At 39.6% G+C, this 54,650-nt stretch overlaps 2 protein-coding genes across 2 annotated transcripts; one reads left to right on the top strand and one right to left on the bottom strand.

Moving 5' to 3' along the window:
• The first annotated feature begins 18,124 nt into the window (after positions 1-18,124).
• ERCC1 (ERCC excision repair 1, endonuclease non-catalytic subunit) lies at positions 18,125-35,710 on the top strand. Its single transcript, XM_072424697.1, has 11 exons — positions 18,125-18,231; positions 19,492-19,598; positions 21,132-21,239; positions 21,734-22,144; positions 22,478-22,581; positions 24,136-24,235; positions 24,321-24,397; positions 24,963-25,062; positions 25,520-25,591; positions 26,632-26,700; positions 35,081-35,710. The coding sequence occupies exons 3-11, from the start codon at positions 21,153-21,155 to the stop codon at positions 35,132-35,134; spliced, it is 1,074 nt and encodes a 357-aa protein (XP_072280798.1). The 5' UTR covers positions 18,125-18,231; positions 19,492-19,598; positions 21,132-21,152; the 3' UTR covers positions 35,135-35,710.
• Positions 35,633-51,505, bottom strand: CLDND1 (claudin domain containing 1). The gene is made up of 5 exons (XM_072424698.1): positions 51,346-51,505; positions 48,298-48,622; positions 46,147-46,254; positions 43,754-43,891; positions 35,633-41,501 (listed from the first exon to the last, which is right to left on the bottom strand). The coding sequence occupies exons 2-5, from the start codon at positions 48,572-48,574 to the stop codon at positions 41,281-41,283; spliced, it is 744 nt and encodes a 247-aa protein (XP_072280799.1). The 5' UTR covers positions 48,575-48,622; positions 51,346-51,505; the 3' UTR covers positions 35,633-41,280.
• Between the last annotated feature and the right edge of the window lie 3,145 nt (positions 51,506-54,650).

Here is a 54,650-nt window from a genome sequence, read left to right as displayed (position 1 = left end):
ATAAGTCTGCCTTGAAAATATACTGGGACTCCATTGGGACTCTACTGGGTTCTATGAGGCCCTCAGCAAAAAAAAAAAAAAAAAAATGCAAAATGTTATTGATACCTGTAATCAAGCCAGGCCAGCTTATACCCAATACAAATCCTCTATGCTAAAGTATCTGGGCATACATGTATCGAGAAATGTACCAGAAATGTATAGATTAACCTATGCCCTACTTATCACAAAGATTTTTTGGAACTTAAAGTATGGAAAAACTTACCTTTGTCCCTTGGGGGAAGATGCCATTTGATTAAGATGATAAGCTTTGCTCGGTTGTTATACCCATTACAGAACCTACTGACATTATTAAACTACAATCAACATTTACCAATTTTCTGTGGCAGGGCAAGACCCCTGTATTGCAAGACTTAAATTATTGCAAGGCTTAAATATTTAAGAGTAGGTCTTAATCTTTCTGATATTAGAAAATATACCCTATCATGTCTTTAAAGACATGCCAGAGGCTGGTGGCATGACACCAGATACTATACTGGTACTACCTTAGGAAAAGCGGCTGTAGCCCTCTTGTCACTGGTAGGGCTTTTACATTCCCCTTATCTGCTATTCTAAAACATCTTTATAGAAATTTACTTTTCAGGGACATTCTGGTAGCATGGAAGGAGATGAAGAAACTGTACAAGGTCTTTCACAACTATCTTACTGACTTTATCCATTACTCACTTGTCCATATTCTCCACAGGGGTCTCAGCTCAAGGTCTACCAAATTTGGAAATCCAGGGGAATCACAATGTTAGCCCATGTACTGGATGATCAAGGCAAACTGTTGCCCTTTTCCATAATGAGTGCAAAATATGGACTGCCCTCACATCACTCTCTTTACTATACACACTGAAAATGCACATTATTTTTGACACCTTCCTCTCCATTTGTGTTACCTTTCCCATCAATGTTACGTCAGATCTTGGGCCAACCATCCTCTGAATTATAGCTGAATTGTATGCTTATCTGTCCGTCTAATCAACTGAGATGGACTCCAACGCCACGTATGTAGATAGATGGACATCCTTTATGAATCTTCTCTATGCAGACACCCTAAAATCCCTAGAACAGTGCTGAGCTATAGTCCATCTTTAGTGAAGGAAAAGGCAATTTAAAATCATACATAGAGCCTATTATGTACTTGATCCTAGGATCAATCCTGCAGCTTCTTACAGATTTACTACTGCTTGTCCAAAAAACAATTTATCATTAGGCTCTCTAGAACACACTTTGTGGACTTGCCCAAGAATTAACTAATTCTGGGACTCAGTATTTAATTGTATGAATAAAGTTACTGGTCAGCTCCGATCGGCATCTCCTTATATAGCTCTATTTCACATACTTCAGCTACACAAGAATTCAAGCTCCCCTCAAAATTCCCCAACAAAACATGAACATCTTTGTATGCTCACCAGTCAAAATGTATTTTGCAAAATTGTCTCAGCCTCCCAGTCTTGACCCGCTACAACTAATTCTGCATCATTTGATGATCATAGATAAGACTTTGGCAACTCAACATCTTGATGCTCACCCCCCAAAGTTCTTCAACACATGAATGGAGTTTTTATGCATGACACTAACCAACTAGAGGATATCATTGAAGTTTTCAATAACTCGACATGATATCATCTCAGTGCCTTAAGTGGCTCGACTAGTTAATTTTTCTCCGTATAAATATACTAACAGGGTGCTATCTCTTTATAAAAAGTAAGGTGATGATCACTTGTACCTTATGTGCTTTCAATACTAGATTCTGTTGTCCAGCTATTTATTTGATCTTAACCTTCCAAGATACGAATTGTTATAGTTATGTTTGTTCATGGTTATATATTATTGCTACTTTCTCTGTATTTCTACATATCCTAATCTTACTCCCTTTCCCTCCTTCGACTTCCCCTTCTAGTCCTCCCTTTTAGTTCCTTTTCTCTCCCCACCTCGGTTTGTAAAAAAATTATGGAAAACAAATGGGTTTATACATATTAACGGTTATAAAGTTCTGCATATCCTCCGATTTTATGAGAATGTTTTTCTATTGTTCTAACCATTTTACTGGTCAACAAATTCTCACAAAACTGTCAGTCCCACAGTAAATCTGTGGGAAGCTGCAGGATTGATTCTAAGATCAAATGCATAATAGGCTCTATTAAAGTCATTTTAGGTTATTCTATGTATGCACAGATTATAAATATCGTATTGGTTTTGCTAGATTAGCTCTAGTTTTTGAAATAATGACCTCAATAATAACCTCATAAAAACCTAATGAAACAGGAAAATTAAGCAAAAATAAAGTAGATATGCCTACATATACCATTTTAATTTTTGAATTACTTAATGTCAATATATTCTATATTCAATATACTTACAGAACTAATCACAAAGATTGAGGACTTCTGGTGCCCATGTAGGAGGTGGTGTTTAAGTGGCAGCTCCAGCTCCCTCATGTCTCAGTGTTGTGCAGACTTTACCCCTCGGTCTCGCAGCCAGCTGCTTTTGCTCTGCAAGCTGCAGTGACCGGATGAATCATTTCATCTCCTCTTCCCAGGCTCCTAAACACTCCTAGCGGAGGTGAACTGCAGGGAAGACAGCAGGCTCATCCAAGATGGTGGACGCAGCTCCTGACCATGTGGGGAAACACAAAAGCCCAGGTAGGGCAGACAATTCCCCACGAGATCCCATTGATATTGATTATAAATTATTGGCTCTGGAAGTATCCCAAAATCTGCAGCCAAGTTTAGCTCAGCTTCTCTCTGACACGCTGTCCCAACAGCTGCAACCCCTGACTGACACAGTTACTTAGCATGGGGAAAGCATCCATGAGTTACAAAAAAGGGTCAGTGATCTGGAAGATGATCTGCTTACTGCACGATCGCAACAGAAGCAATTGGGGGATCAATATACTGTACTACAAGACAAACCCATTGGTTTGGAGAATTGGTCAAGACATAATAATGTAAGAATGATAGGAATACCTGAAACCTACAAGGCATCTGATTTATAGAAGCTCTGTTCCCATACTATTCCAAAAGTGCTTGTACTTCAGATACCTATGCAAGTGGCACCTCCGCAACACAATAAACCATATCCATGATCAATCATAGTTCACTATCCTTATTTCCAAGATAGAGTTCAGTTACTCAGAGCCTACCGTCACATTGAGTATTTTTGAGTGGAAGATAGTAAATTGCTTCTTTTTTCAGACTACTCTGCAGAAACCACCAAGCAGAGTTGTGCTTTCTCCCCGTGTGCAAGCAATTGAACTCCAGAGGTTTAAAATTTACCTTAATGTACCTGGCGGTGTTAAAGATTTTTCTTGCTGATGGAGAAGCACATACTTTCAAAGACCCCCAACAGGCTGCTGCTTTTGTTATTTAGCTGAAGGAAGCTGATCATTCAAACACAAAAATGGGAAAATCGCCCCAATCTCCTTCGGGCTCTTTTTCCCCTGCTGCGTCCCCACGGTCGTAACTGCACAAACCTACTATACTAACCTACTACCTACTAAACTTATATTTGCCTGGGAAATGTTTTTTCTATTCCAAATCGACACAAGAGTTAAATACCATGACTGCTCACTGAATGAATCCAGTTGACTGTTTTAGCTCACACTGTATTTTCAAATGTTTGCTATTTTAACTTTGCCAAGCAATTATGTGTGGAAAAAGTTTTTAATGAGAATCTACACAATTTTCACTGCTGCCTCAGGCAGCTCCCTCATTGGGAAAAAAGGGAGTCACATGCAAGTATTCTACATTGTGACCTTTTTGTTGTTTTAGTTTTTTGTTGTGGTATACCTACCTCCTGCAAAAGGCTGCTATATTGATGAAAATGATATCTACCTATGTTTCTGTGCGGTTCCACCTGGATATTTATTGTTCTACTGTTGTGAGGCTGCTGTGTTAAGATGGTCTCAGGCAACACGTAAGGTCTATTTTTTTCCTGCCCATTATTCTTTTTTTGTTTCTCCCACCTTGAATGAAAATTGTTACATGGAACGGGAATGGAATGGAAGGGCTACGCTACCCTAACAAAAGAAACACCTGAAGAAGCTGCAAGCGGATATTGAAATTCTGCAAGAAACACAATTGCAGTCCTCCTCCTTTCATTTTATGAAAAAGAGTTGGGTAGGCGAAGTTTGGGGCGCCTCCGCTCATGGCAGACGAGCAGGTGTTATGATCTTAATACATAAAAAGCTCCAATATACTGTACCGACCAAATCGTGTGACCCTTCAGATGGCAGATGGGCCTCTCTCACTCTACAGTTCTCAGCTAATGCCTTTAAACCTGTGGCAGTGTATGGCCCTAATCAGGACAACAGGACTTTTTACAACAATCTATTTTCTGTTATTCAAGGTCTGCCCCAAGTTTCTATGTTGGTTGCGGGTGACCTTAATGCTACTGCCAGTACAATGGAAGACAGATATCCGCCTCCAGCGAGACAAGGTTCCACTATGTCTAACGATGTAAAATTCCAACTGTTTCTTTCTACTGACAATCTGACTGACCCCCTTACCCTTTGGAAAGGGAATTTACGCATGTTTCTGCATTCAACTATGTCCCCCATAGATGCTATACTGGTTACTACTGATCTGTTATTGAAATTGGATACTGCCACTATCCACCCAATTTTAATCTCGGATCATGCCCCGGTTTGGCTGTCTTTGTCTGAAAACCGCCTGCATTAGTCAGACTTTACCTGGGGCTTTCCATCCTTTTTTAGCTAAAGATGATTCCAAAAATATCCTAAATACTGGTGGCAAGACTACGATATGGCAACAAGTCAGGACGCTTACTTGCAAATTTGGCTAAGGGTTTTCGAGCACCTCCCCGGATCACGAGCATCAGGAACGCTAACAACTCTGTGCAGCAACTACCTCGCAACATAGCCCCTACCTTTTCTGCTTATTACGAATCTCTATATACATCAAAGGGAGGTGATTCCTTACAGGAACAGTCTTTTTTGGATCGACTATTATTGCCCCGCCTTTTGAAAGAGGACTTGTCTCATCTTAATTCCTCTATTACATCAGAAGAGATTGTATCAGCCATTAAACGCTCTGCTAACGCCAAAGCTCTTGGACCTGATGGCTTGCCATCTGAATTGTACAAGATTCTTGTTGACCAGGTTACTCCTGCATTAACAAAATTGTACAATGATATGTTTGCAGTGTCCACATCTTTGCCTTCTGTTTGTTTGGCATACATTGATAAGGTGTTACCAAAAAATCATAAGGATTTGTTAGGCCCTGGTTCATTTCAACCAATTTCGCTTCTGAATGTGGATGTTAAACTTTTATCCAAAATTTTAGCTGAATATTTGGCATCACTTTTACCGAAATTGGTGAGTCCTGCCCAAGCTGGTTTTGTGCTAGGCAAATCCACTGTTTACAATGTGTGAAAACTGCTGACAGTTTTGGGACATAACAGGTTGTTCTCCTCCTCTGCGTCGGGTGCTCTATTGGCACTTGATGTGGAGAAGGCTTTTGACAGCATTGAGTGGCCGTGGTTGCACAATTTATGAAAGCAATGTATTCTAATCTATCAGCCCAAATGCAGGTGGCAGGAGTCTTATCACACACTTTCTCTTTAGGTAGAGGGATGCGCCAGGGGTGCCCGCTGTCACCACTTTTATTTCATCTGGCCATAGAGCCCCTCGCGAGATCTTTTTCATGTGTTACATGTGTTTAAAGGGATTCAGATACAGGATAAGCAGGTGAGGTTGGCAATGGTTGCAGACAACATAATTTTGTTTCTGAGTGACCCACAGAATGATCTACCTCCAGTGATACAACATATTTAGTTTTTTGGTTCATTTTTTGGGTTTCGCTAAAATTATAATAAAAGCAAATTGATGTTTTTACAACCGTCGCCATCTTTGGGGTTACAGACGGTGATACAACATCTAGGACTAAGAATAGTTAAACATGTCTTCATGGGCTTCATATTTGAGAATTCAAATTACGCGAAATGTCCCAGATATGTATAAATTAAATGAACAAGATTTTGTCAGGACTCAATGGGTAGAAAAACCTGCCTCTGTCCTTTATAGGGAGGTGTCATTTGGTAAAAATGATTAGCTTTGCATGGTTGCTCTACCCTATGCAGTAGTTCAGAGTTTTGCTCCGCCATTCAGTTGTTCAAAAATTACATTCTGCTTTTACTGCTTTTTTGTGGCAGGGTAAGACCCCCAGATTGCGAGGTCCAAGTTATCACGGTCCAAACAAAATCTCAGTGTTTTTTTTCCAGATATATGTAAGTACAATCTGGCCTGTTTATTACACTATGTAAAGGATTGGTGACCTAATACTTCTTTTGAAACAGTGGTTAAAATAGAATTGCTTTTAATACGGCCCTGGTCTATATTGGGACTGCTTAACACGCACCATGCCAATATACCACAAGCCATACGCACTAATCTTTTGTTGCGGGACACCCTATTTGCCTGGCGAGAAACTAAAAAACTTTGTCAATATCCACAGGGTTCAACTGTTAGGACGCCTATACAATCTACGCCTAGTTTTCCTCAGGGCGCTCAACACAAAATGTATATATTTTGGGAGAGGCGAGGTATCGTATGTTTGGGTGATCTACTGGATGACACCAACCACCTGCTGCCCTTTGATATTTTCCGCATTAAATTTGCTTTTTCTTCCCATAATTTTTTATACTATTTACAGGTGAAATCTGCTTTTTTTTACACAGATAGGCCCTGTTCCGATATTGTCCCTACCTCCTCCATTTGTGCATATTTTGGGTACGCCTGAGTCTAAGCATTCGATTTCTTTCATTTATCCACTGTTATTGGATAATTCACCAGATACTGAACCTTCATTGATGTTTGTGACTATATGGGCCAATTATTTACATTGCTATCTGAATAGGAGACAGATACACTAGAACTATTGGAGAAGAGCTTGGCTGCTAGTGAAGTGTGGCGTGAAATGCAATTTAAGATTATTCATAGAGCATACTATGCTTCTGTTTAAAAGTTAGTACATGTTCCGCCACTCAAAGACTTAAAGCTTGTCCTAAATGTGCTTTTGCCTTGGCGCCACTAGAACATCTACTATAGGACTGTCCAGTTATACATATTTTGTGGCAGTCGGTTTCCAAATTAATAATGGTGTCACTGGTAATACCAATTGTTGCCTCATTAAACCCATAAACCCAACACTATGGGTTTATCCAAATTTAAACATCTTTGTTAGCAGCTAAAAAATGTTTATAGAAAACCTGGCTGAATCCCCATCCCCCAACAGAAATTCAGCAATACAATTGTCTTCAATCTTTAATGTTGATAGATAAAACTGAAGCAACCCAACACCTTGTCACGCATCCTCAGAAATTCTTTGCCTCTTGGATTTCCTATTTCTGACTTACGTTATCACCGACTCTATTTCATGATTGTAATGCGCCTGGCTACACAAATCACAACCTACTCCAGGGAAAACTTCAACAGACTTTATTCTGTAATCAAGGTACAGGCGGAGGTCAAGCACAATATATCAATCAGATAAGCGAGGTACAAAAGGATGAGGCAGAAGGCGTGGTCAGGAACAATCCAAAGTCAGGGCAGGCAAGGTCAATAATCAATATAAGTATATAAGTCCGACCTGATGACAAGACACAGGGGAAGACAACATTGGTGGTAAATCCAACACACAAAACGGTAATCCAACACAAATGGATGGTAATCCATGCGGTACTGTGCATGGCTGCAAGGACTCTGGAAGTGCTGTTCGGCTGAACTGTACTTCGGCCAGGACGGATCCCTCCGCTAGTGAGAGGAGACATGATGAGAGCAGAGTGGTGGCAGCCCCGGCCGCACTGTCTGCTGCAGCAGTCTCCTCCACGCTGCCCACGATCCTTGGGGTAGTCTGCTTTTAAATTTTTTTTTTACAGTAAAAACACATTAATACATTTAATGCACCAAGCATCATTGCCCAGTGCCCTGATTTACATTTTGCCCACTATTAGCCCTGACCATGATCTGACCTTTTGATGACTTATAAATCACTTCCTGAATGTATCATTTCAACACTTTGTCTTTGACCTTGATTGTTCCTGACTGATTGCTGGAGACCACATGGCATCCAAAAGGCATCTCGCCGGCGCAAGCGCTGTTTTGGAGGAATTTGAGAGCAGCGATAGTGATTTGTGATTCCCTTTGTGGAATCAAGCGATAGTGATTCACCAGGAAACTTGTCATTGGACAGCGAAAGTGAACTGAGCGACGATTCTGGACCTGAGGCCAGTGCTGTGCGCACATGGTGTCCTATTGACCTTGATGTGGACCAGGCAGCACTGCCAAGATTTCCACCTGGGATGAAAATTGAGGCTGAATGCGACGACTCCCTGGCATACCTGAAGTTGTTTTTGACCAATAGAGTTATCAAAAAAAACAGGTAAGCCGCTCTTGTGTTTGCTAACTTTTTGAAATTTTTAAAAATTTTTGGTCATTGTTTTTTATGCAAATATGTATGCTGCTTTGTGTTTGCTAACTTTTTACATTTTTTTATGCCAAACATGTATTGCTGCTGTATGCTAACTTTTAGAAATTTTTTGCCATTTTTTTATGTAAGCATGTGTTCTGCTCTGTGTTTGCTAACTTTTTATTTTTTTTTTTTATGCCAACACGTATGCTGCTCTGTGTTTGCTAACTTTTTTAAATGTTTTGCAAATTTTTTTTTTTTTTATGCAAACATATATGCTGCTTTGTGTTTGTTAACATATTACTTGCAACCTTCACACTAGAAAAGAACATATCCTAAAATACCTTTTTTATTTTGTTTTATGCAGTTATGCTGGACAACAAGGTGCTCCACACCTGAGGTTTGCAAGAAGCAGAAAATGGGATCCTGTGACCAAGGATGACATTTGGCTGTTTTTGGGCTTGGTGATCCTGCAGGGAGTTGTGGGCAAACCCATGCAGAAGTCGTACTGGTCCAAGAATAAAATGATTGCCACTCCAGTGTATGGCACAGTCATGCCAGAATACCGCTTTTCCCTCATCATGAAGTACCTGCACTTTGCAAACAATGAAGAATTTGATGAGACTACCCATCCTGCACCAAAACTAAAGAAAATTTGGGAAGTGTCTCAGATGATTCTACAAAATTTCCAGCAAACCTATGTGCCAGAAAGAGATGTCAGCATTGACGAAAGTCTAATGGCTTACTAGGGGAGGCTCAGCTGGGTGCAGTACATTGCGTCAAAGAGGGCACGATTTGGCATGACAACGTATATGCTATGCGAATCCCCATCTGGCTACATTTGGAATACAGTACTGTACACTGGAAAAGGGACACAATTCAACCCCAGATACAGCCATTATGGATTGGCCACATCTTCAGTGCTATCTCTCATAGAGCCATTGCTAGATCAGGGCTATTGTGTCACAACTGACAACTTCTACACCTCTCCTGAGCTTTATGAATTTGTTTTGCAACACAGAACAGATGCGTATGGAACCATTAGGACTAACCGGCGAAACCTGCCATCACTGTTTGCAAATGGGAAGCTGAAGACAGGGGAAATTGTTGCCTGGCAGAAGGGCAAGATGATGGCCCTGAGATTGCTTGACAAGAAAGATGTGTGCCTGATGAGTATTGTCCATGATGTCTCCACCATTATGGTACGCACAAAACGTGAGAAAGAAGTGATGAAGCCACAGGTAGTGATTGACTACAACAACACCATGGGAGGTGTCGACAGAGCTGACCAAGCTATGACATTCTACCCAGCGATGAGGAAACAGCAAAGGTAGTACTAGAAAAAAATCTTCAGGCATCTTGTTAAGCAGTGCCTATGGAATGCCTACATTCCGTACAAAAGAAATTATCAGAGGTCTGTGAATCATTCAGACGTCATTCTGCAAGTTTCCGAATCCATTGACAAGAACCACCAAACACCATCAGTGGCTATGACTAGATGTGGACGTCGTGCTTCCACCGTTGTCAACCCAGAATGTCTGACTGGTCGTCACTTCATTGAATTCATCCCACCAACCCAGAAAAAGGCAGCACCTACAAGGATGTGCGTGGTTTGCTGCTCAAGGACCGATGACAGAGGAAGGAAGAAACGCAAAGAAACCAGGTTCTACTGTCCTGACTGTGATGTTGGACTTTGTGCAGCACCCTGCTTCAAAATCTACTACACCCTGGATGTCTACTAAAAATGTAAATATTTTTTTTTCTAAAATTTGCATTTAATTTATTTTAATATTTATCAATAATATTGGAACCTTGTTTGGAAAATTTCAGTAAAAATTTTTTGATAAAATATATATATATATTTTTATAAATTACATTGTTGTGGTTTATTATTTCATTTGTTTTTATAATTATGATTTTCAAATATATATTATATTATAATTTATGATTATATTATAACAAATAAATATAATTATTATACCCGGGAGTTAATCCTAAGAATGACAGGCCCACAATATAAACAAAAATGTATATGTAAAAAGAATAGGATCACTTTTTGCATCAAAAAACTGACAGAATTAGAATGCTAGGGGGGGTAAGAGACTATTTTCTGATTGGCTGGAGATGGGCGAAACTGATAAAACTTGGGAGAGCAGGCATGCCCGGTGTTAGTACTGCCCGCGTGCACAGGAGAGAGGCGCCTGCGCTTTAGCGAGGAAGAGGTAAGTGTGACAACATTGACAAGTTCACTTTATTAGTAAAGGAGCACAAGAAATCTGCAAATATAGTACAATATAAAAGCAGGATAGGCCAAAGCACTGAACAATATATTAATTTCAAATCCTCACAGCCTTTGTAAGGACAGGTAGTTTTACAATCTTTTTGATTGCATTTCCTATTTATTTAACCATACTTGTGACACATTTTTTTTCTTTGTTCGTACTCTGCAATCGGCCATGATAATCACTTTACACCATCAACCATAGTACCAAATGATATGACCCATCATTTGGTGTGTTATCTGGATCATGATACTAACATGATATTAATGATTATTAGTCCATGACATTATTATTTTAGTGGTCTTGCCCAACCAGTCACCACATCTATTTGTCAGCGGACTATTTATGCCCTTGGAGGTCTTGAGGTCTCATTGCCCATGATTTTCACCTGCCTCTATCCTTAGTCTTAGTCTTTTGGGTTGGCCTCTTGCAATTTCCGTTTAGCCCATCCAACCCTCACCTAAGACTTTTGTTGACCAGCTGGCCTGACAAAATAATGTCTCAGTCTTCTAGAACTATTCTTCTAGTTTCACCTGAGAACAACCATCCTGCCAGGAGCGACCTGTTACAAACGGGAATCAGACCATGGTCTTTTAGTTAGTCTCTGAATAGCTCACCTAACTTCACCCTAAAAACACAATCAGTTCTTGGTCTTTTAGTTAGTCTTTTGCAAAGCTCACCAAACTTCACCCAACAACTTAATTTAGAGACAGTCTCCTAAATCATCTAGATACGTTGTTGACATCCCTCTCTTCTTTTACTGAATTCACGCGCTTTTACCAAAACATACAACAGAAATGTGACAAATCCTTCTTTTGCAGAAACAGGCAAGACCTGAATCTCTCTTTTATATCTATTGCCACTGTCTTGGTTAAAACTTTACAGCAAGGTATCAGGTTATACCTTGATGCATTCAGATGCATTCATTCCGACTTGAATCCAATCTGGCAATCTCTAGAACCAACACTACTAGCCGTGGCGGGCAGAATATTAGTAGGAAAAAAAGCTCTTACTGTGGCCATTGGTTCTGCCTCCACCTAGGGGTTCAAGTTTTCTTGTCGGGAACTCCTGGAATGGATCCAAGTCACAACACTAACTGTCCAGTTCTTTTAGGGGGTCTCCGAAAGGACCATCAGAGATGAGACAGTAGATTTTTTTAAGAAGATTTATTGTTGCAACAGAGAATATCAAATGCTTAGCAAAGAGATTCTATCTAAAACCAGGAAATACATCGATCTTTATAGGCATACAGAATCACTCCTTTATAGGAGGGCTTAAGCCGTTATCTAATTGCCATTAAGCAGATTATCCAATAATGTATAATTGGAAGGCCATATAAGCATAAAAGTTCACAAACAGTTAATGGGGTAGATAAACCACGTGTCTCGCACTTTTGGCACAGAAATGACTGTCCATCATCATGGATTCTTATTCAAACTGGTTCTAACTGCAAGGGTCTTTTATCAGCCTTCAAGGCCATTCTGTGCTCAGCTTTCAGGGTCATCCCACTGATTGTTTGTGTTGCAGGTGCTGCTCTCTGAAAACAAACAAACAAAGCAGTAACTATTCTTCATAGAAGCAGAGTTTATTTTATATGCTATTTACAGACCCCCTTTATTTTTCTCTCATTATCAAATCCAGAGTTTAGAGCCCCCGTTGGTACACCATTCCAACAGCCTAGCTAAATGTACAGCTTGTTAATACAAGGGTCTGGAAATGCCATGCCCCCTTTTGCCTTAGGGTGTCTAAGGGTTTTTACCCCAATCCGTGGTGAACCAGAATGCTAGATAAAACTTATGAATTCTGATCTGCAAAAAGCTGGGGTGGTATATGTCACACTTACCTCTTCCTCACTAAAGTGTAGGCGCCTCTCACCTGTGCATGTGGGCAGTTCTGACGCTGGGCGTGCCTCTGTTTCCAAGTTTTATCAATTCCGTCCAATCCGCTGGCCAATCAGAAAATAGCCTATTGACCAGCCCTGGCTATTTAGCTAGCTTACAGACTGCACTTAGTGTTCATGCAATGTGTCTCCATTGTGCCGAGCCCCTAGTTCTGTGAGCTAGTTCCTGTTCACCTGGTGCTTAATTCAGTGTTTCCTCTGTCCAGCTCCTGCGCTAACCCCTCATTGTCCGTTAGTTCCCAGCCAAATTTCCTGTGCTGTTCCAGTGTTCCTGTCTGTCTGTAGATATCCCTGAGTCACCTGTGCCTCCTGTTGCTTCCAGTGTCTCCTGTGTTCCCTGCGCCCGCAGTTGCCCGTGTCACTAGTGTCTGTCTACTGGATCCCTGGCAATTGACACCTGGTGTGTGGCTTGACCTCTCTTGCTTGCTGCCTGCCTCGACCTGAGTCTTCCTCGACTATCCTTCTGCTTTGTGATTTGGTACCGTGTTTTGCCCACCTTGGTGTGCCCAAGGACCGCAACCTGGCAATAACCAGTGGCACAACATCCTCACCATCAGAGGCTCTGGAGAAGACCTGGTAACTGCTTAGATTCTGCACCTTGGCCCTTCTCAGGGCTCACACCATTTCTATGCAAGCCGTAGCGCTCCCTAAGTGGTCCTGTCTCTCCGTGCGTGACATTATATGTACAGGTATTGCCTGCAGTATATACAGTAATCTGGGCATCACATTCATTTTTAATATGTTGAACCTCCCAAACCACATAAAAGCCACCTGTCTCCATTTTTGGAGATCCTTCCTAATATGATTGAGAAGAGGCAGAAAATTAAGTTCTACAGTGCGTGACAAATATGCAGGAATCTGGGTGCCCAGGTACGTGATGGAGGTGGAAGCCCACTTGAAGGGAAAAGTAGGAGCCAGAGCTGCTTGGGTAAATTTTGGGAGGGTTACACTCTTTGACTTCAGCAGGTTGATTATTTAGTTGGACAATTCCGCAAACCTGTGAAGCTCTGCCAGCAGGTTAGTAAGTGTCATACCTGCTGAAATAACAAGGAATAACAGGTCATCTGCATAAGCCGCTACCTTATGTTCAGTATGACCAATTTGCACACCTTGGTGGTTCATTTCTGTCCGGATTTATGTCTAAAAGCAGTACATTGTTTTTCATGAAAATTTATTTTACAGTATAATATATTATGAGTATAATAAAGTTTGAAACACCAAATCATGTCAAAATAATAAATTAAATAAATTAAACAAAATAATAAAAAATAAATAAATAAATATTATACTCATACTATTATATTATACTGTAAAATAAATTTCATGAAATACAATGTACTTCTTTTAGACATATAAATCCACTGTATTGCATTCAATACAGTCCTTTTGTATTGAATGCAATACAAAAAGGTTTGAAATTGTCTGCCGCGCCCCTGACGCAACGGCCGCGCGAAACTCCCGGTGACTCATCAGATGCAGAGGATGCCGGTCGGAGGAAGCGAGAAGATGGGGATCGCGAAGGAGGATACCGGCGGATCAGGTAAGGCTCTATTTACTATTGTTTTACATTGTTTTAGCTACCCCGAGTGTGACTCCGGGTTACCGCTTTCAGCGTCTTTTTTTTACTGCTGGGGAGGTTAATATCTACATTAGAATGCACATGCCGTAAAAAGGGTTCCAGTGATAAAATGAACAGAAGCGGGGATAGGGGACAGCCCTGTTTTGTTCCGTTTGTGATATTAAATGACTGCAAATGTTTCCCATTGATCCTCACCTGTGCTGTGGGAGAGGAATATAAAGCATTGGTCTATTGTAGAATTCTTGCAGGCAAGTATTCTAATGTGGTATGGAAGAAAGACCAATCTACCCAGTCAAATGCTTTCTCTGCATCTGTGAGGAGAAGCATAAGTTTCCGGGTGTGAGTATAGTCTATAATATTGAAGGTACGGGTGGTATTTTACCTAGCTTCCTGTAGCCGGAGAAAACCACCCTGGTCAGGGTGAATAACTTTACGCAATACAGAAGCCAACCAATATGCCAGTATGCTCATAAAAAATTTTAAATCACAGTTTAGCAGGGAAATCGGGCAATAAATGGAACATGATTGGGATCTTTGTTAGGTTTCAAAAGAACAGTGACTTGTGCAGACAACCTGTCACACGGAAGCGCATGATCTTGAGAAATGAGATTAAAAGCCGTCACCAATTGGGGACCAAGTATAGGAATTAGAAATTTCTTTTAGTAAGCTAAAGTAAGACCATCAGGGCTCGGCGCTTTACCTGGGGCTGCACTTCTGACAGCCATCTGCAACTCAAGAAGTGTAATTGGCTTATCTAACAAATCATTGGTTTCTTCGAACAAGATAGGGAAGTCAGAGGCCCTGAGGTATTCCCGAATTTTATCAGGCTTGTCTGGAGAAATCAGCCTATCAGACCCCTGCTACAAGTTGTAAAGATGGCGATAGTACTTATTAAAAATCTGAGCAATCGTATTAGTGGCATGGGCAATGTTCCCTCAAGCATCTTTAATCCTGTAGATATACATAGATGCTTTTTTAGAGTTAAGTGTATGCACCAGGGCCTAGCCACAGTGATTTGCATTCTCATAGTAAAAGCATATTCATTTAAGTATTTGAGATTTGGCTTTTTCTCTGTGAAGGGTATTAATTTGTTCACGCACCATAAGCAGTCTTGATTCCAGATCTGTCATTTGTTGTACCCTATGCAATGTTTCTAATTGATGTAACTCGCAAAGATTGTCAAGTCTCTCAGCTCTGAGTTTCTTGAGCCTATGTCCCTGCTGGATAAAAAGGCCCCTAATAAATCATTTATAAGCTTCCAAAAATGTTAAGTTGAATTTTTAGTTTTACCCTCATTTTAGGAGAAAAATTAAGTAAGCTCCTGTTCAATTTTCTTAGGAAGTCCCGGAGTCTCCAGCAGCATCTCATTAAGTCCCCAGGAAACAGCCGACACAACAAGCGTAACCAGAGTGTGAATCGAGAAGGAAAAAGAACCTATGCTCGAATCAAGCACCTGGGGGATAGAGTTATGTGATACTAGAAAGAAATCCAATCTAGAGTAGGTTTTGTGTACTGGAGAAAAAAAAGGTGTAATCTTTGGTCCCTGGATGGTGCATACGCCAGATGTACACTAGTTGGTGTTCATGTAGGAGGACCTTCAATCTCTAGTGATAAGACAAAGGTAAGTGTGAGCGCCCCCTAGAAACATCTAGCGTTGGGTTCAGTGTCAGGTTAAAATCACCCCCAAACACCATTGTGCCAGAGCTAATTTTTGTCATTAGAGTTAACACATGTTCTAGAAAGGGTAGCTGATTGGAGTTCAGTAAGTATACATTTACAAAGTAAACAATTGACAATCCAGTTTGCCTTGTACAATGATGAACTTTCCTTCTGGGTCAGATCGCATCAGTGACAAGGTCCAAGGTAGGGACCAACTAATGAGGATACTAACCCCTCTAGACTTAGAGTCAGGGGATGTACCATGGTACCCAAATTGAAATTGGCAATTGTGTACATTAGGAACTTTATCATGTCGAGAGTGCGTTTCTTGTAAGAAAACCACTTGACAACGAGATTTTCTAAGATTATTCAGCAGAATTGACCTCTTGGTAAGAGAGATCAAGCCTTCAACATTTAAGGCAGTAATGGTGACAGACATACCTAACTATACATTGCTCGACAAACACCGAGAAGTTAGCATACAGCTGACAGAGGGGGGGTTAGAAGGATTGGTGGGGGGGATGAGGTCTTAATGTGGGCTCAGATAAAAAAAAAAAAAAGGAAAAAAAAGAAGGGGGGGAGAGTGGAAAGGAAAGGTTTAAGGAAAGGTAAATAAACGAAGAAGCTCTAACCTCTTAGTGGGTAGTGCAGGAAATAGCTAGCGGAGCTGCGGGTACATTCGTGGCCACAGATAACATAACCGGTGATCGAAACATCATCATAAACAAGGTCCTACTTAACAGAGGACTAATAACATGCACAGCGTGATACATGGCAGCAGACAAATGTAACTTGGATATAGAGCCAGCAAAAAACAAACAAACATTATGACGCACCCAGAGTTAAATTCAATGGGTCTCTTACGTAATAGAAAAGGATCCCATAATACAAATGCCTGGTACCAAAATCATATGAAATGAAACACATCGAAAATGTCTATATTTACCAGGAAACAAGGCAAAGAATAGGAGATCACTTAAGCATTATCACAGCCAGACTGGCAAAAGTAGCCAGGAAAACAGGTAACTGTACACATTTAACTACAAACCGGAAAGTCTCCTGTGCAATAAAGCGAGGTCCTTTGGTGTAAGTTAGGGGACACTCAATGTTGTATCTTCTCCATTGCATGCGCTTGGAAAGTACCAAAACATTGCACTTTGTGTGATAGGTAGTAAGAAGGTAATGAGCTTGGCTCATAAATATAGTCTATACTATATGAAGGGATCTCTTAAGGAGGCCTCTGGAATTTCCAGGTCCCAACTAGTGGAAGGTAGCATCATATGTCAGAGTTACCAGCTGTATAGCCAAAATAAGGGGTACAATCTGCTAGACAATGTCAAGCTGGGTCGCAGGTGTCAGCAACTTCCAATAGACAATTTTACAATTTGTGAGAGTCTGGAGAGTTATGCTGGCGAGGGCGTGGTGATGCAGGAAGTCGTGCCCTCCGTCTTTTGGCATTGGGTGCATTAGCTCGGGAAGGTAGTCCTGACAGGTCATCCATAAAGTCCAGCCAGTTGGGAACTGATATCGGTTCCGCTTCCAAAAAAGCAAAGAGCGCTGGTAATTGAGTAGGTGCATAGAGAGTAAAGGTTGTTCTTAGTCACTATCACATGAAAAGGGTAGCCCCATTGGTAACATGCAGCATGGTAGACAATAAAATCCAGAAGAGATCTGGGTATATCTGGATCCTAGCTCCATCAAAATCAATGAGGTTTTTTTGCCATGCTTTATGGAGAATCTGTTCCTTAATAGAAAATATTAGTGCATGCCAAGAAATTGACCATAACCCTATTTATGTAAACGGACACCGCTCCATGACACCCAGGACCCAGATAGGGGACCTGACACCACCTCAACCCCATTATCCTGTCTACTTTCAAAGGAGGAACTAATTATCTCTCAGGTAGAAGTTCTAAAAAACTGCATCTTAAATTCATGATTGAGTGCTAGATCAGACCAAAAAGAAGGACACAACAAAATGGCAGCTGTGTTTACCTCTAGGTAAATCAGCTAAGAGTACCAAGTGTCAGCTGTTCCAAGCATAACCCAATGTTTCTTCTCTATTTACCTCAGAGTTTAACTTTCAATAGAACAGTGACACCTAGTGGTAAAGATTCCGAATTACAGTTTTATGTTGTATGTGGGTGTAGCATGGTTGACGTTCTAGCTCTTGCTCAGTGTACCAAAATGGCCGACGTTACACTGGAACTACACTTACCAGAATGCAACGATTCTCTGACTTCCTTTTGCCCTGGAAATGCTAAATGTTTTTTTTTTTTTTACTGCTGTGTTTAGGTTTTTAAATGTGCGGACTCAGATGATTAAATGAGCTTCAAAATGGTAAATATACATAAAGTGTGATTTAATATTGTTGCTGTGTGTTTATAATACCTAGGATCTTGTTGAGATAGTTCGTACTGGACAAGTAATTGTTATATATATAAAAATGTCCTGTATATATAACTTGAGAATATGCATTTAGGTTATGTTCAGAGTGCATGAAGGTTGTGGTGCAGTTACTGCTTCCTCGCCTTGGGGAAAAAAAAGTTACTTGTACACTCCACCCGCTGCAGCCCCATAAAGAATAAATAGGGGCGGCAGTATGAAGTATAATATTGCTCGTTGCTTCCCACTGTCAAGTTGGCAGATGCTTTCTCTAGACCTAGCGCTTACGTGCGAGTAACCAAGCGACTGGCAAGGTGTCATTAGCCAGAGCTGCAAGGAATACCTTGATCCCTATTATTATTATTAGTATTATTAATAAACAGGATTTATATAGCACCAACATTTTACACAGAAAAAAAAAGTTGTGAGGCAGGGATGAAACCCATTGTATGTTATGCATGGTGTATTTAAACTCTTTGTAAATATTCAGTGTCAATAATATTACACTTTGCTAAAAAAAAAAAAACTTCTGTCTCTAATCTATCTAATCTTCCTTCTCTCTAATAAAAGGAAAGTGACTCTTATAGGAAGTTAGGAATTTTTCCACTCAGGTCCTTTGCGTTTTTTAGTATTCAATCCTTTAGGGGCTAATACACAATAAAAATTCTCCCCATTTCACTTTGTCACCCTGCAAACTGCTGTAGATACAGTCTTACACAGACTGGGGTGCAGGAGATTTACAGATCCACTCTGTGGCAAAAAAAACATCCAGTATCCTAATAGAGGATCAGTGTTCTCCCCGGCCCCTTTTAGCCGGGCGCACCACATGGCACTTTTCAGCAAACACTGGGCTGTTTTTGGATGGTTACTGATGAGCTGGGTCACAATACAGGGTCTGCCACCCGCCTACAATTTCTTCCCACCCGGCTCAAAAAAATTTCTGGGTTGAGCACTGTCGGATGGATATCTCCCACCTCTTCCAGTGCAAACAAAAATCTTCCATTGGATGATGAAGCCACCTGCGCTTTCTGCCTAGATGGCCAGAATTCTACCTTTAAAGTTGGTGAAATCCCTAACAAGGGAATAAAAGAAATTTGAGAAAATCTGTAAGGAAACATTAAATTGGCAGGTTCATAAGCTGCATTTTTTTAAAGAAAATAGTTTTAATGTAAGGGTCTGCTAGGTTGTCATTACAATTTTCACATTGTTTCCTAGGATATCAAGTAGTGGAAGATTTTCTTGAAAACCGTCTTTAGAACCATTACAAGAAGAGGATTTAGCACTGACAAAGAACAAAGGAGCAAGTATTTCTCATTCCCCAGGTAAACAATTAAAAAAAACACCCAGAGACAGACATGATTTTTAGACAAAGTAGACTCGCCATTGCCTAAAAGAAGTATTTGTACACAACAATGATGGTTTGGGATCTGCAAACTCACCAATAGTGGGAAGAAGTAAGGGTTTTAAGAGACAGAATACGACGAGTAGGCGAGTTTAAAAAGAGGAGGTTATGAGTGAGGAAGTCAGTTAAAGGTCATTGGAGGAATGAAGTAAGCAGCTGGGGGAGTATTTTTTTTACCAGGTGAGACAGGTAAGTGGGACAAGAACTGTGAAGGCATTTGAAGGCAAAGCACAGGAGCTTTAATTTGATTCTCAGGTGAAATGGAGGATAATGAACAAAACTACAAAGAGAGACAGCACAAGAGGAGCGGTGGGAAGGATAGATGAGTCTGGCTGCAGCATTCATAATAGATTGTAGAGGAGAGAGTCGGGTTAGTGGAATACAAGAGGGGGGGATGTTACAGTAGTCCAGACAAGATAAGAGTGTGTACAAGGGGTTTGGTGGTCTCTGGGGACAGGTAGGGGGAAATTTTATAAATGTTGTGTAGGTGATAGTACGACCTGGAATAGGTGACAAGACCTGGAAATGTTCTGAATAATGGGGGTAAATGAGAGGGCAGAATCAAAGGTGTTGCCAAGACAATGTGCCTGATCCCTAGCAAGTATGATCCTAGTCTTTATTTCAGGGTACGTCTAAGTTGTTGGCATCAGTACCCAAACTAGAGGTTCTTGAGGTCTAACGTACCTATAAAATGCAGGTGCCCTGAAGGACCGATAAATGGTAGTTGGTTTGTCCAAAAATTTAAAATTGCTTTAAAGGAAATTATTTATATTGACACATCTTCTAAGTATACAAGACTTTTATTTTTACCATTGGTATTTTACTGCCATGACTATCTGAGAGTTGGCTGATTTTCTTGAGTGTATTTATCTTACAGAGTACACTGATGTAAAAATTGAATTGCGGGAAGTAGTGAGGGTTTTAGGAGACAGAATACAACGGGTAGGCAAATTTGAAAAGAGGCGGTTAATGAGTGAGGCAGTCAGTTGAAGGTCATTGGAGAAATGAATTGCTTATGAAATTCAAAAGCACATGAGAACCCAATATATATATATTTATATATACAGGGAAGCCATGAGGTTGAGGACCTCAAGAGTTTTTTTTTGATGAAAACCGTTTCACACATAGGGACATTTGAATGTTTAATTATCTGTGTATTTTCATTGTATATCCCCTTGTTTCTTTTTTTATTTTGTGGTAACTGCTTTAAATGTAAAATAATTTGGTTGTTTTGCATTTTTCTGGATGCTTCAATAAAAACTGTAACTTTAAAGGCTTAATAATAATAAGTACTTTGGTTGTCCATGTCACTCTGCTGCAATTGTTATGAGTCCCAGCTCTTCTTTTGCACTGTTTATTTTGTAAAAATAAATGGATTTAATTTTTAGAAGTGAACTGGGAACTGTTGTAAAATCATGCCTCCGGTAATTGTTCTTGTGTAATTGTCAATCAGCTCTCGCTAAGCAGTCACAAGATGGAGAAGCAGAAAGATGATCAAAAGCCAGAATTGGGGGGAAATAAAAAATTTATTATTCCATCTCAGGAGCCAAAAACTGCACCGGTAAGTTTTTAGAATAACTAAAACTGTGTGAATGCTATACAACAATGTGAAATATTGTTCTTTCCTGTGATAATAGAGCCTTCCCCACCCTGCTTTTGCATTAGGCAGAGAAGAGTAGAACATAATAGCATACTTTGTGGGGATTTGTGTTGGTAGACAAATGCATCATGCTTTCAGGTCGAGCCTGAATTGGAGATCAATGTGAAACAGTTCTGGAATCATTGACCGTTCAATAATAGGTGTATTTGATCTGAAGTTGACCATCTTCTAAGCTGAACCAACCTACTTGAAGCTCAGATCAAGTAACTTGCATAATCAGAATCAAATGTTTCAGGTAGAGTTGCAGATTCAAGTTTTGAACAAATCCAAAGAAATATAAAAAGCACAGGTCTTGAGGTAGCGAGCTAGCTTGAAATAAAAAGCACCATCCTGGAATTTTGTAAAACTTTGCTAACAGGTCTTCTTTATTGTGCTGGTTTCTTTTTGTCGGACAGGTGCATTCTTTGTTTAATGCCACCTCATCAGTTCCATCCACTAATGCAGTATCTGGAAGCAGTTATGCTGATTATATTTTTAAGAAGGAACCTAAAGGTCCAGAACGAAAAAATGTAGATGTCAAGCAGGATTCAGGCTGGGACCAGAAATCTCTGGTACAGAATTCAGGCTCACAACAGAAGATTCTGGAGGGGACTTCAAAGATACAACCACCTCATGAAACCATGAAGGCAGATTTGGGCCCAAAAGAGAAGCATCCTATCGGTAAGGAAGGATTTGAGAAAGAACAGAACCCTGGAAATAGAAATAAAAACCCAGTGATGATGACAAGTTATACTGGAGGACCACCTGTCATTCCAGCTGGAAAAGCAGTCATTGGGAAGAGCTGTATTGTCGTTAGCACTCGACAGGTAAGAAAGAGGAAACAAGTTTTTTTTTTTTTTTTTTTTTGCTCTACAAACCAAACAATGTACACTGGGCATGTAGTCTAGGTGGGTGTAGAACTGCGCTGTCAAATATAGGCGTATATTTTTATGAGGGTTTGCGTGTAGTTTAAATATATATTTATCAAACAAAGAAAAATATTCAAAAACCTGACTGTTAAATCGTTTTTTATGTCGGTAACAGTGGTATTGACCCTAACCAGTCAATGTGACTTACGTAAATATAAAAAAAAGTCAGTTTAGGGTAATGCCCACTGCATCTATAGCCTTAATTTATGGAGAATTCTGTCTTTCCTACAGAGGGGGAACCCACTTCTTAAACATGTCCGGAATATCCCGTGGGAGTTTGGAGACATTGTACCAGACTATGTGCTGGGCGAGACTTGCTGTGCTCTGTTCCTTAGGTAAGTCACTCTTTTATGTCTTTATTACACTGCTGATCTATAAACCTGTGTAGAATAAAAGATGAGCAGGAACATTTTTAAGAAGAGAGTCTGCTTTCCTTGAACTATCTTATGGAAAAGATGAATACTCTGATTTTGTAGTAGGATGACAATGCTGCCCCACAAGTTTAATTTGGTAGCTAACAGAATTGTGTTACTGGCAAAATCATCAGGTAAAATTAAAGGTAAAAAAGCCAGACAACGACAAAACTGATACAGGCACCACTGTTAAAAATGCTTTTTGCCTGGCTGTGGGATAGGAGTAATCATGCCTTATTGATAGGCGAACAAACACTCATAGAATCATTTGTAAATTCGACATACCTACATTCTAAGACGCAGTGTGATGGAGTTTTCCCTTAGAATTTGTGAGACTTTGCAGTATCAAAGAACCTAGGCATCACACTATTTTCATGAAATATACTTACCTCATGGGCTGTAGATCACAGATGATCAATGACAAGATGCCTGTCTCTTAGTGTATAAATGCTCCTTTAGTACTAGGCTACAGGGGACCAATTACAAGGTGGTGACACATTGGTACATGACCTCTGAATAATCACATAAATGGTTTCCAGAGACCTTGGATGAATGCAGGAGATTTCACCAAGCTACTGGTTCCATGGCCCTCATATAATGGAATTACCCCTTAAGGGAATTGGAAGCAAATTATTCAGCTTATTGAATGGATCTCAAGTTTTATAGCTTCTGACACTCTGAATGCTTGCCTACTTCACATCAGTGGATACAAATACAAATCTTCTAATATAATACACCTTTTAAATGCTGCTATCTCTGATTCCAGTTCTCTAGAAGTCCTCTACTATGCCTACTACACTCTCTTAGTTAACAAAGGTAAACAAAATATATTTGATGGAAGAAGCGAGAACAATCTCCACAGATCAGATTGACCTTTTTTCATGTTACCTGGGTATTGCTTCAATATTCTGCTCTATACATGCAATTGATTGTGTAATAGACAAAGACACTTTGTAGTCTCAAACATTTTGTGATTAAGATCCTGTAGGTCCCTTCCCTGTTCACATACATTCCTCCCCACCTCTTCTTTCTGCCTTGTTTTTTTTTTATTTTGCTTGCCTGTTGCCAGTATTCTACTGAACTTCATTGTCTGCATTGCTGATTATTGTTATTTTATGATGGTATTCTCTCATTTTGCTCTTTTGTTCTAAATATGATCTATATTATGCAATAATATTTGTACATATGTAGTTTTCAAGTCTGGAAAAAATGCTTTTTGTCCGACTGTCATACTGACCCTCTGGCTGCAGCATGTTTTGGTTCCCTATCCTCGATTAAGTCTGCCAAACTTCTGACTTCTCTCTGATGTTCCTCATCTACTTCCATAGATGCCTAAAGATCATAAAGGTCAACGGCACAGCTAGACAACTAGCATTTTTAAGAGGTCAACAGTTTATTCAGGAATCATCATCTCTATTATTATTATTAGTTTATAAGTTACCGTATCTATTAAAACTTAATGATTTGTGCTTTTAGTTTGAGGTATCACACCCTTAACCCGGAGTACATACACAACCGGCTGAAGACATTGGGCCAAGCCTTTGCTCTGCGGGTCCTGTTGGTGCAAGTTGATGTGGTCAGTATCCTTTTTATGTGTAAACTTTTTCTATTTGGCTTCTTTCTTTTGATTTTTATATATATAATGTGATTTCTGTTTGCAGAAAGACCCCCATTTTGCACTAAAGGAATTGGCAAAAATCTGTATTCTTTCTGACCTCACCCTCATATTGAGCTGGAGGTGAGTGCTTCTAAAAATCTTGAATTTAGGCTGAGTCTACACGGACGGTTTAAAACGCATGTAAACGTTCCTACTGAGTTTATATGCATTTTTATGCATATGCCTTTATACCTTTAAAACCGCTGGAAAACATCTATGCTGCTTTTTCCCGCGTGTTTACGTTTCAAGCATTTAACCTGAGTTAACCCTGCATTTTAATTTTTAAAATGTTGAAAGGAGCGTTATCTAGAACGCTCAAAAACGTGCCTCAAGGAAACTCAAGGCCCTGATGTAGATTAGTCTATTGGAATTCATGGAAATTTCAAAAATGGGCTTTTAAAGCCTCAGGTCCAATGCAGGGAAACTGCCCTTGTAGACCCAGACTTAACTACAGTTTACACTATTTAGATTACCAATAAGTTGTTTGTCAATCGCTATTAATCAATAAACACGTTATCTTTTGTGGGAGAATGAATATATAATGCATATGCATTATTATATTTTACATAAGCAGTTTTTAGGAGTTTTTTTTTTCTTCTTCTCCTTCCCCCCAATTACTTTAATACTAATAATAACTTTCTTTCAGTCCAGAAGAAGCTGCTCGCTACCTCGAGACCTACAAGTGTTATGAACAAAAGTCAGCTGATGCACTAATGGAGAGAACTGAATGTAATTTCATGTCTAGGGTGAGAATAAAATAAATGCCAGACAAGTGGGTAACATTGAGAATAAAAAGCTTGATCGGAAAACAGAGATGCTGGTTTATACGTAGACACAAATATTGGCAGTGGTGGTGGATTTAGAAAAGGATGTTTTGGTGATGAAAATTGCAAGTTACTATAAAACAAGCGATCCACCCAGCAAATTTGGTTTAGAGAGAACATTGAGATGTTCACTCCAACAAAAAAAAATGCAAATGTGTTTATTTTAGTACAAGTTTACTTTATGATAACAGTCATATACAGTATAGTGCTGCATTTATCACAAATAAAGATGCTTAATGCTAAAAAGAGTACAGACATATTAGCAAGCAGGATTGTTTGGGCAGGGAGCCTACACTTAGCTTTAACCTAATACATGTTTTTTTTATAATATTTACCAGATTAGGTGTATACTATAACCTTTTTTTTTCTTTAAATCTAGATTACAGACTGCCTTACAACGGTGAAATCCGTGAATAAAACAGACAGTTGCACGTTGCTCACAACATTTGGGGTCAGTTATGAATAAAAAAGTGTTGAATAAGGGGTCAATTTATAAAACACTCTGACATTCACAAAAGCAATTGGAAAATTAATTACTGCCATTGAAACAGATGGACCTGGGGGATTCCCCACCAGGGAATGTTTTAGTGAATGTCAGATTTACTGCATTAAAAAATAGACCTCTAAATGTTGCTCAACATATTGGGCTCTAGTTATAAATTATTCCCATCATCAACTAATCGATCTAAATTAGTTCATAATATTTGTTTACATATATATCATTTCCTATTGGGACAGCTGTGCACTCTGACAATCGACCACTAGATGGCAAAACGAATCATTTTTTAATAGGAAAGGAAATGAGAACTGTAGAGAGATTCGAACACTTGTCAGCAAATTTCTGACAAATTGACAGGAGAATAATTTAATAATGGAGCTCATTGGGCCCTGATTTACAAAAGCTCTCCAAGGCTGGAGAAAATACACTATGATCAGTGAAGCTGAGTGATGCAGAAAACCTGGAATGGATTCCTTAAAATCATGTGCTGTTTGCTATCAAATGTTTTGAATCCTGGACTAGATCCATTTCAGGTTTGCTGGATCACCCAGCTTCACTGATCAAAGTGTATTTTCTCCAGCCTTGGAGAGCTTTAATAAATCAGGGCCATTGTGTTAGTGCAGTGTGGCCTTTTACAGTGCACACCTTTAGTGTCTCTTACAGAGACAAGAAACGGTTAGTAAAATCACATTCAGATGGCCTTATTCTTGTAACGTTAAAGACGTTGTGCCACTCTCCAATCATTTCTAAAGTTTTACCACCTACATAGACTTCCTAAAGATGAGAATGTGGTTTAAAACAGGATGGTTCAACAAATATATATATTTGTATATATATTTGTATATACAATATAAATGCTGGGGTGCTTCCTACACTGGAAGAACTGATGGCGCAGGCAGGAAGCTAGAAAATGTCTTTAACATTACAAGAACTGTATTATTTAGATTGCTGGAAAGACACTATAATAACTTGATTTGTATTTTTATCTCCAGACTCTTACGGACCTTGCCAATGCTTCTCGAGAAGACCTATCTTTATGCCCAGGATTTGGACCTCAGAAAGTAAGTGCCATTAGCCCATCAAGGCTGATTTAGTTTTTGTTATACGGGGCTGATTTCGTTTTTGTTTTATGTGCATTGTCACTAAATAATAGGTCATTTTAATTGAATTCATCCAGTACTCAGACCACCACATGTAATGTGTCCATAAGTTTGTAAAAAAATGTACACCAACTTCTGGCTGTATTTATAAAGCACTGTAGTGTAGATTGACTTTCCCTGTTGGAGAATCAATTTCTGCCAATGAAACACATGGACCTGGAGGAATCTCCACCAGCGAATGTTTCGGGGAATGTCAGATTCACTGTTTTATTAATAGAGACCTTTAATTTATTTGCAAACCCACTAATATATTACACTGGGGAACGCATTTATGCTTATAGCTTTTCCCGGAGTGTTCAGTGTTAGAACAATCCCGCCGGATGCTCCAACAATAGTCAGCCATCATATGTACATCCCATCTACCCTCATACCGTCCTTCAAATTTTGATAAAATCGTTCACCTTGCTCATCACTAACTGCACCAAGGTTTTCCGGGAAGTTAGAAAGATGACTTTGCAGAAAATGCACCTTCATGTTCATATTGCAACCAAGCATTTTGTAGGTCTCCAAGAGTTTCTGGACAATGTGTGTGTCATTATTTGCTTGTGTGTTTCTAAGAAAATCCTTGACAATGGTTTTGGATGATAACCAAGCATTCGTTTCGACTTCTGACATTGTCCTGATGAAATGTTCATCTTTAATGAGCTGCGGAATCTGTGGACCATCAAACACACGGCCTTTATTTTTTCACATGACAGGCTAGGAAATGCCAAAATTAGGTATTTGAAATACTCTACTTCAGTTGGCAAAGCTTTAATGTACTGCTTCTTCAGTCTCAGTTTCATGTGCAGAGGTGGGAATATAATATTCTTTTTATCAACAACTGGCTCATGTAGAATGTTTGGATCACCTGGTTTTAGGGCAGATCTTGGATGCCAATTCCTTTCCACCCAACGCCTCTCACAAGCTCTGCTGTACCACATGCACAGATAACAGGGATACTTGGTGTATCCACGTTGCTGACCAAGAAGGAAGCATACCATTTTAAGGTCAACACAGATGACCCAATTGTGGTGCTGATATTGCAACAACTCAATCACTCTATGTCTGCATATTCTTCACAAAAGGAAATTGAATGGCCAATTGGGACTGACCCAAATATATTGCCATTGTTAAGGAGGACACACTTTAAGCTCTGCTTTGAGTTATCGATGAATAGTCGCCATTCAGTTGAGTTATGGATTGGAATTCCCAATTCCTCCTATAAACCAGGTATGTTATGGCAATACACAAAGCCACTGTCAGTTCTAAAGTACTCCAGAAATGCAATTTCTCTGGTTCAAAAGTACAATAACTTTGTTCCTTTTTCAAGTAAGTTTTTCTCATGCAGTCTTGATGCTAGGAGTTCTGAAGCCTTCTTCGATAGTCCCAAATCACTCAACTCATGCTGATCAAATCCCCTACGAACAGAGTCCTCTTCTTTTTCAAAGTCTTCATCATTGTTGTCACCTAGTTGATCACCATAATCATGTTCTTCAAGAGAGGGTAGTGAAATGAAAACCAGCACTGGGACTTCATCTAAATGAGCCACTGGGCATATAGCCGATGGTAGACTACCGTTACATTTATTTTTCTTGTTATATCCTGAAGTTTTCACTATATAAAAGTAACAGTCACTAAAATGATCTCCTGGCTCTCACCAAACCATAGGTTTACCAAATGGCATCTTATCATGTGTTCCCTTTGTACCTTATGAGGGGACTTATCTTGATCACCAAGTTTAATTTTGAAATATGCCAGATAGGCTTGCTTTACAAATGTGCTTATGTTCGCCCTTTCAATGGGAATGGTGAAACTGCCACAACAAAACAAAATGAATCAGGGTTGTTTAGGCACTTAAGACAAGAAACAGCAGAGCCACGTGTGTAATATACGTGTAAAATACGTGTGTAAGTAGAAAAAAAAATGTTTGCTTATTCACTACGTAGAGCAGCGCACAACCTCTGACTGCAATGTCTTGCTTGTAAATGAATAGCCTATACAAATCCACGCTACAGTAATTGCAAATATTATAGGTAGAGAAAATCGGTAGAGAAAAAAACTGACATGATAGAAGAAAACTAAATGCACTTTCAGAATCAGCATACCTATTTTTTAAACATGCAGCACAGAGTTCAACTACGAGACCATCTATTTGACTAGCTAATCGACTAGCTATCGACTGTTATTTTTTGCTGTGTCAACTAAAGTGGAATATCAGGTTAAACTAATTACACAATTGTATATCCCAGCTTTGATTCTGCAATTAGGCCTGTTCCCCATAACGATTCATTGCCAGTTCTGGTACCGCTACATGATGGACTGGCTTCTGTAGAAGGTGATGAGGAATACACTGGAGTTGCAGCCAGGTACAACCCCCGAATCATCTGATCTTGACTACTTGGCCGATGAAGAATGTTGCATCTTCATTAATTCCTCTAAAAGAAGCTTGAAAGCAGTCTTACTGCATAATGGTAATTTCAAACCAAGTTTACTGATTGCCCAGTCTGTTTAACATAAAGGAGTCCTCTGACAACATGTAAGTTACTACTTGAAGCAATCCAGTATAAAACACACCAGTGGAACATCTGTGGGGATCTAAAGGTCATTGGCTTGCTGATGGGAATGCAAGAAGGATTCAAAAAATATTGCTGTTTCCTATGCCTGTGAGACAGTTGATCTATGGGAGACCATTATGCCAAGCGTGATTGGCTACCAATAGATACCTATAAGCCCGGAACAAGCAGTGTCAAGTTTCTGCCTCTGGTTGATCGGCATAAAATATTTCTGCCACCTCTCCAAATGAAGTTAGGCTTGATGAAGAACCTTGTAAAGGCCATGGGTAAATCAAACTCCATGGGTTTTCAGTACCTTGTTGAGAAGTTTCCCAACATAAGCACTGCAAAAATGAAGTAAGGGATATTCATAGGGCCACCGTCTGTTTTGCAAGATGATGTTTTCAAACAATCTCTCTCAGCAGCCAAGCTAGAAGCTTGATATGCATTCACGTGGCTGTGTGAAAGTTTCCTGGGCAGCCATAAGTCTCCTGCATACAAGGAAGGAGTTTAGAATCTGCTTGATTCATACCAGAAACTGGGTTGTCACATGTCATTAAAAATGCATTTCTTGCACTCACATCTAGAATTCTTCTCGGAAAATCTTGGTATGCTGGGTGACGAACAAGGAGAATGTTTTCACCAGGACATTCAGTTAATGGAGCACCGCTACCAAGGTTTCCGGAATGAAAGTATGATGGCTGACAACTGCTGGATGCTGTACCGCGACAATTCAAAAAGTACACAAGAAAATCATACTCCAAGCATTTCTGAAGAAAGAATGGTATCTGACTGACGCTGTTCAGTGGATCTATACCACAGTGTGCCTTTTTTTACTTTACACTGAAGATGTATTGACATTCACTTCATTGGTGCTTACGATTTTGGTACCAAATACATGCACGTACAATGTTAACCATGATGGTACTCATAACTCAGGAACTGTACAGACCCTGTTCACCAATGCTAGAAGTCTAGCAAACAAGATGGGGTGGGAGTTGGAAGCCTTAATGAGTGAGGAGAATTATTACTTAGTTGGTATTGTTGAGTCCTGGCCTTGTTCTTCGCATGACTGGGCTGTCAATATTCCTGGGTATTCTCTCTTTCGTAAAGACTTAGTCAGACAAATGGGTGGTGGTGTCTGTCTGAATGTGAGAAGTGATCTAAAATTGAATGTGAAAGAAGAAATTGCGGATGGAACAAGCGATGAGGTTGAGGCATTATGGGTGGAATTGAATGTGGGGTTGAATAACACACAATTAATTAATGATTGGTGTCTGCTATAGGCCCCCCAGTGCTAAGGAATAAATAGAAAATCAACTACTAGCACAGATAGAAAAAGCAGCAAAAAGTGGAAGTGTTTTAATCATGGGGGATTTCAACTACCCTGACATTGACTGGAGTAATGGTACTACTGGAACAGCAAAAGGGAGGACATTTGTGAATTTATTACAAGATAATTTTTTGGTACAGTTTATAGAAGCCCCAACTAGAAATGATACTCTGTTGGACCTAGTTCTTTCTAACAATGCAGAGTTTATAACAAATGTGCAAATAAAAGAGAATCTGGGTAGCAGTGACCATAATATGATTTCATTTAATGTAAGCTGTAAACGGGAAGCAAAAACACGAAAGATAAAAACATTTAATTTTAAGAGAGCAAATTTTCCATTATTAAGGGCCTTGGACTGGGAGACAATATTGTCCTCAAAGAACACAGAACAGAAATGGGAATGTTTCAAGTCTGTTCTACAAAAGCAAACTGAAAAATATATTTCAATGGTTAATACGTTTAAGAGGCTAAAATTGTTCCTTGGTGACTCACAGCTGATGTTAACTGATGTAGTAAAGTTTGCTTTGATTTCTGATGATTATCAAAACTAATTTTTTGTTGACTTGTGTAATGGAAGCTTTCCAGTAACAAGCAATGGTAATCAGGGTAGATAACAGGATATATTTATCAGTCTAGTTACTGTTTCAAGGCTATATCCTTTAATTAGGAAAAAAGAGCACTCTTTGTTTTCCTCAGGATATTTACCTGGGTGACAGAGCGTATTAGGTTGAAAATGCGGATCCAAAATCTCTGAACCCTAGGACATCACCACCAAGCATTGAGTATAGTGTTAGTCTGACCACATCCTTAAAAACAAAGAGGGGAGACCGAACAATTGGCCTTAGGGTTCCTAACCAGTACCAGGTATCATCATTATAAACCTTATATTTGGCCTCTATTGAAGTGTTCAAAGATATTTTAGAAATGGACACTGATAGATCCTGCCATTCTTGGGCACTCTGCTCCACCTCCAAATCTGACTCCCATTGTTTCATATAGGAAAGATTCTTTTCATGTGAGAGTGTTATATACTACCTAAGTGGAGCATGGGGGGCGTGCAGGTTAAAATTAGTTTTTTGTTCATCCTAAACGGAGAGAGCATATAAAAGTGAAGGACAGAGAATCGCAGGTCTCTTAGAGGAGGAAATCTGGATAAGGATCTTGATCAGTATTGAGGGGCAGGCCAGGGCCTCCAGGTCAGTCCATTGTAGTCTTGGATGTGGAATAGTAGGTCTGGCCTAACGCTGCTCTGTTGTTTTACTTTGTTAGGTACACCCAATCCTCCCAATTTTTTAGGAGTATATAATGTAGTTGCAATAATGTGGTAAAGTTTGTCTCCCCAAACAAATTTTATGAGTTTGTTTTGGATATTCCTTAAGACCAGCCTGGGTATAGCAATAGGGAGTGTGCAGAAAAGATAAAGCAATCTGGGTAAAATGTTCATTTTGATTGCAGCTATTCTCCAGAACCAGTAGTGGCGCTAGAACGCCATCTATTCAGATCTCTAGCTATTGCATGAAACAGGTGTGGGTAAATAGCGGAGTACAGATCATGGTGGGAAGAGTTATTCTCAATGCCTAGATAGGTGATTGCTTTGGGTTTCCACGTGAAGTTAAAAGAGTTGGGTGACTATGTTTAGGGGCAATTAAATATTTAGGGCCTCCCATTTGGCTCATTTGAGTTTTAGACCTGTCTTCTTCCTGACTTCTGAAAAGGAGCTTAACTCTTTAAATAAGTTGGGCAAGGAGATGAGAGGAGAAGTTATATACATTTAGGCGCCATCAGCAAAGTCAATGTTTATGTTCTTTAGGACCACATTGGATGCCCTTGATGTAAGGATTTCGCCTTACAGCTATTGCTAAGGGTTCAGTAGCTAAAGTGAAAAGTAAAGGGGAGAGAGGGTAGCCTAGTCTGGTGCATCTCCGGATATTAATCAAGGGCGAGTAGTGTCCTAAATTGCTATTGTGGGGGAGGGTGTGAGGGGGTATAGAGAGGATATAATCCGGCAAAACGCTGGGCCAAAGCCCATTTTAAGAAGAAGGGTTTTAAGATAATCCCATGATAAGATGTAAAAAGCTTTGTGTAGATCCAATGAGAGTAACATCACTTCTCTTTTTGGCCCACCATTTCAGTTACCATATACAGCTGAAATCAAGTCTATTGTACGTCTAAGTCCGGGGAATGTCAATTGTGAAGAAATCCCACCTGATCTGGCTGGATATACTGGTCTAGGAAGGAACCTAGGCGCACGGATAGGATTTTCGTCATAATTTTAAAATTGAAATTTATTAGTGTGATAGGCCTATAATTATAATTAGAGACTTCAGCGGGGTCTTTGCCAGGTTTGGGGATAACACTAATTATCTTCTACAGGTACCTAATTTCCTTTGCGAAGGAAATTGAAAAAGTCTTAAAGGTGATTCGCTAATATCTCGCTAAAGTTCCTATAAAAAAAGGTTGGGTAAGCCATCTGGACCTAGTTTGAGGGTTTTTAATGACTTCCTCAGGTGTAAATTCTTTAAGAATTTAGAGTGGGATTTGCGTAATCTTAGAATTGGGAGCCTAGAAAAAAATGTTTCAATTTTAGAACTATCTTTGGATTTAGTTCATAGAAAATCTGGTAAAAGCTATGAAATGCTTCCAAGACCAATTTTAGGTTTTGGGATACTTTTTGCCCAGCTTGATTTTTGGAAGTGCAGTTGTTTGTTTATAGGATTTAGTTTATTTGCTAGGAGCATGCCAGGTTTGTCGCCACAAGTAAAAAAAAATATGTCTGGCCCATCTCAGTGACTTTTCTGCTTAGGTAAAGTTTTATATGTTAGTCTGGAAGTTTTGATCTGGAGTCAAGTTAAGTCACCAATCAAAATCAAGGCCCCTTCAATAGAAGGGAAGATTTTATCAAACATTTCATAGAAAAATCTAATTTGAGCAGAAGTAGGAGTGTGTAACACACTATATAAACTAGGGACCCGCCCAAGTTTCCTACTACCATCACAAAGCGCCTTCATGGTCTTTGAGTTCAGTGTGAAGAGTGAATGGGACAGACCTGGAGAATCCTAACGTAACCCCTTTTTTTTTTTTTTTCCTTGGCATTGGATAAATACATCAGAGGGAAACTTCTTTGGAAATATTTGGGAAAAGAATCCGTAGGGAAATTAGTATCCTGTAATGCCAAAACATCTATTTTCCTGGCAAATGGGAGCTGGGACTGCATAACTAGCATACCACCACTCCAGGGGAGGCTATGTTTGATTCCCACGGCTGCATTCATGACATAAGCACAGCCATGGGACTCCTGACAGTGAGGAATCCTCTGGCACTAGAGGGAAAATGAGGACAATTCAGCACTAAAGGTGAATGGGGACAAGTCGGAGCGGAGCTGTCAGCATAGCAGAGCTCTGCCGATTGCATCGTGATTGACTGAGGAAAGGGAAATCCTGACGACGCTTGAGCTGTCATAAGGGTTTACCTTTTCTTAGTCAATCAGCAGTAGACTTGAAAGAGAAGACTTGTCCTCATTCCCCTTTATTGCTGAATGGCATGCTGAAGCCCCGCTCCCCTAATCGCTCCCTCAGCCCTAGCAGAGTTGTGGTATGTGTTCTGGTATGCACAACACGTCACAGCTCTGCTCGGGCTGCAGGAGCACTCAGGGAACTGGAGCTTCGGCATAACAGAGCTCTTCTCTGTGATTGGCTGAGGAAAGGGAAATCCTGATGATGCTTGAGCTGTCATCAGGATTTCCCTTTCATCAGCCAATCACGGAGCACTGGAGGTGAATAGAGAGACTTGCCCTTATGTGCCTGGGGATCCCAAACTGTCAGGAGTCCCATGGTTGTGCTCATGCCATGAATGCAGCCATGGGATTCATTCTGTCATTTTGGAATAACCTGTAAAAAAAAAAAAAAAAAAAAAAGTTAGGTTACACAGAGCACACACATTAAATAAAATACTTTAATATTAAAGCCGGTCTTATTTTTTTACACATATTTTTAACCCTTTTAGGGAATGAGTAAGGGGTTTTATGTACCCCTGTACTCAGTAACTGAAAGGGTACAAGTAAAACTTTTATAAACGCCTAAGTAAAATCGTGGCAAAACGCGTCATAGGCATTTATTTTTTAGGGTTTTAAAGACAAGGTTTCAAACACTTGTAAAAGTGCATTGAAACGTTGTAGGAACGTTTACATGCGTTTTTAAAACCGTCCATGAAGACCCAGCTTTTAGGGCTCTGTTTATAAAACAAGGAATCAGACATTCCTTTGTGGGAAACACATGCACCTGGAAGATTCCCACAAGTGAATGTGTTATATATTAAAAAAAAAAATGAAAGCCTCCATATCTACACACTGGTAAACTGTAACAATTTTTGTTTGTGTTTTTAGACATGTTTTTAACATAATGTTCTTTTTTTTTAGGCTAAGAGACTGTTTGATACTCTACACGAACCATTTCTGAAAATAAAGAAGTAGGCATTGAACCAGGTCCATCCAATCCTCATATTTACAGGAAAGACTTTTTCAAGGGGTGTTACAGAAATCTTTAACTAGAGACAAATCATTTCTCTCTCTTTATAGAAAAACTGCAGCAAAATATATCTGCTATATTTGGGAAGAAATGTTTTATTGGATCAATATAATATTCTCTTTTTTTATTTGTTGTAGAAGAATGGGTCTATCAATTACTTTTGTTCTATTCAGAGTTTTTCTGAGTAGTAAACTCTTTACTTGTAAATTGATAAGGGTAAATTGCTTATCTTTATAAGCTCATCAACTTCCATGAAGTGTGTGATGCCTGAACAAATGTCATACTTTACAGATATACTACAGCCTCTTCGAAGAGAACGTCACAAACGTGGCAGCTAAGAGTAAACTTGCCATGTGCAGTTTTTTGGTGCACCAGTCTTGAAAAATCCCCCTTTCTTCATACATACCCAATTTTTCAGCTTTTAAAACATCAGACACAACAAGTGTTTTTTAACAACTGTTTATTGTATGTTTGTATAAATGACGTATGATTCTTGTAATAAACATTATTATTGTTCAATACTATCGAAGTTCTAATCACTAGTAGATCGGAGTGTACAATAATAACATACACAAAAGTCTGGTACACACTACAATTTTTTTACAGTATGTGCACATTTTTCTTTTTCACGGTACAAATAAATACATTGTGCATGAGTCTCTACAGACTATCACAAGTGTAGGCCGGAGGTTCCATGCTAAAACGCAACACAAAGCTTTAAAAAAGTTTAAAAATTTATTGCTTAAATGATGAAGTTTCAAAAAAATTGTTTGTTTTCTAAAGTTACTATTTGGCTGCTTGGAAAGCACAGAGAGTAGATGATGATTAAAAGTCATTTATTACTCATCATTTACTGCCGTTACACACTGACTGTTCATAGCTTGCTACAAACCTAGTATTTCTAGATATTAGGGAACATGTGACCTCATTTGAACCTCACATGGTATGCTGCAAACCAAAGTAACCAACAGCAAGCTCAAATTCTGTCATATGAATATGTATGCCTTCTTTCAGTGCAGGTTCGTAAAAATGTAAACATTTATTTTTTCAGGGCCTCACCACTCAATTAGGGCAGAGTGAAAAAGAAAGTTTAGACTTCTTTTTAAACTTCTGATCAAGAACCTTTCATTTTTTGCAGTACTGTTTTGTCTTTAGCGCCATTTCACTCTGGTGCACAATTTTTTTTTTAACACCACAGTGCACAAATGTAAATGATTAAGTAGCTGAGATAATAAAATTGTGGCATGAAAAATTTTAGGTGTGTTGCTGCCCATAAAAATATACACAATGTACTGTGAAATCTGAACTTCAACAGTTGCTGGGCAATGTAGTCCTAATAATAATATTAATAATAATAATAGTTTTCTGGCTGTATCAGTAGGTTCTAAATTAACTGATACAAATTAAAAGCAAACTTGTGTCAGGTGCCAGAAACACAACTTGAGACATTTTTTTGAAGGGCAGCCGTCATAGAAGACTCAACACACAACCTGGGTTTAAAGCCAAACTACAGCTACATTTTTTGTTAGTTCTTAGAAGTATGTACACCTTCCTTTTATCAGTCTGTGACCCTACTAGAGAGATTTTTCATCACTGCTTGTTCCTTTAACAGCTGAATAAGGGATATGATTGTTTTTGTCAACTTGTTTCAGTGACAATATTAAAACCCAGCTATAACCCTTCATTTTTTACTGGGTAAAAAAGTGCTTTGTTGTAGCCTCATTACTTCTATTCCTACTATTTCTTGTCCTGTGAGATAATCTCCTAATGAAGAATAGATCACAAAAGCCTAAAAAAAATCCATTCCATACTTCAAAAAATATTTTGACTGAAATCAAGCTTTAAAATACAGCCACGCTTTATAAAAGTTCTACGATAATCTAACTCTCAGCCCTCCCATTATACTCCACTCTGTAGCATAAAGCAGCACACCCCCCGTTTACATCATGGATGCAGAAATCTTCCAGTTGGCCAATGTAATGATTTTGTACGGCACAAACAGTCAGCCCCCGAGAAAAGTTATGCATCCAAGATATAAACACATTGGGAAGCCATCACTAGCAAGGTGATTAAACAGTGGTGGGGATGTTTCTAGTTTAGGGAGCTATGGCAATTATGTTACAGTAAAAGTGCTATTGCAGTTGGTGTTTCATCTGCAAGGTTATTTTTTTTTTTTTTCGCTAAATGATTATCACTTCTTAGTGGCTTAGCGTATCACACAGTACCAAAAAAATGCAAATAGGAATAGTGTTTAATTCCGTAAGTATTTCTCATAAAAGTCTGTCATAACACACAATAAAAACTTATCTCAGCCCCATACATTTCTATACAGATATCAGATCAGGTTTTGTCCCAAATAATGACAACTTTCCTACTTTTATAGTACAACAGCTCTAGAAGCCATTATGAATGATCATGACAATTCCTGTTCAGAAAGACAAGCATTTTGTGCTTAGTCAGTTTATTTGTAATTTAAACTTTTCATATTTTATTATTTATAGCTCAATTTTTGGCAATTAAAAGGTTATCACTGCATTGTCCAGCTTGGTCCAGGGGAGTCCTTGGAAAAGTCTAACCAAGCCAGTTTACCTATTTAAAATACATATATATTTATTTTTTTAAACAGGAGTTTGCTTTAGTAGATTTGCCACACCATTACTGTTACTTTTAGGAACCGATGGGAATTATTATATGTAATTAAATAAATCTATGTTTGAGTAAATATTTTTCATTTTCATAATTCATGATTTTATACTCTACTCTATTTAATTTCCACATTCAGTCTGTAGAAACGATTGGTGTCAGCAAAGATTCCATTTTATGTCCTCGATTTACCTTAAAGACCTTCTAGCACAATTGTACACTATTACACCATACCCTGGCTTTGCATTTGACATTAGTTTTGCATAGCTTGTCACTACTAGAGAAATATCAGCTTTAAACATCTGTAGAAAGACAAAGGCAAGGTAGCTTGTGACAAACCATACAACATAAATTCAGTACATTTTCAAAATGGTTAGCAATCATCGAAGTTTGCTTGTCAATAACACAGTGTTACAATAACCGTAATTGGTTGCACAGGTTTACACTACAGTATGTTTAAGAAAAAACTATAGTGTGCATTGAATTCTTTCTGTATATGGGGCAGGCATACTGACCTATTACATATGCAGGCTGTGCTTCCAGCTTAGTTCTTGGTGTTGTTGTACTTTGATTAACAGGGCCAGCTTCCATTGCCTTACCTCACACGTCGAATATGCATGTTTTACATGCATTGCATAAAAATATCAAAATAGAACAATGCCCGGATTTTTACATTTGTGCATTGTGGTGTTACAAACACACGTGTGCTAAATGTGTTAAGACACAACTTAAGATTCAAAACACTGCAATGCACAAAACTCTTGACGCACGGCAAAATGTGTTAGCACGACACACTTTTGTGAACCAGCCTATATTCTCCCCTTATGTAGGTATACAGGTCAGAGTATCTATATCCCTGAGGATACAGAATGTGATATGCATAATAACTCAATATTAATCAATGCAGCAATTCAAAACGAGCATAAAAGTGTGTTAAAGCCCAAATGAACTTTTTGTTTAATTCAGCTAAATACATTGAAGGTACATTCAATAAAAATAGTGTGAAAAGTCTTATCATTTGTTATCTCTTAGAAAACAGTAGAAAAGCACTCCAGTCAGAGTCAGAACTTTCCGCAACTGCTTCTGACTCAGCGGGGGGTATGCCAAACCCTCCATGCTGTGAACACTGCTTCCACATTAAGCGTAGGGGTTCTTCTCCACATGGTAGCAGAGGACAGGCTTCCCCCCCCCGTCCTAAAAGAAACTTAGACAATCAACACCTTTTGTTTTCCTGTACCTGGAATGTATCAGTTGATTAAAACAGAAAAATGTATTGCGCATTAGTTACATAAAACAGAGGATAAATAATACAAAAAAAAGTCAAACGTGCTTAGTATTTTCCCTTTAAACTGCCTTCACATAATACACATGATTAAAAGTAACTTGCAAACTCTGACACCGCTAGAATGACTGTCCTTTAAGAATTAACCTCCCCATCATTAACCCAGAGTGTGACTCGGGCTAAAAAAAAAATGCTGAAAGCAGTAACCCCGAGTCACACACAGGGTAGCTAAAACAGTGAAAACCAATAGTAAATAGAGCCATACCTGATCCACCAGCGTCCTTCTTCGTCCTTACTGTCTCCTCGCTTCCTCCGGTCAGCGTCCTCTGCATCTGATGAGTCACCGGGAAGTTCCCGGTGACGTTGGTCCGTGCGGCCGTTGGTTGGGGGAGTGGCGGGAATTTCAAATAATTTTGTATTGCAATCAATACAAAATACCTGTATTGAATGCAATACAGTGGATTTATATGTCTAAAAGCAGTACATTGTCTTTCATGAAAATTTATTTTACAGTATAATATAATAGTATGAGTATTTATTTTTTTTAAAATTGAAATTGAAAAAAATTATTTTTATTTTTTTTTAATTTCTTGAAATTCTTACTTGACATGATTTGGTGGTTTCAAACTTTATTATATTCATACTATTATACTGAAAAATAAATTTTCATGAAAAACAATGTACTGCTTTTAGACATGTAAATCCGGACAGAAATGAACCGCCCAGGAGGTTAAGATAATGATCATGTCCCTGTAGCGTCTTTTATTCCATTTACAGTTCATGTAATATATTTTTTCATACCCCTTTAAAGAAGTCTGTAAATAAATAGGCTGCTGTGCTGATTCAGTGGCTTTACTACTACTTGATCCAAAACAAGTATACAGATAAAGGGTTTTCTTTTAGATGCCTTATTTTTTCTTTGTTTTGTTTTGGGCTATCTAAGTTTGGGGTCCTGATCCCGCAAGTCTTTTTTTTCACATTCCTGTTGGTTGAACTCAATTGATTTTTTTTTTTTCATTTTGGAGTGTTACGCAGTTAGATTGAAAAAAAGACATGCCATATAAAATGAGTGAATCAGGAAGTGTTAAAAGCCAGAAACAACCAGATACCAAGCTGTTTCAGGTGATCAGCAATGGTAGCCAAATTTCTCTATGTACATTACATTTAAAGGATAACCATACTCATAAAAGAATTTTATTGCCTCCTTATCTGTAGTGAAGAAATGTAATTGGAACGCCCAATCTGTATTGTTTCATATGTAATATATACTTTCTGCTACTGGGTGCCAAATGATGTTTACTTCAGGCTCCAGAACCTGTAAACAATTGGAGTGAGCATCATCCTGTAGCACACCGCTCAAGGGATGGCAGACTAGGGCACAGTTAAAATGAAATACCTAATGATATATACCAGATAGAGACTACCACCTATATTTCTTCACTACCACCAAGAGCAAATGATAACCATTCTTCTTTAAGGAAGATACAAAAAATATGTTATTGCCCTCAGTTCCTTAAGAAAGAATTATTTTTCTACCTAAAAACACTACATAATGAAAACATTCCACAGCAGGTGACACACACAGAAAACAAATGGTAGACATAGCCCTAAATTCAATACCACAGAACCCTAATACTTCAAGCAGTAAAGAAAAAAAAATCATCTAAACTTGGAGTTCTCTGTCTTGGGTCACATTTACGTTTGCATTCTCAGATTAGTATCAGTTGTGTCAATACTGGTTTTGGTGAAAGGTCCTCATATATTCCATTGGAGCAGCCACCAGGTAGGTAGCAGAGAAATGCTGCATTACATGCCTTCTAGAGGATTTGCTTTAGGAATATAAATGATGAAATTAAGCAATATTCAATGGTAAATTAGGTAAAAAGCCAGATTCTGATTTGTGCTGTCAGTGGGTGAAAAACACTTTTCTGGAGTATTGGACTGCTGTAAAATCTAAGCACAGCATTAGGCCATACCCTACTTCATCCAAATGAAAAGGAGAAAAGATGTATGCATTCTAAACAGAGATGCTTCTTAAAAACACACAAAAATCATAAAAATAAAATGCAGTTGCTAAAGATTGTGAACAAACCCAGACGAAGTTCATGTTACCAGAGTCTGAGCTTGGAACCCTGGTGTCTAAATATCGTAGCGGAGCTGTATGCTTCATGCTACACGATAAGCCTTCATTAGTGAATATTCTCGCCGACTGGCGCGGGATGCCCAGAGGAAGAGAGCTCCAGCCATGACCTGCAATGGGGAGGAGACACAGGCCAAGCAGAAGGACCAGCCATAATCCCCTCGAACACCTGGGGGAGGGGGTAGACTCCTCTGCAACATATACACCCCAGCGGCAAAACACAGGACTGCACCAAGCGTACACACACCTGCAAAGAACAGGAAGAGTTAGTAAACAAAGCTAACCTAATGAGAAACCATCACAACTGGACCAATCCAAGAATCTAAAGTCTGCACAGCTATGGTATTTGTGAAATAATCAATATAGTTAGTTAGAAATCACGCTTAGTGCATGATCTCCTTCCGTTGCCAGCCCCTTATGTTTTTTAGCATTACAAATAGTACAAAGAAGAAGAAAGGAGACTTCTTTAGGCACAAATAATATACTGGGGGCTGTTAGTTTTACAGTCCCCCCTGAATGCCTCTGGCTGCATTTCCCAACCAACAGCCCCGAGTTAAGTGAGGACTGTGCAACCAACACCCTCCAACTATAGAATCTAGCCCTGTGATTTCAAAAAAGAAAAAATGCCATTGACACCTTGAAAATTTCCCCCTTCCCCAAGATCCATTCTTTCTATATATAGGATTACCTTTAAATCTTCACATTGTTACAACGTGTTCTTTGAGGTCAATATTGTCTCCCAGTCCAAGTCACAGAGAGCTGCCCTTAATAATGGAAAGTTTGCTGTCTTAAAATAAATGTTTTTATCTTTCCTGTTTTTGCTTCCTGTTTACAGCTTACATTAAATGAAATCATATTATGGTCACTGCTACTCAGATTCTCTTTTATATGCACATTTGGTATAAGTTCTGCATTGTTAGAAAGAACTAGGTCCAGCAGAGTATCATTTCTAGTTGGGGCTTCTATAAACTGTACCATAAAATTATCTTGTATTAAATTCTCATATTTCCTCCCTTTTGCTGTTCCTGTAGTGCCATTACTCCAGTCAATGTCAGGGTAGTTGAAATCTCCCATGATTAAAACACTTCCACTTTTTGCTGCTTTTTCTATTTGTGCTAATAGTTGATTTTCAGTTTCTTCCTTAGCACTGGGGACCCTATAGCAGACTCCAATAATTAATTGTGTGTTATTCAACCCCACATTCAACTCCACCCATAAAGCCTCAACCTCATCGCTTGCTCCATCTTCTTTCCTATTCACTTTTAGATCACTTCTCACATACAGATAGACACCACCACCCTTTCATTTGACTCTGTCTTTACGAAAGAGAGAATACCCAGGAATATTGACAGCCCAGTCATGCGAAGAACAAGGCCAGGATTCAGCAATACCAACTAAGTCATAATTCTCCTCACTCATTAATGCTTCCAACTCCCCCATCTTGTTTGCTGGACTTCTAGCATTGGTGAACAGGGTCTTTAAACCATTTTACCATCATTGTACTAGTACTGCACAATCCAATGTTTGTTTGTAACATGGGAAGCTCCTTACAATTATCAATAATCCTCCCCCCAACTATCCCCAATCCACCCTCCACTAGTGTCTGACCCCTGACTAACCTTTCTGCCACATTATTTAACTGTCCCACCCCCCTCTGTCCTAGTTTAAATATCCCTCCACCATTCCCCTAAATCTTTCTCCTAGCACAGCAGATTCATTTAGGTGCAAGCCATCTCTGGCATACAGGTTGTACCCCAATGAAAAGTCAGCCCAGTGCTCTATGAACCCAAACCTTTACCTTCCACACCAGGACTTAAGCCATGCATTTAGCTGTCTAAGCTCCCTTTTTAACTTTACTTTGATAGCAATTTGAAGGCGAAGAGGTCTCGGAAGTCAAGCTTGATCACTGAAGGCTGACCGAGACCAGACTTGATAGAAGCTGCAGCTGAAGTCAGCCAACATTAGTAAAAGTGACCATTTAGAGAGATCATACAGAGACACTTCCCAGTGAGTTGAATTACCAAGGTTTTAGGGAAAGTACTTTTGTTCTTAAGGCCTTGTTCAAGTTTTTCAGGTGTCTGCACTGCATGTTACTAATACATAATTAGGAGATTGGAAGTAGGTGTTAGGTTTGACACGTACAGCTGGTGTCCTTGTAAAAAAAGATTAGACTGCAGGAATGAATAGTGTAAAAAGAAAGACATGTTACACTACACAATATAATCTGAATGAACATTCTTTTTCAGATCAGGGTCAACCACCAGTCAATAGGAATACATATTGCTCACAGCCAATGCTTGGCAATATAAATATTGTCTCTGAGACAGTTTTACAGCACTCAACACAGGATGTGACTCTTAAAATGACCCTATCAAAATTCACCAAATCTTGCTCTGTTGTACATTACTTTAACTCCCTACTGCTTAACTTTTTGCAGCATAAGGTCTTCATAAAATGTTCACACATATGGCAGATTAAAGAAAAACATTTATGACTTGCCTGCAAGAAGGTGTAAGGCTCCTGTTCCCAGAGCTGGGTAAAGACTACGGCACACACATCCAGCCAAACCAACAACAGCACCAAAAAATATGAGTCCTAGAGCGACCAAGGGCAGCAAGAACTGACATCGCCAAAGATCTGAAACAAAGACAAGTTTTTAATAAGACAAGACAAGGCAGTGCAATCAGTGCTTCAACAAATCACCATGTTATCCCCATAGACCATGGAGGCTGTAAAATCTATTTAAAATCTACCTGTCAAGAATGACAAGAATGCAAGTGTTAGTAATGTGGATTCTCGGATAAAGATGCCAGTTGTCTGACTGAAATGCTGCCTGTGGTTTCAATACATCCTAAGGCAAAAAAAAAAAAAAAAACAATTGCTGATCCACATTTCAGTTCTGAAGACTTTATACCTTACTTAAAAAGTTACATGGTAACAATATTGAACACCCCTGCCATTTAAGGCTGCTCCTAGGAGATACGCGAGGAGTTGTGCATAAGATAGAATAGGCGGTTCCTGCCTGGTCTCTGCTAGCATTTTTTTGCTAGTAGCAACTTTTCCAGAAGCATAGTAGGTTGCAGACAAAGGATGGGATAATTTTAAGTAAAGCTCACCTAATTATTAGGGTACAGGGTCACAGTTTTCAAAACAGCCTGCAGAGGTGGTGCCGTCTAAAGAATCAATACTTAGGCTATGTTGAGACTGCCAATGAGGTTTTGGTGGTGCAGTTACTGTTTTTTCTTGCCAGTAAATCACTGCCTCGGGGGAAATAATACAAGTAGCTTTTACCCGTGACAGCCCCATAGAAAAATAATGGGGAATGGAAGTAAGCAATACAGTACCCCCTGCTATCAAATCTGCAGACACTGCTTTTTTAGGAACCAGCACTGCGGCTCAGTGACCGAGCAGCTGTAAAGGTGCCAGCCACCAGAAACTGTGCAGAATCGTTTGATCCCAAGGCAGGTTTAAATCGAGCCTTGAGGTCCAATTATCTTGAAAATTCCATCAACCCCAGTTATGTCCTACCAAGTAGCATTGCTTAGAGCTGCTTTTATAAAAACAAGAATCTGACTGCATTTTTGTATATTGAATCGGAAGAAAATTTACCACAAATGTTTAGTTGTTCACGCAGATGGTTTTTGGGGCATTTATTGAAGCAGTTTCTTTGCATTGCATTGTGTTTTTTTGCAGGCATTTACCAAGAGTTTTTTTAACTGTCATTGAAATGCTACATGCAGCATCTCATGGTGGGACATGGATCAACTGCTTTTGTAGGCTTGAAGGAGAAAGCTTTTGAGAGGCCTGTGAATGTATTTCAAGCCTGAAAACGGCTTCCCAATACAAAATTACTGAAGCTGTAACACTATAATATGACCCCCGGTGGAAACAAGCCCTAAATTTTAGGAAATTCTTAATCAAACACATCAATGTCTTTTACCGCAGTTTGTTTTTTAAAAAAATATGTATACTATGCCAATGTCCTACTGCACAAACAGGCAAACTGAGAGCATTGTGTAAGTTTCCTGTAATACTGGCCATTTCCTGTACGACCTTAAGGATGAAGGCAACAGTAGAAAAAGTTAGTCTGCAACTCAGAATCCCTGTTCTGGATACATCTTGGCTGGATGGTGTTCTGAACCTCTGCCTTTAATACAGTGGTCGCCAACCTTTTCAGACCTACGGACCACTTAACTTAGGAGCTCTGGACCACGCATGCGCGGGGAGGTGTGTGTCACTCAAAGGAGAAGAAACTTCTCCATGATGACGTCACAATGCCAGAGAAGGACCTCGCTAAGGGGCGCACCGGCCGGAGTCACACCAGTTGGCGACCGCTGCTTTCATAGCTTCTGAACCACTGACCTAGTATGACTAATAAACGCTTATGTTCATCTGATTGCCTTTTAGTTGTTCAGCTGTTAAGCTGGTTCAGACTAATATTTTTTTTCAAGCAATACAGCAAACGTCCATTGCTGAATCGCCCCAAAGTCCAGGTTTTCACAGAAACAAATGGGAATGGTTGAAATCCATTTTTTTACAGGTATTTTCCTGCAATATATTTTTTGAGAAGCTTCATACAGCATTTTAGGGCAGTCTGTCACTCCAACCATTTCCTTTTACCCTCTCCACAACTGCACCTGAACACACACAAAAAAGCCTTCTGGGTGCCAAGTAGCTGTAGACAGGAGCTGGGGTTTGTTATGCAGTCCTACAATGTCATTCTGACTAAAACCTTATCAGCATGCTTGTTTCAGAACTGACTGAAATAGCTGAAGCCAAAAAATCCATTTTACATCCAGGTAATTAGCTTTCTTTACATCAGTCTACATTAACTCCAAGGCAAACATTTCTGAAGCCAACATCCATTATAAAAGTTTAATGTTACAACTTACAGGTCCGGATCAGATCAACCTCTGAGTTGTGGTTCCCAGGTTGGGTATATTTCTCTAAGAACTGGTCAGAAAACGACAAAGAAACACATCGAAAGTCTGACAGAGACTCTGTAAAATGAAAATAAGACAACACGGTCAGAGAGGAGCAAACAGTGGTTAGAGTGTTCCTGTCACTTTTAAATAAGAATGTGCCGTAAAGGATTGGGGGTAAAGAAAACATAATCTGTAATTGAGCTACATATCATTTATATACATGCAAATTATTTAGAAAAAAGGAGCAGACATTCCTATTCCTCAATGGTCAATATGAATGTAAGTAAGTATGAATGTAGTGGTAGGTAATTGCCACTACTAACAGAATGTACCAGAACTTTGTCCAGTCAGAATGCCGCCCCCCCCCCAACATTGAGGGGTAAATAAACCTGCTGCTGGTATATGTTTCTCTAGGTGCCGTACTATTATTTGCAGATTACTAAAACAGAGCAAGGCAATGAAAGTATTAGAAGTAACAGATTTGTTGTGTTGGAGATCAGGATGGAAAAAATAATAAACTACAACCCCAGTGTAAAAAAAAAAAAAAAAACCCTTACATCCTTCTATTATAGCACTGCATGCTCCCAAACGACAAAAACATTTAAGGGCATGATTTACATAGTTTCTCATGTAACCAGACTTAAAGCACACTGAGAAATAAATTATGGAGCTGCACTCGCTGGCCATGGAACTTATATTTGCCATTTTGAACAGTTTATTGAAATGTATGAAATTGCAGTGTACACATCCCTATTGATTTTTATTATGAATTTATTCTAGGTTTTTGTGATGTAAAAGACGGGACCACAATAAATCATTTCAAAACATTCCCCGCCTTTAATGTGATTTATAACCTGTACAGTTCAATTGAAAAACGAAAAAATCTGTTAGAAGGAAAAAAAAAACGTATGATAAGCTGGCTGCATATGTGTGCATACCATTAAATTATTACTTAGTTGAAGCACCTTTCTGATTTATTTACAGCATCCAGTCTTCTTGGGTACAGACCAGCCATAACTTAGAGACTCAGATTAACCTCAAATAAAGTTCAGCTGTCCTTCTAGGATTTTCCTGCTACAGCAAAAGCCATGGAGAGCTTACAAAGCATCAAAGGCATCTCATTGCTGAAGGAGATGGATACAAAATTTCCACAGCATTGGATATACCATGGAACAAAGGGAGGACTCTCATCAAAAAGTGGAGAAAATATGGGACAACAGTGACGTTGTAAAGAACTGGACTTTCCTCCAAAACTGAGGAAAAGGCAAGACAAAAACTGGCCAGAGAGGCTGCCAAGAGACGTACAGCAACATTGAAGAATTTCTTGGCAAGAACTGGTTGTGTACCACGTTACAACAATATCCCAGATTCTCCAAATGTCTGTAATATGGGGCAGAATTGCAAGACAGAAAGCTTATCTTACAAAGAAAGACATCCTAGATAGGTTTTGTGCAAAAGCATTACCAAAAGGACACCAAAACCACAGCAAAGCATGGTGGTGACAGTATGATGCTTTGAGGTTTCACCAGCCAGAGCACAGACCTAAATCCAAAAGAATATCTGTGAATCTGCACGAGATGCCCTCGTAATCTGACAGATACAGGGAGCTTTTCCAAGAGTGGGCAAATATTGCCAAGTAAAAATGTGCCATGCTGCTAGACTCCTACACAAGAAGACTAAATGCTGGAATTAAATCAGAAGCTGCTTCAACAAAGCATTAGTTTAGGAGTGTGCACACATTTACAACCAGCTTATCGGATGTTTTCTATATTTTATATTTTTCCCCTAACATATTGCTTTGTTTTTCAATTTAATTGTACTAGTTATAGGTCACATTAAAAAGTTTTGAATTGATTCATTGTGGTCTCATTTCTGACTTGCAGTCCTACACATCAGATGCACTTTACATCTCTTTCTTACAATCCTTGTTCATAGACTGGCTGACAGTTTCTCTTACCAGCTATTAAGAAAAGTTTGGTGAGGTCAAATCAGCACATACGTATGCTGCAAAGCCTGACTGTCTCTTAATGCTGCTCTTTCTTTGTTTAGTTTAAGTGGCGCTGTACACGAGATATGGATGATTAAGTCAGATTTGAATAATTGGACCAAGAAACTTACCATCCTGGTAATAGTTCTGTGGCGGGACCATAATACACTGCTGCCATAAGCCCAGGCTGCCATTGCAATGATAGAGCGCATCTGTGTATGCCTTCTCATTTGCCTTCTCTAGCTCGCCGAGGAATTCACTGGCGGCCGTCTCACTGACATTGGCAAGGACAGGAGAGGTGAAGTAGTGATACCAGGAGACTGTGCCCACAGCTGCTGACAGGTAGATGACAGACAGGAGGGACAAAACGCTACCAATCACCAGCGCAGTAGCAAATCGGTTATCCATGTTGTTTGGTTACTAAGTGTCTCTTCCCTTAGCGTATGGAGGAAGCATCTGGTAGAAGGAAAGCAAACAAGAGTTTAAGGTTTGCATCAGCTCAACCACCCACTTTCATGTAAATGCAGAACAATGTCACATATGAGGCCAAAGTGAACCAGCACTCATTCAGGACAAACTAACACATTTGCGTAATCTTGTTTTAATATTAAACCCTTTTTTTTATATATATATTATGTTTGATATTATATCTCTCTGAACATAGTTTTATTAGCATAAAGATTGTTTGTAAATTTGTTGCAGTTTGTTAGCTGGAGATTCTGGGTTCACACAGCAGCTACAGTTCAGCTAACATGGGGCCTCTCTACCCCCTTAACCCCTGCTCCCCATAGTGACAGCAGCTCCCATTCATTCACAGCAAGGGTTAAGTGAGCGGGTGGCCGCCATCCAGACGATCTATTACAGCTCTATATGAATTCTGGCCTATTACGGAAAGCAAAAATGCTAAGTCACTGCTTCATAAATAAACAGTAGCACCAATATTATTATTAAACAGAAGGAGGAGGAAAGAACCTTGTCCAAAAGAGTATAGATGGATTACATTGATCACCACCATGCTCCACTCCACCACTTTTGTTTTGCTGTTTTGTAATTGCAGGATTATGTACTAACCATTATTAGATTACTACAGTGGTTTGCCTACTAATAACCTTATTTTCATGTAATTAATATTTTGTTCCTATATCAAGCAATACTGCTGTTTCAACTTGTTCCTTATTTAAACTGTTTGAGTGACTAGTTATTATTTGTGCATGAACCTTGAATATATATGTGCATGGATAGAGTCATATAATATCCATATTTATGCAGATAATATTCATATTCAACACCTTGTTCACATTGCAGAATTGGCCTGACCATCTTTTAGTTCATTAACCAAAAAAAAAAAAAAAACAGCAAATGCTATGGTACAGAACAGGTAATTCTACCATTGGCTGGTGGTTGTCAGGGCAGAAGTAGGTCAAATGTAGCTGTGGTCAGTTCTAAATGTTTTATATCAGTCAGGGCTCAACCCAGACATTTTTTTAAGCCGGGTGGGAAGAAATTGTAGGTGGGTGGCAGCCCCTGTATTGTGACCAAACTCTTTGGTAACCACCCAAAAACAGCCGAGTGGGTGCTGGAAAGTGCCAGGTGGTGCGCCCAGCTAAAAGGGGCTGGGGAGAACCCTGTCAGTTATTATATAAGGAACAACAGAGACCTGGATTTCCCTGATGTTCTCCTCCTATATATAGTGGCTGGAGACCAAATATAGGAACTATGCTATGGTATAATAGGTTAGTTTATCACAAGGGACTATCAGTAACTATTTCTTTATCCTGATCCTTAAGTAATACTCTTGTGCAAGGCGAGGCTCACACGGTATATAAAAATGACCCCGATCTCCACGTGACAGTGCTCAAGGCGCCAGAAATGAGCCAAACACTGCATTTTGGGAAGGGTGAATCATGTCTAGATTTTCTCAGTACCTCCTAAAGTTTGGAGACAGGAAAGAGGAATCCAATGTATGTAGGAAAATGACATTTCTCCTGTTTGTTGATCATAAATTCACAAATATGGTTGGTAAACTTTAACAAACTGAATCATTCAGAGGATGATTTTAAAAGGAATATCAAATCAATCCCTTCAAATCAGTATGGATTCTCTGTATCCAGAAGATCCATGAGTAATCATAGGTCTTCTCTTCAGCAGATGCAACCTACCATTGATACCTTTTCCTAAAATGGACTTGAACCTGTGCTTAAAGTAGTTGCACCCAATACTTCCCTCCCCCACATCCTCCCTAATTGCCAAGGCCTGCAAAACCTGGCTTTCTGAAAGCTCACACTTACACCGGGCCGGGTAAACACCTCACCATGAAAGCACTTGGACCTGATCACCAGTCATTCATCAAAGAATGAGCCGTGTTAATGCAGAAGGGATCCAAAACCCCACCCCCTCTCTGAGAGCAGGCATGGCATGGAATCACATGACCAACAGCTGAATAACCCAATAAAATCATATGTCCAATGACCCAGAAAATCAGATCTGCTGGGACTTGTGGTCTATTACAGACTTCCCACTGGGAAAGCTATCAGACCCCACAACAAGTAATCATTAAAGAGAACCTGTCACCAATGAGAAGTACAGAAAAAAGTACTGGTATTCAGGTATTGGGCAGCACGGTGGCTCAGGGGTTAGCACTCCGGCCTTTGCAGCACTAGGTCCCAGGTTCGATTCCCAGCTAGGACGTTATCTGCATGGAGTTTGCAGGTTCTCCCCATGTCTGCGTGGGTTTCCTCCGGGTACTCCGGTTTCCTCCCAAATCCCAAAAACATGCAGTTAGGTTAATTGGCTTCTTCCTAACAATTGACCTTAGACTACATTAATCACATATGACTATGGTAGGGAAATTAGATTGTGAGCTCCCTTGAGGGACAGTTAGTGACACGACTATGCACTTTGTACAGTGCTGCGTAATATGATGGCGCTATATAAATACTGTATAATAATATAATAATAACACCATACCCATCATTTTCCTCTGCAGCCTCATCACCCAACACTATGGTAGCATGCAACGTACACATTACAATTTTATAAACTTTTTTGTGCCTTCCTTTGCCATACAAATGCCCAAAGTCACTGGGTATATGGCCAATGCTAATGTGTACTCCCAGCAGCAAGGATCATTATCAGATTACCACAGAAAAGATCCATGGAGCTACCATTATTTACATTACCTGAGGGTCAGACCATGGACAAGTCACAGATGACAGGTTCTTCTTAGCATCCTCCAGCCCGTGTCACTAACACACAGAGATCAACGAACAATGGCCTGACGCTTCTCCATCAGTTTCCAGCAGCAGATTCTTCCTGGGTCGCCCACACGCAATGCTCTCTGGGAGATTTAGTATTCGCCTGTGCAGCGGCCTGCACGTTTAGGACTGCTTCCCCCTGCTGGCGGAAAGTGAAATTGGAGCATATTTACCAATAGAAATAGGATATGACCGCAGTTGTACTCTTGCAGTGTGCGCTGCTGCACCCAGTGTTGAGAAATGGAAATGCAGCAGGAAGGATCATTATGATCAGAGGTGACAATCAATGTATACATTTTACCATTTCTCTTTACCATTTTTGTTACAACATTTTTAATCAGAAATATTTATGAGCATAAATAAATGGGAATAGGCTCCCTTATTGCGGTGGTCAGCAAGGAAATAGCTTTTTATATTGGTGGTCACATAATAAATGATCACTTATACTGGTAATCATTGCGAAAAGGGTACTCTTACATTATTGTTAATGAGATGATCCATTTCACATCAATGTTTATTAAAAAATTAAAAATGGCAGGAATGCAGGCTTGACACAGACAGAAATAAAACCATACCAAGGCTCTAATTCTTTTTATTCTATCCATAAATAAAACAAAATATGGATACAATTAAACAACCATTTACCCTGTGTCTCTATTTGCCTCCCTATTGTATTTTTTTGTGTCATCTTTATTTTTGGCTTCCATATCCTAGCAATCATTGCATTAAAAGAGTTCAACAGTTTCAAGAGGACCAGTCATATCAAATGACAGACAGATGGCAGTTATGAATGTGCATGTTTGTTGAAAAGACATCACCCATGTGACCCTAAATATTTGTACCAGGTTGGAAAATAGATCACAGACCATTGATTCTTACTTCAAGATATTTTGCCTTTTAGGCATCTGCACAAGTCAGGTGTAGCTCATGGAAATTAATGGTCTCTTTCCTCTTCTATCACATCCCCCTGGATACTAAGAAACATTTCTGATCAACAAGAGATGGACACTACAGCCTGCTGCTGGGGTCTATTGAGTAGAAGTAAGTAAGTTGAACAGAGGCCAACTTGGCTGCTCTATTTATTTCACTGCAAACTACTTAATCTACTATCTTATTAATTGGTTTCTCTTCCTGTTTTAGCCCACTGGGGACATTGACTCATTTCTGTCACAAATGGCAGAACAGAAAGTAACAAGAAGCAAGAAAGGAAAAAAAACACAGTTGGCCCAGTGGTTAGCAGTTCTGCCTTTGCACCATTAGAGATCCTGGTCTGATTCTTGCACACAGCACTATTTACATAGAGTTTGTATGTTCTACCTATGTTTTCTTGGGTATCCTCCAGGCATCCGGTTCCCTTCCATATCCCCAAAACAAGCAAAAAGGAGTTAGGTTAATTAGTGATATAACTATGAACTTTGTAAAGCATTGCTTATTGTTGACTATAAAAATTCAAGATAGTGCTCATAATTTTCTTCAATAAATTTGTGTGGCTATCATAACTAAAGTATAGGACCATTACTGACATCAAAAATGTTATTTTGCAGACTACCACATGGATGCTTTGGCTATAGAGGTTGTTCAGACCAGCAAATTTGTTCTGCTTTGGGCAGTGTTTCCTAATGCAAGGAAACAACAAATACTATTGATATTTATGTGTGTTAAAACAAAAAAGTAAACCTGCCACATCAGTCCACAGGAAAAGGAAATTAGATGAAAAAACTTTAAAAACACACTAACAAATGCAGTGCAGCACAGCAAAAAAGCATGTCAACACACTTTTGTATTCATTGTAGTGTTAGCAAGCTCAAATCTTATTTGCGTATGATGTGGAACAAATATAGAGGTTAAGAAATTCAAAGGATAAGAAATTCAGATTATTATTATATTTACATTTTTTACAAACGTTACAGCATGCTTATTCTGGGTCTGTGACACAAAGTTTTGAAGCCAGACAGAATGCAGCATTAGGATAATGCCCCCACCACCATCACTACCATCATTTAACTTTCTCTTTAAAAGTATTTTATCCCTGTCTTTGTCTCCCTTTTGAGATATTTCTTTGTTCTCCCCATTACCACTAGTCTTTAAAACGGGCAGTAAGTAGAGCCTGGAGCCCTAGCTGGAGAGCGTAATGGGCGGAGGGGTGAATGGCAGGGTGAGAAGGAATGGTCAGGAGAAAGAAGGGGTTAAAAGAGCCATTGAGGGGTGGTTTACAATAGAGGACTGGGATAGGTGGATAAGTAAGCATAGGGAGGGGTTGAAATGATAGGAGGTGGGAGGAGGAAAAAGTGCGGGAATCAGTTTTAGAAGAAAGATGGAGCAAGCTTCCACGGACTCTGTAGCTGCTTGGGCAATTGCGGGCTGCAGCGGCATTGCACGAGGTGAGCTGGCTTCAGGGCTGGGCTCTGCACCAAGTCGCACTCTGCAGTCTTGGCCGTCGGAGCGTTTTAGTAATAGCGGGATATTTTCATGTTGTTGCCGGTCGAAGGTTTTGGGGCGAAGGAGGCCCAGCTGGGTGAAGGTAAGCGAACTGGTGAGGAGAAGGTTGCAGCACGGGACATCCCACGTACGTTTTAGAACTGGCTACAGGCTTTTGCCGTATTGGCTAGTGTGGTGGGGAAAAGGTGCCAGAGCATTGCTCGGCGCTCTTTTGTTATCTCAACACCATCAGTGAGGCTTATAGGGTTTATGGGGGGTTGGCGTAGCTTTGGTATGACAAACTATTTTGTCAACAGAAGGTCATTCGCCCTACTATGAGGTGGGACCACAAGGACATTAGCTTGTAGATGAGCCACATGACCTCGGCACGATTGGGGTCACAGTCCTTTCTTGGGGCAGCCGAGGGCTCTGGAGTGGCAGGGCTCCCGGTGGGGAAGCATAGAGGTTTTTGCTGGTTCCTAATTAGGGGTCTTGCAAATTCAGAATTAACTGCAGGTTTAAACATGAATGCTCCAGCTGCGGTGGGGGACATGGGGCCCTCCGTTGTGCGCAGCGTGGGAAGGGGGGTTCTGGCGAGGCTTCAGATTAGAGGGAGGACGCCGGTGAGGGTGGAAAGGCTGTGGCTTTTCCTCTGTAAGTATCCAGATAGGGCCACCGTGACTTTCCTGGAGCAGGGGTTCGCGAAGGGTTTCGGATCCCTTGTGATCTGGCCTCTGAGCGCTCTGGTGAGGAGAATTTGCGGTCTGCATTGCGCAGCCCAGATCTGGTAACGATAAAGTTAGAGAAGGATG

This window comes from Pyxicephalus adspersus, chromosome 10, assembly GCF_032062135.1.
Source record: "Pyxicephalus adspersus chromosome 10, UCB_Pads_2.0, whole genome shotgun sequence".
Taxonomy (NCBI): Eukaryota; Metazoa; Chordata; class Amphibia; order Anura; family Pyxicephalidae; genus Pyxicephalus; species Pyxicephalus adspersus.
Note: the sequence above shows the minus strand (reverse complement) of the source record. Positions and strands in the feature narration are given on the sequence as shown.

Excerpts from the sequence above, each read along its gene's own strand:
- ERCC1 (XM_072424697.1), top strand. The coding sequence starts at position 21,153 with ATGGAGAAGCAGAAAGATGATCAAAAGCCAGAATTGGGGGGAAATAAA. Across the intron at positions 22,145-22,477 it reads TTGTCGTTAGCACTCGACAG|AGGGGGAACCCACTTCTTAA; the intron begins GTAAGAAAGAGG and ends TCTTTCCTACAG. Across the intron at positions 25,592-26,631 it reads CGTTGCTCACAACATTTGGG|ACTCTTACGGACCTTGCCAA; the intron begins GTCAGTTATGAA and ends TTTTATCTCCAG.
- CLDND1 (XM_072424698.1), bottom strand. The coding sequence starts at position 48,574 with ATGGATAACCGATTTGCTACTGCGCTGGTGATTGGTAGCGTTTTGTCC. Across the intron at positions 43,892-46,146 it reads GGTTGATCTGATCCGGACCT|ATCTTTGGCGATGTCAGTTC; the intron begins GTAAGTTGTAAC and ends TCTTTGTTTCAG. Across the intron at positions 41,502-43,753 it reads AGCCTTACACCTTCTTGCAG|GTGTGTGTACGCTTGGTGCA; the intron begins GCAAGTCATAAA and ends TGTTCTTTGCAG.